The sequence below is a fragment of the Saimiri boliviensis genome, chromosome 4 (assembly GCF_048565385.1).
Source record: "Saimiri boliviensis isolate mSaiBol1 chromosome 4, mSaiBol1.pri, whole genome shotgun sequence".
NCBI lineage: Eukaryota > Metazoa > Chordata > Mammalia > Primates > Cebidae > Saimiri > Saimiri boliviensis.
The window spans coordinates 35,271,671-35,343,759 of record NC_133452.1 but is presented as its reverse complement, the minus strand read 5'-3'; the positions used below and the strand labels follow the sequence as shown (position 1 = coordinate 35,343,759).

At 40.9% G+C, this 72,089-nt stretch overlaps 1 long non-coding RNA gene across 1 annotated transcript; it reads right to left on the bottom strand.

Annotated features, from left to right (window-relative positions):
- Nucleotides 1-12,345: 12,345 nt before the first annotated feature.
- On the bottom strand, nucleotides 12,346-61,496 carry LOC141584129 (uncharacterized). The gene is made up of 5 exons (XR_012517076.1): nucleotides 60,819-61,496; nucleotides 58,489-58,598; nucleotides 40,201-40,330; nucleotides 32,029-32,096; nucleotides 12,346-12,527 (listed from the first exon to the last, which is right to left on the bottom strand). It is a non-coding gene; the product is annotated as an uncharacterized LOC141584129 (long non-coding RNA).
- Between the last annotated feature and the right edge of the window lie 10,593 nt (nucleotides 61,497-72,089).

The window sequence follows — 72,089 nt, the reverse complement described above, 5'->3', positions numbered from 1 at the left end:
GCACTGTGAAAACTCTTACCAATCTGTAGGGCAAATTCTCTTGACTGCAGTTAATTCAAGGAGGGTGAAAATAAGATCATGGCAACACATGATGCAACTGTGTCTGCTTTTCCTCATAACAACAACCTATTCAGGCAGTGAAGAGTGTGGAGCTAAAGGTTATTAGCATAACAGCGAATGCAAACCTTAGAGAGAAGGGAGTGCGCAGGTAACAGCAGGTGCAGGGAAATTTAAGACACAGCAGAGCCCACATTATGAACACATAATGATCATGTAGGTGTCTGCTTTATCTCTGCTGTGGAACATTGTGATAAATTATTAATAAAATGGTTTGTGTACGCAGTGATGAAAAGGAGACCTATTTTTGCCCAACAAACTGAAGCAAATTGGAGGCAAGGGGTTTTTACTTTCAAGTCTGAATTTTGAAAATGCATTAAAAACAAATATGTAAATGACATCTGTGCTCTTCATAACTTCACAAATAAAAGGGAATAAAAGAACAAAGCTTGAATCAGAACAAATATCTTGAAGTAAAGTTAGCTAAGGAAGAGTGGTGTTTTTGATATTTAGCCATATATCCCATCAACTCCAAAGATAAGTTTTTTTTTTTTTTTTTTTTTTTTTGAGAGTGAGTCTCACTCTATTGCTCAGGCTGGAGTGCAATGGCATCATCTCGGCTCACTGCAACCTCTGCCCCCAGGGTTGAAGCAATTCTCCTGCCTCAGCCTCCCAAATAGCTGGGTTTATAGGCACCCACCATCATGCCTGACTAATTTTTGTATTTTTAGTAGAGACAGGTTTCACCATGTTGGCCAGGCTGGTCTTGAACTCCTGACCTCAAGTGACCACCTGCCTCAGTCTCCCAAAGTGTTGGGATTATAGGCTTAAGCCGCCACGCCAGGCTTTTTTTCTTTTTTTTGAGATGGGATCTCACTATGTTGCCCAGACTAGCCTTGAACTCCCAGCCTCAGTCAGTCCTCCCACCCCGGTCTCTCAAGTAGTCAAACATTAATTTGGAACTATCTTGAGAATGTGACACAAATATGCTGAATTTCTTTAAGATATATGTGAAAATTGCTATGGAGCAAGGCATCCAGGGAAATTCTTTTTTTGGAGAGGGTGGGGGAACGTCTGTGTACACATCTGTGGTTCAATATAATTGGATTGTCTCTTTTTGCCTTTTACTGAGATATTGTTGTGAATGTTGTGATATAGTCGAAGCTGTCAAGATAGGACTCCCTCACCACCAGGCTTTCACGCAGGCTTTGCTAGAAAGGACTGCCTGCGTTCTGCACTACAGAGGAGGGACCCAGAAAAGTGCACACGTCCTCAGCCTATCCCCACCCACTCATTTTCTCTGCAGGGTCTGGATTTGACCTGATGTCACCACTGTGTGGTTCTGAGTCATAACGGATGAAATTCCTTTACTGGGACTTTGCGGAGACTAATTGGATACAGGCTGTTGTTCTGACGTAGAAAACACATTGTTCATAATTCTGATATTTATTACCAAAGGACTCCCAGGAAGAGTTTGTGAATCAGTTAATAAAACACTGAGGACTCATACCTATGACTCTGCGTATTTACGAGTCCTTGGTATGGAGTTCTGAAACCAAGCAAGCACTCTGAGGTCTTGACATCCTGGTTGCCACTGCATGCAGGAAATTTCTTACTGTGGACTCATGAGTTCACAAACCTTTATTGGCTGCATTGCTGCTTTGCTGAGACATCTCCCACCTCTGTTACATCATAGAACTTGTTCATCTTATTTCTAGCTCAGTTTACGAATCTATAGCTAATGGATGCTGACATTTACTTACTCCTGAGTGGTATTGTGAAATTTCATACATGTAAAATGAGACATTTGAAAAGCATCCAGAAAATACTGTTGTGTAGACCAGTGTGGAAGAGCTGGGAGCGGTTTGAACAAACAGCACCGAGTCCACGCACCTGTCACTTAAATCAGTCACTCAGTTAAATGAGACTTGTTTTTAAAGCCTGGAGACCAAGAAAAAATTGTCTCAATGTTTTTTATTTGTTTGTTTGTTTTGTTTTATTTTGTTTGTTTGTTTGTTTGTTTGTTTCTTTTTTGAGACAGATTCGCTCTGTTGCCCAGGCTGGAGTGTAGTGGCATGATCTCAGCTCATTGCAACCTCTGCCTCCAGATTCAAGCAATTCTCCTGAGGCCTCAGCCTCCCAAGTGGCTGTGACTACAGGCGTTCGCCACCATGCCTGGCTAATTTTTGTATTTTTAGTAGAGGCAGGGTTTCACCATATCATTCAGGCTGGTCTCGAACTACTGACCTCAAGTGATCTGCCTGCCTCAACCTCCGAAAGTGCTGGGATTACAGGCATGAGCCACCATATCCAGCCAATTGTTTTAATGTTGATCGATCCACAGAGGCATGCAGGGAAGTGGATGAGTGCCCTGACTTTGGACATGGACAGACCTGCTGCTTGTCAACTGTGTGTCCATGGTAAAATCAGGTAACCCTCTGAGCTCCAATTTCCTCATCTGAAAATTAGAATACCAGCTTTAGGCAGGGTGCCTGTAATCCCAGCACTTTGGGAGGCTAAGGTGGGTGGATCACTTGAAGTCAGGAGTTTGAGAACAGCCTAGACAACATGGTGAAACCCTGTCTCTACCAAAAATACAAAAATTAGCCAGATGTGGTGGTGCACACCTGTAATCCCAGCTACTTGGGAGGCTGAGGCAGAAGGTTCGCTTGGCCCAGGAGTTGGAGGCTGTAGTGAGCCAAGATTGTGCCACTATACTTCAGCTGGGGTGACAAAGCGAGACCCTGTCTCAAAAAAAAAAAAAAAAAAAAGAATACCAACTTTAGAGGGTTGTAAAGACTAAATACTAAATAATATGTATAAAGGGCTTAGCAGAATGCCTGGCACACAGGCTCAATCAATACATGTTGCATGGACAGCTCTCAGAATGCATAACTGTACCATGCTGATTTCACAATTTGAGGAGGAAAGACGAAAAGGAATCTAAAATAACACAGGTTTGAGGGCAAGGTTTCTGGTTAACCTACTGATCTCATCAGAATAAGACAATGTTGCTTTTTTTCCTCTCAATCCTTCAGAAATTATGGTTTCTGGGTTTTTTATTTTTTACATTTTGGAGACAGGGTCTCTCTCTGTCACCCAGGCTGGAGTGTAGTGGTGTGATCACAACTCACTGCAACCTCGACCTCCCAGGCTCAAGCCGTCTTGGGCCACCTCAGCCTCCTAAGTAGCTGGGATCACAGGCTTGTGTCACCATACCCAGGTAATTTAAAAATTTCTTTGTAGAGATGAGATCACACTATGTTGCCTAGGCTGGTCTTTAATTCCTGGGCTCAAGTGATTCTCCTGCCTCGACTTCCCAAAGTGCTGGGATTACAGGCATGAGCCACTGCACCTGGCCTGTTTTTTTTAACTAAAATCCAGAGATTCATGACTGCATACACTGCTGGAGAACCTCATTTTAAGAATAAGCTGTTTTCCAAAAGTTTGGTTGCCTGTAGGCTGTTCGGAAAAAACATACATATATTGCAAATAGAAACAATGTTAAAATTGGTGAGGATATCCCTAGGCAAGCTAGGCCATAGCATTATGCATACATAGTACATATATACATATGTGTGTGTGTGTGTGTATATATATATGTATATATGTATACACATACATAACATTATATCCTTGAGATATAACAAAGCTGAATTGATGTAGCTCTAGTGAGTTGTTCCTCTCCCAGCCTTCTGTGGACGGGACTCAGAAGTGCGTTCTCTTTCTCTTCTCTCTCCTTCCTTCCTTCCTTCCTTCTTTCCTTCCTTCCCTCCTTCTTTCCCCTCTTTCTTTCTCTTTCTTTCCTTTCCTTCCCTCCTTCCTTCCTTCCTTCCTTTCTTCCTTCCTTCTTTCCTTCCTTCCTTCCCTCTCTCTCTCTCTCGCTCTTTTTTTTTTTTTTTTTGATGGAGTTTTGCTCTGTTGCCCAGGCTGGAGTGCAGTGGTGCAATCTCAGCTCACCGCAACCTCCACCTCCCGGATTCAAGCGATTCTCCTGTCTCCGCCTCCTGAGTTGCTGGCATTACAGGTGTGCGTCATCACGCTTGGCTAATTTTTGTATCTTTAGTAGAGAGATGGGGTTTTACCATGTTGGCCAGGCTTGTCTCGAACTCCTGACTTCAGGTGTCCACCTCGGCGTCCCAAAGTGATGGGATTATATGCATGAGCCGTGGCACCCCTGCCCACATTCTGTTTCTAATCTGATCAGACATCTATGCCTCTCCTTCACTTGTGGGACTCAGATTTCCTGGCATAGGAATCTGGACACCACCTTTTTTTTGCTCCACTAAGTGCACATAGCGGCTTCAGTCACCCCAGGTCTTGTTTCTTCACACGCCTCAGTCTTTGCACAGCACATTCTTGCTGCCTGGAAAGCTTCTCTGCCTCCTGTTTTTCCTTTTCCCATAATTCACCTGGAAAAACTTCTACTCATCCTTTTAACATAAGGAACTGCCCCCTCTTCTGTGCTTCTGTGACTTTGCATATTTTCACCATAGCTTGTGTCACACTGATCAGGAACAATTGGGGTGAACCCCCACCCCACCCTGCCAGTCTGGGGACTTTAGCTAGAAACTGTTTGATTTGTCTTGATATAGCCTCTGCCTAGCTAGGTCACTGGCCACAGAATGATAATAACAACAACAAAAGGTAACAATTACAAACATTTTTAAGTTGCCAGGCCCAGTTCTTTAAATGTCTTCTAGAGATTTACACACCTGATTTCTTCAGAAAACCTAAAGAGTAGAAAATCGTTTTACAAATGATTAAGCTGAAGCATAGCGCAATAAGCAACTTGCCCAAGGTCGCAGAGCCAGTAAGTAGACTGAGCCGTAGTGGTAAATCGCTGACATGTAAATCCAAGCTTTGTGGTTCCAAGCTCAAAGTCATGCATATTAGATGTTGGCCGAGCTCTTACACGACAAAACGAAAGGGACCAGGTGCCATGACTCATGCCTGTATTCCCAGCACTTTGGGAGGCCAAGGTGGGCAGATCACTTGAGGTCAGGAGTTCGAGACCAGTCAACATGGCAAAACCCCATCGCTACTAAAAATACAAAAGTTAGCCAGGCATGGTGGTGCACACCTGTAATTCCAGCTACTTGCAAGCCTAAGTCACGAGATTGCTTGAACCTGGGAGGCAGAGGCTGCAGTAAGCCAAGATCATGCCACTCCACTCCAGCCTGCTGGGGCTGGGTGACAGAGTGAGAGACTGCCAAAAAAAAAAAAAAAAAAAAAAAAAAAAAAAAAAAAACCATATTCTGTACCCTTTATTTAATGGGGTGGAGAAAAAGGAAGGTGATTTGGAGAGACAATTATCTCCTGATAGAAGGACATAGCCCTTAGAAGTTACACCAGGACCTTCATCCCAGGGAGAGGGCAATGGTGCCATGGACTTCCACCCCAGGGCTACAATGGGGCCCTTAGAAGCTCCAAGGGTCTGTGCCAGATCTCAGCTGAAGACCATCCCTTAGGGAAGGAGAAGGTCCAGGATGCTGGCTGAAGGCTTCTGAGCAGGTGGTGATGTTGAGAAAGCTGGGCTTCCTTGAGCACTTACCATCAGGCTCTCTGATTAGTCTCCTCCATCAGCTTGCTCTTCCCTCTGCTCTGCATACAATCTGCTCCTCTTCATCTTCAGGCTCGGCTTATATGTCACTTCCTTAGAGAGAGCTGCAAAGTAAACAGCAGCAATGGTGTTCAAAGTGGGCTGCCGCCACCTCCCATGATTCCCTCTCTGGGTGCCCTGTTGGTTTTCTTATTTGATGTGCTTGTCTTCTTGGTCTATCTTCCCCGTGAGACTGTAAGCTCCCTGAGTGGCATGAGGCATCTCTATTTTATAGTCAGGTCTCCTGTGTCCACCACCTATTTGGCCTTCAATATGAACTTCTGCTTGATTAAATAAATGGGTAAGTGATTCAGCCTTGGGTAATCATTCCTAATATTCACGGACTTTTCCCACCTTATCCTTTCCTCCTCTTCTCTATAGATCAGCACTGAAAGAATGTTGGTATTTCCTCTTTAGAGGAATTACCCATTCCACGGAAATGGAATAACCAATTCTCTTCTGAGGTAATGAAATGCAATGGGTTTTTAGATGGACAGGCCTGGGTGCAAATCCTGCCCAGCCATGGTTTATGCATAATATATGGTCATTTTGCTTAATCCTTCTCATCTTTGGTTTTACTCAAAGGGCATCATAACACATGTCTTCCAGGATTGTTATGATGTTTGAATAAGATAATATATGTAAATATACTTAACATGGGGCCTATTACAATAGGGATTCAATACATTACAGCTGCTGCTATTATTATGGTGGTTGTTGTCTTGCAATGCAACTGAATTGGGCTTCAGGCCCCTTGTTTTGGGTGTTATATTTAGCAGGAAAAATTCACAGAAGTGTTAAGAGGGAAGAGGAATTCAGTCCTCAAGAAGAGAAAGCTGTTTTTTCCTTCTCCTCGAATCAGAAAAATCTGCTCTTCGTGGTGATAGTTGTGTGGATATCACAATAATATCTGAGTTTATCTTTCCTAGAGTCAGTGAATAAATTGGACCCAAGAATGATGTGTGGAATTCAGCCTTCCCATTCCTATGCCATTTCTCATTTGAGTCTCATGACAGATGTGTCATGGGGATTCATAGCATCTGTTGTTTCTTCTACATCTATTTTCTCATACATCCCTTCTGTCTCTGACACTAAAATGTAAAGTCCCAGAAGGCAAGGATCTTTGTATCTTCAGTGTACCTAATATGATACTTGGCTAACGGGGGCAAGGGGTATTTTTTTTTGATGATGATACTTCAGATTCTTTACTTGTTTTCAAGTTATCTTCTCTGGCCCTCCAGAAGGGCCCAGGAGAAAAGAAGACGATAGTATAATGCAGTCATATATTTGTTCTATCTAATAACAGTCTAACAGAGATCCAATAATTGAATCTAGAAAAAACTCAAAGCAGATTTGCTAGACTTATGTGATAATGTGGTTTTGTTCTTCATTAAAAAAAATTCCTACAATAATGTTTGTCCAATATGACAGTGATTTTATTTTAGCTTTTATTGGAGATAGAGTCTTGCTCTATCCCCGAGGCTGGAGTACAGTGGTGTAATCTCAGCTCACTGCAACCTCTGCCTCCTGGGTTCGAGCTACTCTCCTGCCTCAGCCTCCTGAGTAGCTGGGATTACAGGTGCCTGCCACCACACCTGGCTAACTTTTGCATTTTTAGTAGAGATGGGGTTTCCTATGTTCGCCAGGCTGGTCTCAAACTCCTGATTTCAGGTGATCTGCCTGCCTCAGCCTCCCAAAGTGCTGGGATTACAGGCGTGAACCACTGCACCCAGCCTCAATATGATAGTGATTTTAAAAATTTAAGGCTACTTTTAACATAGAATAGCTAGTAATTTGTTTTGTTAGCTTTAACAGAACCAGAAGGTTACTCTGCACCAGGGAAAATGTATTTCCGCTCTCTCCTTCTACCTGTACCTCCCACTTCCTCATTCCATTGCGTTAGTGGTCAAAGAGAAGCCAAATCTTTACACGGAATTTTTAACTCATTTCCCAATTATGCTCAGAATTCAAGATAGATAAACCTGGAGGCGATACAATTCCCAAGTACAGTAAAAACAAAACAGAAGTACAAACAGCTATTACTAAATACGTCTTCATCATGCCCTCAATTTCTTACCAGATGAAAACTCCCTCAATCACAGTGGTGAAAGTTCTCAGCCATGGAGGCCTCACATTCCACACCAAAATGAAGGAGATGAATGTTTGTTTATGCGGGGAAAAAAATCCCAGCAATATTAGTCACCCTTCTAACTGGACAGATAGAATGTTCCACAATCTGTAAATTAGATAATGATGATGACCATGAGTTGGTGAGCGACCTATGAGGTGAGTCAACTAGCGAGGTGGTTGTTTAATTGACTGTGGCAAACCTAGGGAACTCAGATGTAAATGGAGTTGACATTTTTCTGTCCGAACTGCCACTTTCAGTGTTGGGAGGGGCCAGGAAGAGGGAACTGAGAATACGTGGTGAGATAAATTTATAGCTATGTCTGGGGAAGACAGGGTAAAGCTGATACTGGCAGGACTGGGGTTGGCTTGCATACTGTCGTTCCTTTGTTCACCATTCCTCTTCTCTTCTGACTATAAAACATAAGTGAAAGTGTATGCAAATTGCATAAATAAGAGCTACGAAGGATGACTATTTAAGGTTGATAATGCCCAAAAGGAAAGGGAGAAGAGATACTGGACAATCTTTGCAGGAGAGAATATGAGTGTTCTTATTAAACTGCAAAGCAGAATTTAGAAGCAAGAATTTGGCAATTGTTGTAGGTACGAGGTATTATTTGTTTAAAGGCTTGCCAAATGAAAGTTTGAGAAGACATAGTTTCACACAAGAAGAAATGCCTAAGAAGCAGAAGTTTTAAAAACTGACGAGTTTAAGGAAAGTTGGTCTGTGATGAGCGATCTTTAAGATATTCTTTGCTAAATATAAATACTGGCTGGGTGCGGTGGCTCATGCCTGTAATCTCAGCACTTTGGGAAGCTGAGGCAGGTGGATCACTTGAGGTTTGGAGTTCAAGACCAGTCTGGCCAACGTGATAAAACCCCATCTCTACTAAAAATACAAAAATTAGCCAGGTGTGGTGGTGCATACCTGTAATCCCAGCTACTCAGGAGGCTGAGGCAGGGGAATCACTTGAACCCGGGAGGTGAATGTTGCAGTGAGTCAAGATCACTCCATTGCACTCTAGCCTGGGCAACAGAACAAGACTCTGTCTCAAAAGAAAAAAAAAAAAAGATACAGACAGTTCCTAACTTACAAAATGGTGCTGGTTTAAAACATTCTTTGTAAATAGACTGTTTAGAACTTAAAGTCTACTTCTTTATTCACTCACATTCGCCTTTTCATTCAAAAAGGTTATGTAAGAAAGGAATAATTCTGAGCTTTTCAGTTTCCAATGCATAAAAATAATTTCAATATTTGGTAAAAACTACATAGTATATATATATATATATATATATATATATATATGCAAACTACAATGAGATTAAAGACTGAGGTCTCATTTTCCTTTAAAAAAAAAAAAAGGTCTTTTTTCCAGTTTGACTGCCTGGCTCCTGAATTTTGGGCCAAAGCATGAAGTGTTAATAGTTAGGATTTTCTTTACTAAAAGGAGAGTTCTTACACAACTTGAGAATTCTCTGAGTAATTTATTTAACACTGCCCTCACAGGAAAATACAGCGTGGCTTTTATAAGGTTCCTTTTCAGTGCCTTATGGTGCAGTAATCTTTGTAACTTCCACCACCACCGCCCCCCCCCACCCGCCCCCAAAGATTACTTGAATGTCTCTCAAGGCTTTTTGAGACTGCCTTTTATATTTTTAGGATCCCTGGCATCAGTTGTAGGAAAAGAAATGGCAAAATTACCCTTTAAGGATTGGTTATATAGAACCTTTCATAAGCAGTGTTGATAAGTGAAACGAGTTCAGCTAGTTTTTTATTTGTATTATGTTGCTTAAAAGTCATTTTCCTCTATCTGCTTTTTGATGACATCCATTCATTCAATAAATATTTATTGAGTGATTACTATGCACCTCTGTTTTTCTAGGCTCTGAGGATGCAGCATTGAACAAAATACCATGATCTTTGCCCAAAGGAATCGAAAAATCTAATGCAGGAACTAAATAATTATTGGTAAATATTAATAAACTCGAGATAATTAGGATAATCTGAGAGGATGCTATAAAATGGCATAAATGCTATGAAGAAAAGAGAATGGGGGAGGTGATATGACAAGAGAGGTCAGGTGGCGCACTCGCCTTAGTGCTGTGTAACCGCGATTCTCCATGTTAATGTCATCCGACCCAGGTTTTCCCTGCCTCTGTAGTCATGTAATGAATAATCAATCACTCTTCTACTCTTGCGATTCTCTCCCCTCATACTCACATTATTTACAGCTTATCTTCTTTTTCAGCCATCTCCAAGACCATGAAAATGATGGGTAACAGAAGAAAGTTTAGGGATATTGAGGGGAAGATAATCTGTATGTGCAATTTTTCTTTGTTTAGTTCCTTGAGGCAAGTGTCATTCGATGGAAAGAGTGTAGAACGTGACAGCAGAAAAAAGGACTTTGAATCTCTTCTTTTCTACTTATTATCTCTTTTTATTCTTTCTTTTTTTCTTTTTTTAGAGACAAGGTCTCACTCTACCACCTAGGCTGGAGTGCAGTGGAGCAAGCGTAGCTCACTGTAGGCTAAATTCCTAAACTCAAGTGATCCTCTTGCCTCAGCCTCCTGAGCAGCTCGGTCTACAGGCATGCGACACCACACCTGGCTAATTTTTTTATTTTTTCGTATAAAGATGGGGGTTCACTATGCTGCCCAGGCTAGACTCGAACTCTTAGCCTCAAACGGTCATCCTGCCTTAGTCTCCCAAAGTGCTCAGATCACAGGCATGAGCCACCGCACCCTGCTATTAGCTCTTACTTAACCTGAGTCACTGTTTTCTTGTCTCCAAATATGGAAGAAGCAATCTCAGTGACAGGATGTTGTTGTGAGAAGTTAACTGAGAAGCAGAGGGCACCCACTGGGCTTTCACCTTACGTCAGGAGGATGAGGGCTGCTGTTGCCATTCCAATAACTGCCAAAAAAGCAAGAACCTGTAGTCCCAGCTACTTGGGAGACTGAGATCAAAGAAGTGCTTGAACCCAGGAGATGGAGGTTGCAGTGAGCCATAACTGTGCCACTACACTCCAACCTGGGTGACAGAGTGAGAATCCGCTCAAGAAAAAATTAGATAAATAAAAGAAAGTCCTATCTCTGCCCTCAAGGTGCTCATAATGTATTAGAAGAGAGATACATAAACAGATGCTTATGAAGCCATGTAGAGAGTTTAGGATAGAGGTGTACACAGGAAATGACATGTGCATGGAGAAAGGCCACCTAATCAGGCCAGGAGATAGGTGTGCCTAGATTTCCAGATAGGCTTCCTGTGTGGGTGATTGATGCTTAGTACGTGAAGGCTGAATAGGTTGGCCAGATGTCATCCCAGAAGTTGGACAGAGCAAAGGATAGAGATGTCAGGTGTCTGCAGGCGGTTGTTGGCAGGAACAGGGAGGGGTTTCTTTAAGTGATCCGGAGAGATGGGAACCCAAAGCAAGACAGTATAGTGAGAGAGAGCTGGAGAGATGGGTAGACTCCGAATCCTGAAGGTCTTATGTACATGCTGTCCTCTAGCTCATTGTCGTCCTAGAAAAACAATGCGAGCCACGGGTAGAATTTTAAATTATCTAGTAACCTCATTGCAAAAGTAAAACAAGTAAAATTCACTTTAGCACTACATTCTATTTTACTCAGTATATCAAAAGTAACATCATTTCAACACCTGTTTGATAAAAAAATTATTATTAAGACAGCTTACACTTTGGTACTGCCTTTGAAATACAGTGTGCTTTATCCTTAGAATGTGTATTAATTCAGACTGGTCACGTCGCAGGTGCTTGATAGCCACCCAGGGCTAGGAGCTACCACACTGAGGAATAAGTGGTTAGCTGAAATTTTTCAAGGATACCAATTCTAAGAACTGTTCAGTGAGAATGGCTGGGAGATCTGCCTACTATATAATCCTCCCAGAGATTCATATGAAGAATTAATATATTAAAGTCTTTGAAGAGTCTGCTAGAAACACAATGGCTGTACCTTCCATTTTTCAGACTTGTGTAGCCACAGGACCTTTTGTTCTTCAGTGTAATCAATCCCGCGTGGTCAGTGCTCCTTTGGACCTGCCTTGAGCTTCGCTGCTCCTCGTGTGGACAAGTTGTTGAATGGTTCTTACCTAGGCGGGGGTCAGTTAACCCACTTGCATTGCAAAGGCCAGGTTGTGGAGAAGGAGACTGGAGACAGAGGTCTGGGAGGGTGCATGTGTCAGGAAGAACCACAGAGGTTCTTATTGTCCCCACTGGTAATTAACTCTTCATTTGGGACAGCGGAGGGTGGGGAGTTGGGGAGGGATAACATGGGGAGAAATGCCAGATATAGGTGATGGGAGGAAGGCAGCACATCACACTGCCATGTGTGTACCTATGCAGCCACCTTGCGTGTTCTTCACATGTACCCCAAAACCTAAAATGCAATAAAATATGTATTAAAAAATAATAAAAATGTGAGCTTCCGGGGATTTCATCGGACCTCCTCTTAAATTGTAAATTTAATGAGAATGACTTTCTCATTCATTTTTGTTGCTTTGATCAATAATAAAAACTTATTAAATAAAGTATTTGTAAGGCCTTATTCAAACCTTTTACTGACATGCTCAATATAAGCCTGTTCACTTTTACTGTTTCCAATTCTTAAAGATTTAAGCAAGTTGCTTCTTTCAAGATTGTCTATTTTTTCCTTTTTTTTGGTATTTTCTGCACTCCACTGTTACATTTTCTGTTTCAATCGTATTGCTAATTTTTTTCTTTTTCTGTAGGAATACAACAGAAAATGTAATTATAATCAATGTGTACAAAATTTAATGTATTTTTGTAGAAAAATACAAATCATAGTAAAGAAAATAAAATTTTATGTGCTTCTAAAATATATTTTTCATCTGAAATATTTAAAATATTTAAAATTAAAAGTAAAATGCAAATTACAATAAATATCAATAAGAATTTAAATCAAAATTATTTTAACTGGCTAAAATTTTTGTTGAATTTTAAAAAATCTTTTATGATGTTTACAAAACATAGCTATTTGCAATTTTAATTTTAATATCCACCTTATTGCTGATACTAAAATTGATATCATGCTTCACATATGTTATGTTTAGACCTTTATAGATACAAACTTAAGAGTACTATGAGTTGTTTAGTATTGCAAAATGTTCCCCATTCTCCATGTGCGACTGTAGAAAATACTGCTCCAATTCAAGAGTTCCTCTAGAACCACCAAGCCTGCTCTTCATATTTATGGGCCTGAAGCAATATGTGAAGACCCACATAACATATGTCTAAATATTTAAAAGCTATAAATCATATTAACAAATGATAACATCAAACATTTTCTATTCCCTAGCCTTGTGAATACACGTTCTTGATCTGGAAAGTCAGCTTCAAATTTAGAACTTTTGGTCTTCTCAGAGAACCATGTCAGGAGGAATAAGTCACACGGTGCAAGGAAAGCTGTCCTCAGCCCCCAGCTCTCACTCCCACTTTTCACTCCCCTTCTCTTGCCACCTTCAGTTCCACCCATGTCTTGTGGGATCTTGCGTACTTGCATATGGATGCCCTAGTCTGCATGTCCAAGCTCTGACCGTATCACACACAAACAGCTGCTCTGGGCCATCTCTCAGGCTTAGGGGTGTGCAGAGCGGTGACATCATCATTAGGAGAAAGGATTCAGGGGCGAGGCCCACACAGTTCCTGGAAATGGGCCCAGGGCTATTTTACAGGGAAATCTAGAGTGGGAAGAGAGATGGGCTTCAGGTAGGCATACCTTGGCCCTTTGTATTACTAGGCTTGTGAGGAGGGGCACAGCCGGGGGAGGGCCAAAGTGGAGCTTTTTCAGGTACAGGCCCAGGGCCAGAATGTGGAGGTGCTATTGGGGACTACAAATTAGACTACAAAGAGAAACAGGAAGCTGGCACAACTGGGGACCGATGTTTTGTTATGCTCTCTGAGAGGAAGAGTTTGGCAAGTATATTAGTGTCCTAAGCCTGCCGTAACAAAATGCCATAGACTGGGTGGCAAGATCAAGGTGTTGTCGGAGTTGATTTCTTCTGAAGCCTCTCTTTTTGGCTTGTAGGTGTCTGTCATCTCCTCGTGTCTTCACATGGTCTTTCCTCTATGTGTGTCTGTGTCCAAACGTCTTATTAAAACATCAGTCTGGCCGGGCGCGGTGGCTCACGTCTGTAATCCCAGCACTTTGGGAGGCCAAGGTGGGCGGATTGCCTGAGGTTAGGAGTTCAAGACCAGCCTGGCGAACATGGTGAAACCCCGTCCTTACTAAAAATACAAAAATTAGCCAGGCATGATGGCAGGTGCCTGTAATCCAGCTACTTGGTAGGCTGAGACAGGAGAATGGCTTGAGCCCAGGAGACAGAGTTTGCAGTGATCTGAGATTGCACCACTGCACTCCAGCCTGGGTGACTGAGTGAGACTTTGTCTCAAAAAAAAAAAAAAAGGCCGGGCGCGGTGGCTCAAGCCTGTAATCCCAGCACTTTGGGAGGCCGAGGCGGGTGGATCACGAGGTCGAGAGATCGAGACCATCCTGGTCAACATGGTGAAACCCCGTTTCTACTAAAAATACAAAAAATTAGCTGGGCATGGTGGCTCGTGCCTGTAATCCCAGCTACTCAGGAGGCTGAGGCAGGAGAATTGCCTGAACCCAGGAGGTGGAGGTTGCGGTGAGCCGAGATCGCGCCATTGCACTCCAGCCTGGGTAACAAGAGCAAAACTCCGTCTCAAAAAAAAAAAAAAAAAAAAAAAAAATCAGTCTTATTGGACTACGGCCCTTTAAAGAGTCTTTCTCCAAATGTGGTCACATTCTGAGGTACTGAGGGTTAGGGCTTCAACGTATATATTTGGGGAGAACACTATTTAACCCATAACAGCAAGCTTATTAATTTGTCTTTCCAGTTCCCGAAACACCTGCCTGCTGAAATTCCTATGCAATGTGAAGGAAGCAGTGCTATTCTCTTACGTAGGTGATGACACAACCTACAACTTTTATAGCAGTCAGATAGTTGCCTTTTGTTTGGAGAATCCTTAAGGGAAGAGATGTGGAGAAGTGAAATGGAGGTGTGTTTCCCTGGGGCTTGAACACTGTTAGTCATGAGCATGGAGGTTTGGGATTGAGTTGAGTCTTCCAGTGCTGAGCATCAGGTCCTGAGTGATGGAGAAACCATGTGTTCTTCAACAATTTGTGTGTGTGTGTGTGCAAGTGTTTGTGAAATGTCGTTCCCTCTATAGCACCGCACCCAGGGGGAGGGTCCCTCTTGTCTAAATCTACAGGAAGTATTGCAAAGAATGTTGAGGGATCCCATCACAACTGTGCAGGCAAGAAAAGGAACGGGATGGAGGATGGGTAATTTGTAAAACATTTACACAAGGCAGAATATGTGGGATTTATAATAGGGCTTAAGAAGGAGGAAGGAGTCAAGAATAATTCTTTGGGGTCTTTCTTGGATGATTAGGTAAACACCAATAGCTTCAACTAAAGGAGAGAATCTTGAGAAGCTAGGTTAAAAAGAGAAGCTTCATTGGGGCAGGCAAATTTCCCAAGCAAATTCCACCAATTGCAACTCCTCAAGCTCATGTTCCTTTCATCTATAGAGCCTGGTAATTGTGCCAATAGCAGAACTTGATTTTTATAAACAATGATAGCACTTGGTATACTAGTTAATAGCCAGTATAAATCACCTGAATTACCAGGGCTTATTAACAATAGTAGAGTCACTACGACAGGGAGAAAGACAAGAGAATACGAGGGGATAACATTTAAAGGAGTTGTACAAAAACAAAACCGAGCATAAATAAACAATAGAAGCAAAACTCTGAAAGATTTGTTACCTGTTCAGCTGTGACTTTGGTCTGAGGCCTCTAGTGCCACAAAATGTATGGATTCTTTTCCAGCATATTTACCTACCACTGGACATCAAATGACAAGCACTGAAGCTAACAACAATTAAGCCATTCCTTTCCAGGGAAGTGCAACATTTTCACTCTATTGCCCAGGCTGGAGTACACTGGTGCAATTTTGGCTCACTGTAGTTTCTGCCTCCTGGGCTCGAGTCATCTTCCCACCTCAGTTTCCTGAGCACCTGGAATTAACAGGCACATACCACCCCACACTTGATTAATTAAAAAAACATTTTTTTTGTTTGTTTGTTTGTTTTGTAGAGACAAAAGTCTCACCGTGTTGCCCAGGCTGGTTTCAAACTACTCGGCTCAAGTGATGTGCCTGTCTCAGCCTCCCAAAGTGCAGGGATCATAGGCGTGAGGCACCGCCCTCAGCATATTTTTTTTTTTTTAACTTTTTAAGAAAACATGCTTAGAAAATCTATTGTGTGGGACAGTCAAAGGTGGGAACAACTTCAGCAACCACCACTGGTTATACAAAATGTGAATATCCTGGATGGAATTTCTATTCTGATAGAAAAGTTTAGAAAATAGTGATGACGTTTATACAACATTGCAAATATGCTTAATGCCACAGAATCGTGCACTTCAAAATGGTTAAAAAAGCAAATTTTATGTTATACATACTTTAGCACAATAAAGAAAAAACCCTTCTGTGAAGTTTTTGAGCACATGATTGGGCTGAGTAATCTGCAGGTCTTCTCTTCCAATTATGTAGTCTGATGTGTTTTAAAAGAATAATACCAAAGAAAAATAGATAGGAACTTATATCCCAATTACTCAGTTTGAGACCCAGACAGTATTTCAGAATATAGCAATTTTCAGTTAAATAGATGCTCGTTAACATTTAAAATAAGGTTTTTGGGTTATCAGCTTATTCTTGATGCAAGAAAAATCTAAATGCATCTTTAGAGATGAGCTCCTCTGGGTCATTTTTACTTGCTAGATTCATAGGCAGTGCCCCAGTTTTAAATTAAGAAAAAAAAAGTCAAAAACCCTAGATTTCTTAGTAGGAAAAATATGTTTTATAACTCAAATGAAGCAAAATCCCTGTCTGTCTTTCCTCAGATTTGGAAATGCTGTTCTCCTTAAGGCATCAGCTCTAATTTTTTCTGCTTTATTTTTTTTAAATGATCTTTTAATTTTATAATACTTTTAGGTTTACAACAAAGTAAGGTAAGTATCATGCACCCCACACCCAGTTTCTTCTATTTTCAACATTAGTATGGTACATTTGTCAAAACTAATGAGCCAATATTAATACATTACTATTAATTAAAGTCCATACCGTATTCAGATGCCGTAGTCTATTTTTCTCTTTCTTTTTCTTTTTCTTCCTCCGTTCTTTTCTTTCTTTCTCTCCTTCCTTCTTTTTCTTTCTTTCTTTCTTCTTTCCTCCCTCCCTCCCTCTCTTCCTTCCTTCCTCCCTCCCTCCCTTCCTTCCTGTCTTCCTTTCTTCCCTCCCTCCCTCTCACCTTTCCTCTCTCTCTGTCTCTCTCTCTTTCTTTCTCACCCAGGCTGGAGTGTAATGGTGCGATCTAGGCTCGCCACAACCTCGGCCTCCTGAGTTCAAGTGAGTCTCTTGCCTTAGCCCCCACAAGTAGCTGGGATTACAGGTGCCCACCACCACGCCCAGCTAATTTTTGTATTTTTAGTAGAGATGGGATTTCACCATGTTGGCCAGGCTGGTCTCACCCTGACCTCAGGTGATCCACCCTCCTTAGCCTCCCAAAGTGCTGGGATTACAGGTGTGAGCCACCGCACCCAGCCAGATACCTGTAGTTTTTACCTCACGTCCCTTTCTGTTCCAGGAGCCTATCCAGGATATCACATTAAATTGAGTTATCTGGCCGGATGGACGCAGTGGCCCACGCCTGTAATCCCAGCACTTTGGGAGGCCAAGGCAGGCGGATTACCTGAGGTCAGGAGCTTCAGACTAGCCTGGCCAAGATAGTGAAACCCTGTCTCTACTAAAAATATAAAAATTAGTGGGCGTGGTGGCTCACACCTGTAATCCCAGCTACTCAGGAGGCGGAGGTGGGAGAATGGCTTAAACCTGAGAGGCAGAGGTTGAGCCGAGATTGTGCTACCACACTTTAGCCTGGGTGATAGAGTGAGATTCCGTCCCAAAAGTAAATAAACAAATAAATAAATAAATTGAGTTATCTTGTCTTTTTAATCTCCTCTAGATTGTGACAGCTTCTCAGACTTTCCTTAATTTTGATGATGGTGACAATTTTGAGCAAGTTTGGTCAGGTATTTGGTAAAATGTGTCTCAGCTGGGGTTTTGAAAATGTTTTCCTCATGATTAGACTGGGGTTATGGGTTTTGAGGCTATTACAGAAGTAAACTGTCAATCTCACCACCTCACGTCGGGGGTACTTGCTATCCACACAACATCACCGGTGATGTTAACCTTGATCACCTGACTGAGGTCATGTGTTTGTCAACTTTCTCCATTGTAAAGTTACCCTCCACCCCACCCTTTTCATACTGGGTTTTTTGGGAAGGAAGTCACTATGGGCAGTCCATACTTAACGGGGTGGGGAGTTACACCAACGTCCTTGAGCAGGAAGTAGAACTTCACTGCACAAAATTTGCTTTTTGTAAAGCTTAACATAAACAAATTTAAAAAAAGAAAATCATTTAGGATATTAGGGGATCCCGCAATGGAATGTAAGCTATGACAAAATATGTATATTACAGATGTATAAAATCATTTCCCTGAAGGGGGTGGGGGGAAAGTTGCTGACCTAAACAACTTTGGAAATGAACAGAGACTACAAGACTACAGACAAAATGAACTGTATGTAAGCAGTGTATTCTCATCAACAAAGTTGCATCTCAGGAGTATAGTTTGGTTTTGAAGGCATTATTCATGCATACTAGTATTGAGCTAATAAACGAATGGATGGTGGGTGGTGGGAGCCAGGTGTTTCACTATTAGAGTGGAAGGTGACATACAATGACAGGGAAGAAGCCAGTATGATTCAAGTAGTACAGGATTAGAGTTGGAGACATCTGTATGCACTCATGTTTAGCTTAATAAAGATACAAATAACTACATATATAAATACTTACAGATATGTGTACATATAAGAACACACATACATATTCCCTTGTTCTGTCAACATTTCAGTCGCAAGAAGATCCTGATTTCTAATACAGTACTTCAGTGTTTACTTGGAGACATGACTGATTTTAGGACTGAGAAGGGAATATCTAAGATGAGCCTGCAGCATCTTGTAGTTTCAGAAGGTAAGGAGCTGCTCAAAAATCCCAGCACTTTGGGATTCCAAAGCAGGCAGATCACGAGGTCAGGAGTTCAAGACCAGCCTGACCAATATGGTGAAACCCCATCTCTACTAAAAAGTACAGAAATTAGCCAGGCATGGTGTCACTCCCAGTTACTCAGGAGGCCAAGGCAAGAGAACCACTTGAACCCAGGAGACAGAGGTTGCAGTGAGCCGAGATCACACAGCTGCACTACAGCCTGGGCGAGAGAGTGAGACTCCATCTAAAAAAAAAAAAAAAAAAAAAAAAAAGAAAAGAAAAAACCCCCAGTGATGGGGATTTGTCAAAAAAGACACAAGACCCAACTGAAACAGCTCCCAATGGCCAAAACTGAAACAATTTAAGTAAATCAATCCATAGTGCACTCAAAGTTGAAAATAAACACCCGCATGCCCATACTGATGAAAATAAGTGATTAAAGAAATGAACAAATAGGAGAGAGTAGACAAATCCTCAGTGCAGAAGAATTCCAAATGATTTTTTAAACCTAATTTTTATACCTATAATTTTCATTTCAACATCACAGAAAACTATGTGAATTACTATGAATACTGTATTTATAGAGGAAAGGCTAAGGGAGAGTAAGGCTATGGAGCATCCTGTAATTTAAATAAGAAAACCAAAAGTCAAACAAAGTCATCGGTGGGCAGATTTTATATACTTCAGCTTTAGGTCTCCTCGGCAATACGGAATCTAGCAATTACTGCTTCTTCCTACATAGATCTTAAGAACACAGCTCTCTGGAGTCTCCTAATACCTATTTGAATAACCAAGTACATGTATCCTTATACAAGAGTACATTCACTTCCACCTCTGCACACCCTCAAGAAGAGAAAGGAATGTAATATTTTTGTTTTGATTTGTAACTAAAACAAGATTTCACTGTTAACTAGTTTCTCAATTCCAAAACAATGATGGGATTCTGTCATCTTCCTGGTCACTTATGGCTCATTGCTCACTGTGTGGGGAGTGCAATGACTCAGTGGCAAACGCTCTGCAGACACACCTCTTGTTCATCTGAAATTCACAAAGGAGGGGTGAGCTGTGTGACTAAGCCTGTGTGTGGACTCTTACAGTAAGTTATGTTTCTGAGAAAGAGGCACCAACAATAGCTCATTTAAAAAAAACAAAATAAGCACCATTACAACTGGTGAAAAACATGTTTAAACTTTTGTCTAAGAAAGTTTTGAGAACCCAACATAATTGAAATGGTGGCAATGCATTGTTCTACCTACAGTAGTTACTCTTACCTGCATGTTTTGATACACAGAACACGTGTCCTGCTCTGGCTTTCCCAGGCAACTGTGAGTGACAGTACTTTCCAGAAGACCTCAGAATGAGAGGCGCATTTCATACCATCTTCCTTTCTTCCAAGAAATGCCAGGTCACAGGGAGTGTTCACTTAATCTTTTTTTTTTTCCTTTTTTTTTTTTTTTTTTTTTTTTTTTTTAAGATATGGGGTTTCACCCTCTTGGCCAGGCTGGTCTTGAACTCCTGACCTTGTGATCCACCTGCCTCAGCCTCCCAAAGTGCTGGGATTACAGGCGTGAGCCATTACGCCTGGCAACAGTTGTGTTTTTTTAAAAAATAACTCATCCTCATCATACAACCAAATAAAGCAGAACTCAATTGTCACATAAGATCTACAAAATTTGGGTGCAAATAAAAAGATAACAACTGGATTAAAATGATCCTTTGCTATATTTTATTTTCTCTTAAGTCAACTCTGAGCATACATACAATGACATGCCTAGAAAGTGTCAATGACACAACTATTTTCAATGAAATTAAGGGAATCAAAGACCCAAAATGCTCACATTTAAGATTTGTTCATCCCTATCCCTGGCCAACATTTTATGCTGATCTGAAACTATTACAAAACGATGCAAGACTAGAAGTACTCTCTGGAGTTTGAGTGCATTATTTTTGTAATTATTTTTATGTAATAGAACGATTTCTTTCTCCAGGGCCATATAAACACCTGAAGAAAGGACAACATCAGGTTGATAGATTGTGGAATTTAGATTCAGCACCTAAGCTATTTGAAGTTGACACTCACTGTAATCTTGAGTGTTTGCACCTGCTGTGGAATGAGTCGTCCCTGGACAGCTTACAAGGTGCAGTTTGCGCACATTTGGGAAGAAGGAGGCTGGTAGAGTGACTTCCTCATCAACCCACTCACCCGCATCTCCATCTCTCTCAAGGGATACTCTCCACCCACCGTGTTTTGTTTATATCAGTAGGAAAGACATATGAATCATCTTCCACTTTTTAGCTATGATTGAAGAAGTAACCTCTGACACCCACTAGTGTGACTGGCCCTTACATGCTGGTATGTGTCAGACTCTTAGCATCATTCTACATTTCATGCTACTGTTGATGATGTGAATTTTGGGAATATTCTCCCCCATGGGTCTTTTTCCATGTTAGATGATGTCCTTTGGCTCTGGTTTTCTTCCCAAGAAGTGTTAAGTGTGGTTGCTAGCTCTACTGAGAATCCTGCCATTGTTGCAAATTCCAGTAAAAAGGTAATGCATTTAAGAAACTTTTCCCTTTCTTAAAATTATTTTCTTTCTGTAATTAATTAAGCTTATAATTAGGATAAATAGATTATAAAAACAGGGATGGAGAAGAAGGGGTTGAGGGGAGGAGAGAGAGTGCTGGAGAGACAATCTGATCACTAGGAAAAGCCATGAGTAAAAACATGGCACAAACAAGACTTATGCCCCTCAAAAAAAGAGCTTTCTGGTCACCTTGTAAGGACTCTATAAAAGTTACAGGTTACAATTAAAATAAGTAAAATATTTAGTTAACAGGGAAATATGCATCATTCACATAATGACTGAAAGTTATTGCCAGTCATTGGGGTAGGAAGTGGGGATTTGGAGAGAACAGATCTATAGTTCTAGCCTCAAGGAGCTACTGTTTAGCACTGGAGGCAAAATGAAAAATTACTCACTGTTTCTACCCATGTTTGCAAAAAGGGGACAAGTTATTGATCCCCAAAGTAAACGAGATAATGAGAAAAAGCTTCTGGGAAAAAATGAGAATACTATAGCTGATTAACTTACTGTTTAGTTCTCTTAAAAGTACCTACCCTTTTATGGTTACAATTCTGGCGTGAAAATCAGGAGGACTGCCTAGTACTGCCAATTCTGACAGTGATCTGGTAAGACGTTTTCAATTATTTCCTCTGTAATTGTTTTAATATCAGGTTAGAAATGTGTTTCTACTTTCTAATTTGTGATGTAAGACTTTGAAATCTCTTTCAATCCTACTGTAGAAAGTCTGTATTGAAAGATAAAGTTCTCCTATATTTTAGAATGGACTGTTTGCATTCAATTAATTAATTAGTTACAGACAGCGATTAGTGTGTCTCAAAATATTTAGGGATGTAGTCTTTTCTAGTGATTTAACCATACCATAGAAGAATTGCAATTCAGAGTTGGCCAACAGGCCAGGTGTGATGTCTCATGCCTGTAATTCCAGCACTTTGGGAGGCTGAGGCTGGATCTCTTGAGCCCGGGAGTTTGAGACCAGCTTGGGCAACATGGCAAAACTCCTTCTCTGCAAAAATACAAAAATTAGTTGGGCACAGTGGCATATACCTGTAGTGCAAGCTACTCAGAGTTGAGGACAGAGACGGACTTACCTGGAAGGAAAGAATAGAGAGGTCCAGGTATGCAGGATATAGCAACTTAACTGAGCACATCAGGCCCCTTGTGGATATTGCCACTTCAAAGAGACAATTTTTGAAGAGACAAAGAGACAATTTTTGCAATTTTATGAAGGATTTTCTCAGGTTTGGCAGATATGAAATTGTGGAACACTATTAGAGAAAAATGGGGAAAAGCAAACTAAGACCTATCCAAATTATTCTTTTGAATTGCATAGCTCAAGACACTTAGTAAACTACGTACATAAAATGATGGACATTCAGAAGATTTTTAAAGAACTGATTGGTTCTACTTTGGAGCGGTAACAATGCAGCGAGGCATCCTGAGACAAAGATTGGAAGAAGAAGAAAGCCAGAAAATCAAGCCTGGCGTTTGGAAGCCACTTTCCCCCTTGAACCACAACAATGGTGATCATTAAACTTTCTGTGGAAAGGAGGAGATTTGTTTAAAAAAGAAAAAGATAGAGACACGTAGAGAGACAGAGAAAAAGAAGAAAGGAAAGCAAAAAGACTCCAGAAATAAAGGGCAAAATATAACCCTTACCATGGAGGGAAATTATGATTCACTTAGATTAACCACAGTAAGATTAAAACGTCATCTATTGACCAAGTTGAATGTGTTCTGAAAGGAGAGACATACCTTTCACACCCTGAGCTGCACAGAAGCTGACTCTGGTTTTTGGTGTGTAGAAACATATAGTAATAATAGTTATACCACTTTACACCTTACACCTTTATGGTGTTTTGGGTTTGCAGATTCTCCGTATGGTTTATCTATTGTGATCTTCATAACAAACCTATTCTAAATTGGGGTTTAGAGAAAGTGTGAGGCTGACAAAAAGACGTTCTGCCCTTTATTGAGGATCTGTGCTCAGCGTTGTGTTCTCACTTTGAGTTTGGATTTTTGCGTACTCGCATTCACATTTATTGCTCCAGTGATCAAGATATTAACAAACCTTCTTACTGTCAGGGATGCATAAAGGAACACTACTTTATTAGAGATATATTCTAAGCCAACGGGATCCTCCTACCTTAGATTCAAAGTTAGATTACGGCTAAAAACAAATCCTTAGCATAGTTCTGGTATTAAAAGGACAGGTTGAATCTGAGACAGGTGCATCACTTGAGGCCAGGAGTTTGAGACCAACCTGGCCCACATGGCAAAACCCCATCTCTACTAAAAACACAAAAATTATCTGGACATGGTGGCATGTGCCTGTAAACCCAGCTGCTTGAGAGGCTGAGGCAGGATAATCCTTTGAACCTGGGAGGCGGAGGCTGCATGCAGTGAGCCAAGATTGTGCCACTGCACTCCAGCCTGGGTGACAGAGTGGACTCCGTCTCAAAAAAAAAAAAAAAAATTGATTTTTAAATATTTCCTGAATTGCATGTATTTGTAATTTCTTGCTCAGAATCTTACATACAGTGGCCCAGAAATGTTGCTTAAAATATACTCTTGGATTACACTGGCATTCTGTGGGCACCATATCAAACATCTAGGATGGGGTGCTCAACCTCTGGGCCACTGACCAGTACCAGTCTGTGTTAGGAACCGGGCCACACAGCAGGAGGGGAGCGGTAGGCAAGCATTACAGCCTGAGTGCCACCTCCTGTCAGATCAGGAGCAGCAGTAGATTCTCACAGGAGCGAAAACCCCACTGTGAACTGTGCATGTGAAGGATCTAGGCTGAGTATTCCTTACAAGAGTAATTAATGCCTCATGATCTGAGGTGGAACAGTTTCATACTGAAATCATCCCCCATATCCAAGCCCCCAAATCCCATCTGTGAAAAAACTGCCTTCCACAAAACCTGTCCCTGGTGCCAAAAAGTTGGGGACCATTGGTCTGGACTTACTAGGCAAGTTAAAGACAAACCTTTAAGGAATTTTCCATTTAGTATCTTGATAGCCCTATGTGAAGATATTTGGACTCATTCATATTTTTTTGTTTGTTTGTTTTGTTTTTGTTTTCTGTTTTGAGACTGAGTCTCACTCTGTCACCAGGCTGGTTTGCAGTGGTGTGATTTTGGCTCACTGCCGCCTCCACCTCCCAGGTTCAAGAGATTCTCCTCCTCAGCCTCCTGAGTAGCTGGGATTACAGGCACGTGCCACGACTTCCAGCTAACTTTTGTATTTTTAGTAGAGACGGGATTTCGTCATGTTGGCCAGGTTGGTCTTGAACTCCTGTCTTCAAGTGATCCTCCTGCCTTGGCCTCCCAAAGTGCTGGGATTACAGGCATGAGCCACTGCCCTGGCCCTCATATTTGGTTTTGCTTGTATGTCTTATAAGATTACTTCACAATGGTTCTCTGCTTCTAAATTCATTAACTTAGTTTTGCTAAATGTAGTTTAAACAAAATTTCTCTTTGGATTTTCATTACCTTTTTGGCTTGTCACAATGAGCAACAGGGATTGATAACAAGAGAAAAGCAATCCACCTGACTGCAGCAGCCCGGTTTCTGATCCCATGTACCATTTACTAAATTAGAAAATGGGAAAGAGCCACACTTCTTTTTCTCCAAGAGAGTTAGTGAGTGGTAAAAACATTTAGATGGTGGGTGAGGAGAATGTTTCTTACTGGTAAAAGGAATTTTTTATTAGGGAAAGAGACCAGGTGAGAATAGAAATTTAAGGGAAGCACAAGGCCATTTTTTTGTTTGCTTGTTTTTGAGACAGGATCTCAGTTTGTCACCCAGACTGGGGTGCAGGGTGCAAACATGGCTCAGTGCAGCTTTGAGCTCCTAGGCTCAAGTGACCCTCCCCCTTCAGTGCCCCAAGTATTTGGGACTACAGGTGTGTGCCATCACACTTGGCTAATTTTTGTATAACTAGGCCATTTTTGATAAAAATACATATGACATCTGAATTTCCTCCATGTTGAAAGTCCGTATTTATTGTTCTTATTTTTCCTTGCACTTTACTTTTATTGTCCATTAATTACATGGGGAAATAACAATTCTATGCAATTTATAACCATTTTTGGCAAATAAGAGTCATAACGTTGTTTGCACTACTTTGCATGACACATCTAAACAATGTAAATTTTTTGTTGTACAGACTTTAGTTATGGTTCAGTACAGTGTCATCTGATGTGCGTGACTATGTGTAGTCTCTTTCTAGAACAATATAATTTGCTTAATATAATGAATCTCTTTTAATAAAGAAACTTTACTTTTAAAAATATAAAGTATTAGGTTGGTGTAAAAGTAATCGCAGTTTTTGCCATTAACCGCAATTACTTTTGCACCAACCTAATCCCTGGCGAACAGCGGCAAATGGAATGCCGCCACTTCTGTAGTGGGAAAGGGGACTGTTTGTCTTATCTTCCCCACTGACTCCCCTGGCAGAAGTAATTTCTACTAGGAAACGAAAAAAAAAGTCACAACGAGACCCCATGGAAAGAAAAGCAAAGCTGTGGTGCGAGCCTCCCTCAGCGTCCAGAAGACAGGAAGCAACCAGCCCATACCGTTGAGCTGAATGCCGAATGGATCCCGTGTTTGTTTTTTGATTGTGTTTTGACTAAGTAAAAGCATCTCTTTATTCACTTGTCCACTTTGGGATTTATCTGCTGATCTTTGTTTGCTTGATTTTGGTCTCTAAAGATTTCAGTTATTTATGAGCAGATGCTTTTTCGATGATCTTTCCTCTATTCTTTGTATTAGCATTCCTAAAACGCACACTATCAGTATATCTTACCAGTTACACTAGACGTTGGTCTGCTTAAAAAGCAATAGTGTTGGCCTGAAGCAATGACTCAGGCCTGCAATCCCAGCGCTTTGGAAGGCTGAGGTGGTTGGATCACGAGGTCAAGAGATCGAGACCATCCTGGCCAACATGATGACATCCCGTCTCTACAAAAAATACAAAAATTATCTGGGCATGGTGGTGTACGCCTGTAGTCCCAGCTACCTGGGAGGCTGAGGCCAGGGAATTGCTTGAACCCGGGAGGTGGAGGTTGCAGTAAGCCGAGATCGCACCACTGCACTCCAGCCTGGTGATAGAGTGAGACTTGGTCAGGAAAAAAAAAAAAAAAAAAAAAAAAAAAAAGCAATAGTGTGACTTCTTCTAGCCAAGTGCCAACTCATTGTTCTCAGGCTGGAACCCAGCTGCTGTCCTGACCTGTGGCTTCAGCTCTGGGGCAGAGGATGCAATGTGTGCCATGCAATGCACACAGCAATGCAATGGTGCGCAGGACCTGGCCTCCACTGCTTCATGAGAGCTGCCTGGATGCATCTTTTTCCAGCTTCATGTTAACCATAGTAGGAGCATTTATACCATGGGAGTCAGCAAGCATCACAAATCAGATCTTTTTTTCTTTTTCCTCCAGGAAACCAGTAATTAAGCATTTACCAGCATACCGCTGGTGAAATATGAGGTGGAGAGAGAAGTTGAGGTGGGGTGGAAAATGAGATCATGAACTATTCAAAGGGCCCATAATAAATCAAAACAGTGAACTGAAGCAGCTTCAGTTCTTCAGTTCTCATCAATGCCGGCAGGTCTTCGCTGAAGTCACTGTAACATTGCAGAGGAGCCTGGACTCAGAATTAAAAGACCTGGGTTCTGGTCCTCCTGCTGCCACTGCAATCCTGTCTGACCTGGACCACTCATTTAACTTCGCCCAGTCTCAGTTGTCTTCTCTGAAGCACAAAAGTACAGAGGTGGGGTACAGCTTAGATCCTCATTACTCAGTGTGCTTCATGAACTGGCAGAATGGGCCTCACCTGGGAGCTTGTTAGGCCAACCTGAGGTCTACTGAAACAGAATCTGCATCTTAACAGGATCCCCAGCTGTGCCGTGTGTGCATTTGGGGGAACACTGGAGTTGGCGAGCGGTCCTTCAACCTGGATGAATATTTGGAAAGATTAAAAAATATGTATATTGCTGGGCATGGTGGATCATGCCTATAATCTCAGAACTTTGGGAGGCTGAGGCAGGAGGATCACTTGAGCCCACTGCGACCTCTGCCTCCCAGGTTCAAGTGATTCTCCTGCCTCAGCCTTCTGAGTAGGAGTTCACGACCCGCCTGTGCAACATAGTGAGACTCTAGCTCTATCAAAAATAAAAAAGTTAGCCGGGCATGGTGGTATGCGCCTGTGGTCCCAGCTACTCGGGAGGCTCAGGTAGGAGGATCACTTGAGCCTGGGAAGTTGAGGCTTCATTGAACCATGATTGCACCACTGCACTCCAGCCTGGGTGACAGAGCAAAACCCTGCCTTAAATAAATGAATATATAAAATAAAAATACATTTTTCTGGCCTTTATTCCTGATACATTGGGTCAGAATTTCTGGAGATGAATCTCAGACTTTTTATTTTAAAAAAGTGTCCCCAAAGGGATCCATTAGCCTAAACGGTTCCCTATATTTTTCTATTTTTTTTCTTTTTAGATGGAGTCTCGCTCTGTTGCCCAGGCAGGAGTGCAGTGGCTTGATCTCAGCTCACTGCAACCTCCGCCTCCTGGGTTCAAGCAATCCTCCCACCTCAGCCTCTCAAGTAGCTGGAATTACAGGTGCCTGCCACCATGCCCAGCTAATTTTCGTATGTTTAGTGGAGACAGGGTTTCACCATGTTGGCCAGGCTGGTCTCAAACTCCTGACCTCAAGTGATCCACCTGCCTTGGTCTCCCAAAGTGCTGGGATTACAGGCGTGAGCCACTGCACCCGGTCTCCTTGTGGTTTTCATAGTCTGTGGCTGCTCTGACAAAAGTGACCAGCCTTCAAGATATGCTCTGCTTCTCCCTGTCCAATGGTGATAATCACTAGAATTGTGAAAAGCAATTCTTGAAGGGCTTAAGGAGCATTTGTAAACCGCCTTTATTTCATAAAATTTAGGAAGGCACTGTAAAAAGCTTAGATTTTAGAGTGGATAAAATAATCTTCTAAATATGAAAAAAAAAACTGTCAGCAGAAATAGCTTACTTCATGAGGTTGGAAGAGAAACTAAAGGAAAATAAATGACCCCGTAAATTTATCTGTCTGTTGAAATCCTAGCTGGCATGATATTTCTGGTCAGGCAGAGGGTTTTAGACGTGCTTGTCTGAGATAGTGAAGCTTAATGGACCCAATGTGGCTGAAAGAACAGGAAATCTACTTTTAGCCACAAATTATGAAATGGAGATATATAATTATTTTATTGTGATTCTTCAAGCGAATACACTCACAAGCTATAAAGCAATGGCTTTCTCATGAATTAATTTTATGATCATGTGCCCTTTTTATTTTAAAATTTGTTTTTACCAAATCCAGCTAGAATATAAGCAGCTTATTCCTGACCAAAAACCCAACTAAGGATATCAATTAGGAATTTGCTTGGCTTCCAATAATAAAAAAATTGACTTCTTTGTAAGAGGGGTTCTTTTTCTCACATTCAAAAAGAGGACCCGGATGTTGGGAGCAGTGTTGCAGGATTCTCTGGCCTTCCCCTCTTGTTGGAAGAGCTGCTGCAGCTTCAGACTCCGTTGCCATGTGCTTCCCGGCAGGAAGGAGCTGAGGAAGGTCAGGGCCAGCCACACCTGCTCTGCATAGGGATAGCAAAGTTGTCTCACTCTGACACCCAGCAGGATTCTGCTGACTTTTTGGCCAGAATTAAGTCACATGGTCTCCTTTAACTAGAGGAGACTTGTGGAGTAGATGAGTTTTAAATTTCAAACTACGTTGCCAGCTTTCTATTTCCACTCCCCGCCCCCCCCAACCGCTCCCCACCCCAACCCACCAAGAGACTGGACCTCAGCCAGAGGCAGTGGCTCATGCCTGTAGTTGAAGCACTTTGGGAGGCAGATCCCCTGAGGTCAGGAGTTCAAGACCAGCCTGGCCAACATGGTGAAAGCCTGCCCTTACTAATAAATACAAAAATTAGCTGGGCATGGTGCGGTGTGCCTGTAGTCCCAGCTACTCAGGAGGCTGAGGCAGGAGAATCGCTTGAACCCAGGAGGCAGAGGTTGCAGTGAGTCGAGCCCACACCACTGCACTCCAGCCTGAGTAAAAAAGTAAGACCCTGTCTCCAGGCTAGAGTGCACAGGTACAATCATAACTCACTGCAGCATCAAATTCCTGGGCTCAAGCGATCCTCCCACTTTAGTTCCCAAGTAGCTAAAACTACAGGTGCAAATCACCATGCCTTCCTATCCTTTTGCTTTTACTCTTCATCCACAGTTCAAAAGACATTGTCTCTTTACTTTAACAAACAAAATTTTATAGTTCCTACAGTTGTCTGCTTAGCAATTAACCCTGTAATAAAATCTCAGATTATTTCCACATAATGAATTCCTCATTTTCTAATAATGTAGATGCACCTTTTGCACACCACAGTAGTTATTGATGTATCTATTCCTCTACTATAGCAGATTTTCTATTTTTTTTTTTCGTTTACTTCCTGTGCTCCTCAGAAACAAGTTATTTTTGTAATCCCTCCAGGTCTTGAGCGCACTGTGCCTAGTAATGCCTGTTTAGCTGAACTGAGAAAAACACAGACTGTGTCACCCTATTCTTCTCAGCTATGCAGTGTGGCTTGTGCAAAGCCCTGTGTGCAGCCCAAGCCTACATCTCATTGGTGCTTTTGTTTACACGGCAAACTCTTTCTGACATGCTGGATGCTTGATAGTCATACAAATCACAAGGACCACAAATACAAATCATAATTGTAGATGTCATACATTTCAGTGATCTCTGTTGAAAGATTGAATTTGAGAGGTTTGCACAGCATCCAAAGAATTTTCCCAAGGAAATTAGTGATTAGAATGAGGTTACAATATTCCATCTCTTAGAAGAGTTGCCAGGAAATGAACATGCTGCATGCATGACAAGCATGAACCTGACAAGCATGAATCCTGAGGATACTGACAAGCATGAATCCTGGGAATCAGTGGCCTGGAACTCCGTTGGTGGAAGAATGAAGGTGCAGGCACTAGACAAACCCCATAGCAGGCAGTGACATGTGGGATAGTTTATGAGGGAAAGAATCAACAAACTACTTATTATGCGTATTTTCTCTCCCTCTTGCTTCTCAGCCTTCTGTTTCAATTTTTTTTTTTTTTTTGAGATGGAGTCTCATTCTGTTGGCCAGGCTGGAGTACAGAGGCGCGATCTCAATCTCAGCTCACTGCAACCTCTGCCTCCTAGGTTCAAGTGATTCTCCTGCCTCAGCCTCCTGAGTAGCTGGGATTACAGGTGTGTGCCACCACATCTGGCTATTTTTTTTTTTTTTTTTTTTTTTTTTTGTATTTTTAGTAGAGACGAGGTTTCACTATATTGGTCAGGCTGATCTCGAACTCCTGACCTCATGATCCGCCCACCTGAGCCTCCCAAAGTGCTGGGATTACAGGCATGAGCCACCATTTTTATACTTATCCCATGCTTTCTGCATTTTTCAGACATGCATTAACGAACTAGATAGATGATTTTTTACTGGCACTTGCATATTTCTCCTGATGAATATATCCCTGAAATGTATGTATGAAATGCATTAGTTTGAAAATGATCACAAGTGGTGAAATTGGTGATTCAGGAATTACGAGTTCAAAAATGAAAAAAACAAGGAAAAATCAGAAAGGATTGAAAAACCTACAGGGGAAAATAAAGCTATGATGACATACATGGAAAGTGAGAAATATCAGTTACAACAGTTAAATTCAAAAGTCAAAAATATATTCTGCCTCTTTATGGCATAATTTATCAACGTATCACATTTCTGAGGAAGCATTCTGTTCTTCATACTGTAGCTATGTCTACAAACAAGTTAAATGGGAGAAAAGTCTAACAAAAATAACATGAAGTTATTATTCTTAAATGACTTGATGTTACGTGGCCCCTGTGACTTAACTTTTCATTTTCAGTTAGTTGGTGTACAATCAAGTCAACTGCTTAAATGGATAAAAAATGCAATGCATAGCTTATTAACAAATATGTGGTTTATATATTCTCTCATTCTTGATACACATTCAGAAGAAATAAAGGATCTTGCTGCAAAAAAAGTGTTGACCACATCTGGTAAGTTGCCATTGTTCACCTTCCAAGCAATTGTGTTATTTTGGTCTTCAAGGCCCTGTATTTCTAGGAGGCGATTCTTTAATAGTCACACAAGGGCACATTGCCATGTTTCCATTGTCAGTGTTGCAGAACTTACTACTGTTTAGTACTTTTTAGAAGGAGGCGTACTTAAACACAAATCTTGTTTTAGGAAAGTGCTCCATAGAAAGAAAGTTGGGGAAAGTACCAGAGTCATTTCTATATATTTCAGGGTCTGGAATAATTTGCTAAAAATAAAAAAAAAGAAAATTAAAAGAGAGAGAGAGATCTGTTCAGATCCATTTCAACAACCAGTGGTTTCTATGGGATGTAGAACTTTTCATTAGCCAAGAGAAGGAGAGGTCACATTCACGCCATATGACTTCCTGGTGGAATGTGAAAACCCAACATTCAGATGATCGTTTGAAGCATCGTCTTTCCCTTGTTCAGATTTTAAAAGATACAAAAAATACATGCATGACCCAGCTATTCCACTTTTTGGTATATATCCAAGAAAATTGAAAACATATGTCCACACAAATACCCATATGAAATATTAATAGCAACATGATTCATAATAGCCAAAAAGTGGAAACAACCCACACATCCATCAGCTGATGAATGGATTAACAAATGCAATCCACGATCCGCTCATACAATGGAATATTATGCAGCGTAATAAGGAGTGAAGAACTGATTCATGCTACAAACGTGAACGAACCTGGGAACCCTTATTCTAAGTGAAAGAAGTCAGACACAAAAGGCCACACAGTGTGTGATTCCATTTGTATGAGGTGTCCATGTCAGGCAAATCCAGAGATGGAAAGTAGATTACTGGTTCCCAGTGGCCGGGAGGAGAGGGAGAATGGAGAGTGAGGGCTCGTGGATAATGGGACTTTTAGGATGATGATAAACATTTTAAGAATTAGATATGTGGAAAGTTGCAAATCTTTATGACTGTACTAAAAACTACTAAATTGTACACTTTAAAGGGGTAAATGTTATGGTATATGAATTATAGCTCAACAAAGAAATCACTTGGAAAATACTCCTGGTACCAACTGACTGTTAATGTGAAAGTGACGTTATCACATAGAAAAGTCTGAGATATGGCTCCCAAACACTGCATATGTTTTTAAAAGGAAAGAAACCGAAAAGGAGTCTATTTCAATATGGTGAAAATTTTAATGAACTGAAAAATGTTTGTTTGTTGTTCTTTCCATATAGACAGCCTCATTTATCAGCCAATTAAAGCAAATAAACTAGACAGATTCACAGGATCTGCCATGGGCAAGTCTATGGATGGAGCCTGGTTGTCTCCGCCCCTCCTGTCTCATTTCTGGGATTTTCCTGTCGTTTTGTTTGAGTGCCCTTCAGGTACTGGGTGCTTTTATGAAGTTGTGCACTATTCTTTCTCCATGCCTATGTCTGTCTCCACACTGCCTGCCAGAGGCATGTCTCTGCTCTCAGCTTAATCAAAGCTGGAAGTTTGGGGTCCCATGATTCTAGTGCTATCAGTTCAGTGCAGAGAACGACAGGTGAAACTTCAGGCAAGCGGAGAGATATCCTTGTGCTTATCAAGAAAAGCCCTGAGGAGACAGCTCATAGTGGACCCACTCTCAGTCCTTAGCATGGCATCTGCCCCCTCTGGCAACATCGGTTGGTCATACCATAGGTTTAAATGGCTGGATATTTAATATATCACGAGGAGCAGTCTCCAGAAGATTGAATTATATTAAAAGTCCAGGGAACTTTGGGTAGTTTAGTGAACACTTCTTTTCTTTTTTGAGATGGACTCTCACTCTGTTGCCCAGGCTGGAGTGCAGTGGTGCGATCCCAGCTCACTATAACTTCTGCCTCCCAGGTTCAAGCAATTTTCCTGCCTCAGCCTCCTGAGTAGCTGGGATTACAGGCACGTGCCACCACACCCAGCTAATTTTTGTATGTTTTAGTAGAGCTATGGTTTCACCATGTTGGCCAGGCTTGTCTCGAACTCCTGACCTCAAGTGATCTACCCACCTCGGCCTCCCAAAGTTCTGGGATTACAGATGTGAGCCACCATGCGCAGCCTAGTGAACATTTCTTAAGTTAAACCAAATGCTATTTAATAAATTTAAGCTTCAAGTGGGCTGAGTTTCACATCATTATAAAGGATAAATTTATCTTTGCTGTCCTCACAATCATCCCTTTACTCCCTCTTCCTTTAAGGTGTTTTCTGCCTAGGCCATTGCACATGTGGTCTCCTGGCAGCAGATCCATCTTTGATATTTGTATACGGTGCAAGAGCACAGATGAAGGCATCCACCCTTCCAACTCATAGTTTGCCCCTTTTATGTTCTTAGCTGCTGCTCAGTCTTGCAACTTGACCCCCATGCACACTCGTGTATGCGAACATTGCAGCTCAAACCCAGAAGCCTGCAAAGAGTTGCCTTTTGGCCTTTTTCAGGTTAGGAATGCAGTTAACAGCTCTAATGCTGTGACTTGAAGAGTAGCCCACACAGGCTGTGGAAGCAGGTGAGGGTATTTGGGAGAAAAAGTTCAGAGTTCAAATACCTAAAGTACGGACAAGAAGGAAGTGCCTTGGTTCCAGGTAGGCATGTCCCCTTGGCTTCATGGGTCTCTCCTCTCTTAAAACTAAAGCAAGCACCTCAGGCTAGGGTACCATTTGCCTGGGTCCAAGGGGAGAACTGTCTGGAAATCTCATTCCACCAGTCTGTCAGCCAGACCCAGCCACGGAGCCGTGTCTTAACCCCCAGAGGAAGCAGAGCTGTGCCTTCAGCCAGCTCCTAAATCTACATTGTTTTCTCTGCAACATTGGACACATTTTATTAATATATGTATCTATCCTGCATGCAAACAGGTAAGAGGACCCTGACTAATTCTCTTGTTAGAGGAAGACAAGAAGTCCATGAGATTTTCAGAAACCAGGCCAAAATTTGAGTCCTAAAGAGACCTCCTTCAAACACATACACACCCCTTCTTCCACATGTGGCTAGTTACTAAGCTCTCATTGGCTCTCACCAAGACAACCAGCCGGACTCAGGAGTTTAATGCATTTTTCTCACTTCGATGGAGCAGTAAAATTGAGTTTTTATTTATTAGAAACCTAAAATGTTTTTGAATTATGTGGGGGTAATTTAGAAATTGGTGTGAAGTGTAATTGATTTGTATAACATGCGTGTTGTAGATTTTTCATTAAGAAGCATTTGCGCTGTGATTTGTTTGTGCACGTGTGCCTTGGGCTTTCCGGATGCTAATGAACAAAGTGCTAGGGTGTGCTGTCTACAAAGCAAAATTCACTAGTTTCATCTTTATAAAAACTCTTTTCTCAAAATGAGAACAAGGAAAGCTGCTGGAAAGATAATTTCTAGAAAGAAAGGTGAACTCAGCTCTTTTGGATGATTATGTTTTTCCTCCCAATCTTGTTTAGCAAAAGCTGAAGAACTTGTCTGTTACACTCCCAGTACTTTCTCTAATTGGTCCTGGCTTCATATATATGTGTATCTATACACATACGAAATACTCTTTCATGTATATGTGAAAAGAGTATTTAGAATAATTATTTGTATTGCATATAATTAAGTAGGGCTGTGTCCTGGTCTATAATCACTAGAGACTCTCTTCTGAGAAAATACTCCTGACTTAACCACACAATTTATTCTACATTGTTGTGCCTTCAGGGATACATCCTTCTGGACTACATTAGTTTTCTCAGACAGACCAGAAATGATTACCAAGGGAGGAACCTCTTCCCATCCCTGCCCTCCCTTTTCATGTCTTTGATATGTGTGCCTCAATTCAAAGACTCCTGTAAGTCCTCATCTGGACTGCTACATTCATTTTCAGAGTCCAGGTAAACACACACAAAAAAACCCTAAAAGTCGCTTCAAAAAGCAAGGGTGGTGTGTTGGAGGGGGAGATTTCCTTTCTTTCTCTTTCTCTGCCTGTCATGGAGTCTCTTACTTGCTATTTAATTTCATGCTCTCTCTGATACAGCGGTATTCACAGGGTCAGTGCAGATGATCCCAGGTAGCTGAGACCTGCCTAGCCACTTGATGCATGGGGTGTGTGCACCCAGCTTCCACCCTCCCTGAACTGATGCCCAGGGCCGTGCCTGCCCAAATGGCTGTAGTCACTGGAAGGGGGTTGGGGAGCAGAGAATGGAGGGGTGGGAGATAATGAGAGTGAGTGGGCAAGCTTCCAAAGTTCTCTTGTTATTTTGGACTTCACTTACAAAACGCAAACTCAAAGATGAAATTGTTATGCATTTTTTTCTTTTTTTGAGGTGAAGTTTTGCTATTGTTGCCCAGGCTGGAGTGCAGTGGTGCTATCTAGGCTCACTGCAACTTCCACCAGGGTTCAAGTGATGCTCCTGCCTCAGCCTCCCAAGTAGCTGGGATTACGGGCACCCACCACCACATCCAGCTAATTTTTGTATTTTTAGTAGAGATGGGGTTTCACCATGTTGGCCAGGTTTGCCTCGAACTCCTGACCTCAGGTGATCTGCCTGCCTCGGCCTCCCAAAATGCAGGGATTATAGGCATGAGCCACCGTGCCAGGCTGAAATTGTTATGCATTTTAAGGGGCAGCTGCAGAGCATTGAGCCCCAAGCGTGAGGGCTGCTTTTTGAGTCTGGGGCTGCCCTGGTCCTCACTCTTTTCCTCTTTCATGTCTTCTCTAGTGCCTAGCTTGGAGGTGGGCCCAGCGTGGATTATTAATATACACGTGCTGAAAGCAGCTCTCTAAACGCAAGTTGCTTTGGACTCAAACTTGGTGCTACAGTTGATTGCATTCAGGGGACATTTTCTCTGAGATTGTCTCCTATCACATACCTGCCAGTAACCACCATAGAAAAATGAGGGGTCTGGCCATGATATTCATCTGTAATTCACATCATTGCTCTGACTTCAGGAAGCACCACACCTACATCACCCCTGAAATATGAGCAACTCTCTTGTTATAAAGAATTCCACAGAAGGCTCCATAACTTCTGTGCCAGGCTAATAGTGCTCTGATTTCTTTTTTTTCTGCCTGCAGTGATTATCCAGGGACTATAGATGGGGTCAGCAGCAGGCCCAGTGACCTGCATTGTCTAATGAATGACTGATTGCCTCAGCATCTCCTGAGCAGAGGTGAGAAGGAATTGTTTACAGCCTGATATGGTTAGTCTTTGTGTCCGCACCCAAATCTCATCTTGAATTGTAATCCCCAAGTGTTGAAGGAAGGAAGTAACTGGATTTTGAGGATGGTATCCCCCATGCGGTTCTCGTGATAGTGAGTGAATTCTGAGAAGATCTGATGATTTTATGAACAGTAGTTTTTCCTGTGCTCTCACATGTTCTCTGTTGCCTGCCACCATGTAAGACATGCTTGTTTCCCCTTCTGCCATAATTGTAAGTTTCCTGAGGCCCCTCAAGCCATGCAGAACTGTGGTTCAATTAAACTTCTTTCCTTTATAAGTTCCTCAGTCTCTGGCAGTTCTATTTTTTTTTTTTCATACTTCAGGTTCTGGGGTACATGTGCAGAACGTGCAGGTTTGTTACATAGGTCTACATGTGCCATGGTGGTTTGCTGCATACATCACCCTGTTATCTACTTTAGGTATTTCTCCTAATGTTATCCCTCCCCAATCCCCTGACCCACTGCTATCCCTCCCCAAGCCTCCCCACCCCAATAGGCACCAGTGTGTGATGTTCCCCTCCCTGTGTCTGTGTGTTCTCATTGTTCAACACCCATTTATGAGTGAGAACATGCAGTGTTTGGTTTTCTGTTCTTGTGTCAGTTTGCTGACAATGATGGTTTCCAGCTTCATTTGTGTCCCTGCAAAGGACATGAACTCATCCTTTTTTATGGCCGCATAGTATTCCATGGTGTATATGTGCCACATTTTCTTCATCCAGTCTATCACTGATGAGCATTTGGGTTGGTTCCAAGTCTTTGCTATTGTAAATGGTGCCGCAGTGAACATACGTGTGCATGTGTCTTTATGATAGAATGATTTATAATCCTTTGGGTATATATCCATTAATGGAATTGCTGGGTCAAATGGTATTTCTGGTTCTGGATCCTTGAGAAATCACCACACTGTCTTCCACAATGGTTGAACTAATTTACACTCCCACCAAGAGTGTAAAAGCATTCCTATTTCTCCACATCCTTTCCAGCATCTGTTGTCTCCTGATTTTTAATGATCACCATTCTAACTGGCACGAGAAGTTATCTCAATTCTGGCAGTTTTTTTTTTTTTTTTTTTTTTTTTTTTTTCTCCTGAGACAGAATTTCACTCTTGTTGCCCATGCTGGAGTGCAATGACGTGATCTCAGCTTACCACAACCTCTGCTTCCTGGGCTCAAGTGATTCTCCTGCCTCAGCGTCCTGAGTAGCTGAGATTACAGACACCTGCCACCACGCCTGGCTAATTTTGTATTTTTACTAGAGACAGGGTTTCACCATGTTGGTTAGGCTGGTCTCGAACTCCCAAAATCCGGTGATCTACCCACCTTGGCCTCCCAAAGTGCTGGGATTACAGGTGTGAACCATTGCACCTGGCTCTGGCAGTTCTTTATAGCAGTGTAAAAATGGAGTAATACATGGCTTAATTCTGGATTTATCTTGGCCTTCACTCCCCAAGCAGTTCGGGCATGGGGGCTCACGCCTGTAATCCCAGCACTTTGGGATTGATCTCTTGAAGCCAGGAGTTTAAGAACAATTTAGTGAGACTTTGTCCCTATTGAAAAAAAAATTAATAAAATATGAATTTCCCACTTCATAGTTTAAAGACACATGTACAATTATGTGGTTTTTAAAATAACATTACTTTTCTCATGGAAAAGCTGTATGTTACAGAAAATGTGAAACATCTAGGACAGAAGAAAAAAAATCACCAGCATTGCCATCTTACTGTCCAGAAATAATTATTTAGCATTTTAGCTATGTATTTTGGTGTTTTTACATGTATGGCTATGGTGCATATGTTATTGAGATATTGTAAATATTGCTTTAAAACACACTTTCATTCACTCAACAATACACCATGAATATCTTCCTTACATTATTATTCATCTAAAACGTTATTTGAAAGCTTTTGGGTGCATGCCACTCACCTGGGAGCATGCGGAAAATCGAGATTCTAAAGTCTGTCACTCACAGAGATTCTCAGTAATGCTCTCAGATGGGGACTCATAAATCTGATATCTGTCTTTTGAAGAAGCACCCCAGACGATTCTGATGGAGGTGATTTCCAGAGCTTGCTCTGACAAACACTGATCTACACTGAGACTTTGAAATGCTGCATTGTGTTCCATCACATAGGTGTGCCATAATTTATTAAACCAGCTTCGAATTGTTCATTTGACTTTAGTTTCTAAATTTTCACTTGCATGATTAATTCTTCAAATACATATTTCTGAATATCTTGAGCTATTTCCTTAGGAAAATTCTGCCAAGTGGAATTACTGGGCCAAAGGGAATGCAACCTGAGCAAAGTAGATAGCAGTGTGAATGAAAAAGCAAATCAGTAAGCTGTAAAATACGCGCTAATGTGATACAACCGCTGCCATTTGCTGAGGGACTTTTGTATGCCCGGCCAGGGGTTCTGAAATTTTCTTGTGCATCAGAATCACCTGGATGGCTTGTTAAAACCAGGTTGCTGCTGCCTTTTCTCTGTCCTCATTTACTTCATTAGGTCTGTGATGGGACTGGGAATTTGCAATTCTAACAAGCTCCCAGGTGATGCAGATACTGGTTCTAGGCCTGGTTCTAGGCCGGGCCACACTCTGGACACCACTAGAAACTATTCTACGTGCCTTATTAAACTTCACAACAGTCTTTTACAGTCGATGAGTGAGACGCAGAGAGGGTCTGAAGTTATGATGCTAATGATGGCAGAGCTGGGATTTGATTCAAAATCTGATGATTCAAAAGCTGATGGGTTTCCCACAAGGCAACCTGGTTTCTTACTTCCTTTTACTGCCCACAAATAAAATATTTTAGATGTCTTCCTAACAAGCACGGAAGGTTTCAGGGTCAGCCCCACCCCTCCCCGACTCCAATCCATTAGGGATATGTAGGGGAGCAGAGAGGTTAGGAGGTGTTTGTCTGAGAAATGCCTCAGGGGAAACTGGTTGGATGAGTTACACTCCAGCGTTCACATCAATATGAAGGGTTACCTCCCTCCCCTGCTGTGGCTTCAATGACGTGTGGACATCAAGAGAATAATTTCTCATCTCTTACTGTAACCGCGTAATAATCCTTCCTTGGAAGAGAGCTTTGTCTTCTCCAAAAACCACCATGCAATGGCCTAAATAACCTGTTTGTTCAGGCAACTCAGAAAACAAATTGCATCAGTGCAGAAAACAAAGCACTCCTATCAAACTGGTAGTATCATTAACCAATGATACCCAGCAGTGCAAACACTCCGTGGATTGGCGGACTGTGAGCCAGGTTGGTTTCTAACAGACCCAGCATAAGACACCAAGAATCACCAAGTGAATCAGACATATTTCATAAATAATGACACTCAAAGACATAATTGTGCAAATTTTACCTTTTTGTTATCTTGGGCTCTGGCCCATCCTGCTGTCTTTCTGTGTGTTGATGGTTGTGTGTGTAGACTATTTGTGTGTCATTTAGTCTCCATTTATTCATCCTGTAAGCTGAAGACTCTGCTAAGCACCCTACAGGGAAAAAAGGAATATTGTCTGTTTAAAATGTGTTTGGTATGGCTTCTTGGATAGCGTCACCGGATGCGGGTACCTGAGAATAATCCATCTTTACTGTTCCATTTCCTAATGGAAAATGCACTACCTCTAGCCATGTGAAATATAAGTATAGCCTGGAATGCTTTATCATGTAAGACAAGGCAGGCTATGCATTCCAAGAGATATTTTGTCTAGAGATGATAAGGAGCCTTGCACAGTCTTTATTATTTTTGACAAGCCCCTAACTGGATAAGGAAAGGTTTTAGGTCAACAAGACTTGGGAAGTCTGTTTGCAGAGGAACTAGCATTCATAATCTGAGTTGCTCCAGCTGCCAGAATTCGTGTCTAATTGATTGTTTTGTGGCTGAAAGACTATAGATATACTTATCTGACATAAGAAGAAATATTCAATGACATAAGGCACTTCCTATAATGAAAAGAATTAACATTCCAACTCCATTGTTGTCTGTCAGGAATGCATTCAAAGTCATTTCTGTATTAGGTGAGAAATTTGATTAACAGCCTCTCTCTCTCTCTCTCTCTCATATAAATGGTATTTTGTTTTTTGGGTTTTTTTGAGACATTGCTCTGTCACTCAGGCTGGACTGCAGCAGCATGATCTCAGCTCACTGCAACCTCCACCTCCTGGTTCAAGGGATTCTTGTGCCTCAACCTCCCAAGTAGCTGGGATTACAGGTGCACACCACCACATTCAGTTAATTTTTGTATTTTTAGCAGAGACTGTGTGTTTGCCATGTTGGCCAGGCTGGTCTCGAACTCCTGATCTCATGATCTACCAACCTTGACCTTCCTAAGTGTTGAGATTACAGGCATCGGCCACTGTGCCTGGCCATGAATAGTCTTAAAGGAGGAGTTAAAGGGGGTGAGTGAGAACAAGAATCATAACTCCAAGAGTTTCTGGGTAGGACATGGGCGAGGGCTGCGGATGTGTCAGGAGTATATAATCTGTAAAACCACAGCATCCTCCCTTTTACAAACAATGCTTTCAGTTTTTGCACTGCATTTAGTGTCTTTCATTGCAGAGATTTTCCCCAAACCCAGCAATTCACAAAGTTACACATGTGTGGAATTGTTGAAATATTACTATGTAGTTGAATCTTAGTAATTTGAAATCCAATTAGCTAGAATCATTGTAAAAATTCTATTTTTAAAGAAAATATAAGGAAATCACCTAAAACAAACACGTATTACTGACTTAGTATAAAAAAGAACAGTTTTTCATGATATAGCACAGTTGCAATAGAAATTCAGCTTAATATAATTTTAGACTATGATCATTGATAGCTATAACGATTCATAAGAAATTCTTTCATCAAAAGAAAATCTCATTGCTATTCTACTAAGAAAATGAGCACTAATAGATTTCAGAAATATTCCTAGTAATAAAGATGAAAACAAAGGGAGCTTTCTATTTACCACTGTTATAGCCAGCAAGTATGATTAGCCAGTGTACTCCAGTTACCTAGGGTATATGAAAAATTCAACCTATTGATCAGTAATCATGCCATGAATATCAAGTACTGTTGATAATATTATATAGATCCGAAAATATAGCCCTAATATTCCCAGTTACTAGCGTTAAATCATCATTAGTGTTTTTAAGATTTACACTGCACTATATGTATAAGGAGATATGAGTCAAATTTCTTCAGGAATGTCACAGAAGTATTTCCGGAGTCAAACTTATTTAAATAGAGAGGCAGTGAGGAATAAAGTTTTTTGTTGTTCTGTTTTTGTTTTTGAGACAGAGTTTCACTCTTGTTGCCCAGCCTGGAGTGCAATGGCATGATCCCCGCTCACCACAACCTCTGCCTCCTGGGTTCAAGTGATTCTATTGCTTTAGCATCCCGAGTAGCGGGCATTACAGGCATGTGCCACCACACTTGGCTAATTTTTTTGTATTTTTAGTAGAGACGGGGTTTTCTCCATGTTGGTCAGGCTGGTCTCGAACTTCCAACCTCAGGTGATTCACCCGCCTTGGCCTCCCAAAGTGCTGGGATTACAGGCATGAGCCATCGTGCCCCGCCGAGGAGTAACGTTTACTACGTGGGCTCCTATATCTGGGTTCAGAGTCTCTGAGCCTCTCCGCGTTCACGGCTCCCCAGATGCATGCCCTTGGGTAAATCATTTCTCTCTGATCTCTGCAAAGTGGGCAGGGCAAACACCAAGGTTGTGGAGGTGTGAAGATTTCAGGAGATGAGATGCTTTTCACAGAGCCTGGCACTGAGGAGGAACCAAATTAAGTCTTAGCTATGGTTATTAAATTTCCATTTGATTATTCATGCTACGAATGTATAGATCTGTGTGTGTGTTTTTTAATTTAAAGGGAAACTATGACCATTGGTAGTAAATGTCTACATAGTAGCATGTCATTTAACCATAAATACTTAAGAATCAGGCTAATTAAAATATTTGGTATTAACACAAAGTTTTATACAGCTGTTTATTTACTTACGTATTTATGAGGCAGGATCTTGCTCTGTGGCTCTGGCTGGAGTAGCTGGGACTACAAGCAAGTACCACTATATCCGGCTGATTTTAAAAAGAATTTTTTTTCTTTTTTTGTAGAGACAGGGTCTCACTCTGTTGCCTAGGCTGGTCTTGAACTCATGGTCTCAAGTAATCCTTCTGTCGTGGGTTTCTAAAGTCCTGGGATTATAGACATGAGTTACCACACCCAGGCAACTTGATAATTTTAAAATGAAGTATATAAAGACCTAAACTAATCTTTTTTTTCAAAAGGTTCAACAATCTTTCAAACATACAGAGTTGATTAAAAATACTCATTTTAAATAAGAATAAATAGTTCTCTATCTATATAAAGGTAGAAAACTGAAACCATACGAACAGATACTGAGCAGTAAAGGTCTTCCTTGACCTTTTTAAATCTTTCCCTCCTTCCACAAGAATTTGTATATCTTTCTAGAATTTGTTAATGCATCTACAAGCATAAAAATCTGTGTGTATTTATTTACAAATGGAATCACTATACCCACTATTTTTCATCTGGATGTTTTTAACTTGAAAATCTATCTTACAGATATTCCCATTCTTTTAAAAGATGCAGGGTATTCGATTATACAGCTATTTCATAATTCATGAAACTTGATAAAAGTTCCTAAATGATGATGCTAGAGTTCCAGTTTTTAATTCTCACAACGAAAACTGGAAAATGTATCTTTGTACATATGGGTGTATTTTTTATAGATAAATAAGGATAAATTCCCAGCAGTGAAGATCTAGCAGACCATGTTAATGACACTTAAAAAGCAAAGTTAAAATCCACATTTAATGAGATTACTTAGGGCAGATTGTTAAGTATCTGGATCCCCCGGGCCCTCTCCTTTCCTCCTTACCAGACATCATATCTTGCTAGAGATTAACTTGGGGCATACGGTTTTGAAGCCAAGAGTTTTGGACATTGGACTCCCACCATTTACTAGTGAGACAAGGTAGTTACGTTCTCTAAGTCTAGTCCTGCCTGGTGGGGTTATTGTAAGAACCAAATGAGATATTGAAAATCAGCATCGAGCACAGCGTTTTTTAGCACTGGCGTTTTCGTCCATTCTGCTACAAAATACTAAAAGTCGGTGGTTTGTAGACAACAGAGATTTATTTCTCACAGTTCTGGAGACTGAGAAGTTCAAGATCAAGGTGAGAGCAGATTCAGTGTCTGATGAGGGCTCACTTCCTCTCAGACAGCACCTCCTTGTTGGCAGGAGGTGCCAGCGGCTTCTCTAGGCCCTTTCTTACAAGGGCACTAGTCCCATTCATGTGGGCTCTTCCCTCAAGGCCTAATCACCTCCCAAACACCCTGTTTCCTAATCACCTTGGTGGTTTGAATTTCAAGATATAAATTTTGGAGGGACAGAACTCTTCAGTTCATTACAACTGCTAACCCCTCAATAAATGATAGCAATAAATAGTTAATAATTTCTTATTAATACTTCCTAATTAATCTAGTGATAATGATTATTCTTAAGGAACACTACACCAGGATTTTCCAAATGTCCAATTTTCTCATATCGACCAGGGCAGAGTTAGTCATCCATTTATCATTTACTTGGTGTATATTCTCTCCTATGCTTCAAGAGTATTGTTCATTTTTCTCCTGAATTTATCTACAGATTTCAAATATCTTCACATTTTCTCCCGGAAGTATTTCTCAAACAAGGAAGTCAGTTTTATTACCCTGCTTCAGGACTTTACCCAGTCTGGAGAAAGGCTGGACACCCATTCCACAAGAAACCTGGTCTAGAGCTGGACAGAGAGGGAAAAAAAAGCAAATTCTTCTTTCTTTTTTTAATCAAATTGTTCACTGAGTATTTAGTGACAGGCAAAAACTGTGATTGCAAAGAATATTTGTGAAGGTTGCCATGTCTGTTTGGAGCTCCGCTCTCAAACCCTGGCACTGGAAAGTGGAGGCCTGGTGATCGGGCTCCTCTGCAGCCCCACGCCAGGCTCTGCCCATCAGGTACCCCATATGGAAGAGGGAACTGAAAAGTAGGAGCCACATGGAGTCTTTTATTTATAGTTTTTTTTCTTGGGAGGTGACAGCAACAACTGGAGCTTCTGGCAGCAGGGGTGGACGTTCCAGTGTTTGTTGTCCAGTGTCACCCTGGACGTGGGCTGCCTCTGCCCAGTGGCAGTGTGGTGTCAGGGGAAGTGGCCACGGAGACCCTCTGGAGCATGCTGCTGGTCCACAGCCTCCAAGCCTGGCTCTCTGGCTTTCTTGCAACAGTTCTGAATGCTGCTCCATTCCTTTGCTGCTTAAAAAGGTTGAATGAATTTGGCCTTTGTGTCCCAAACCCCAATTTCCCCAACCCCACACTCCTCCCATTTCCTCATTTCAGTGCATGGTAACTTTGTCCTAAGCCCGTTGCTTGGATCCATCCATGACTTCACGCTTTCTCTCCATTTGTCTCAATGGCAGCATTAAGTATTTTTAGAGACAGCATCTTGCTCTGTCGCCCAGGCTGTAGTGCAAAGTCAAGATCACGGCTCATTGCAGCCTCGACCTCCTGGGCTCAGGGAACCCTCCTCCTCAGCCTCCCAAGTAGCTACAGGTGCCTGTCACCACACCCGGCTCATTTTTAGTAGAGTTGGGGTCTCACTATGTTGCCCAGGCTAGTCTTGAACTCCTGGCTTCAATTGATTCCCCTGCCTCAGCCTCCCAATGTGTTGGAATTACAGGCATAAGCCGCCGCGCCCAGCCTTGTCTTTCTGCGTAGGCCCTGAGCCCCCTGTTGTAACCCAGGTACTAGAGTGATCTTTCAAAAAGTACATCAGATTATGCTGTTTCTTTTCTTAGAACCTTCCTCACTCTGATTAAAGAATCCTACTGTGGCCTACAAGAGTCTAACTTTACCAAGTAACCGCTTCCTTCTTCACTGACTGCCCTCCACACACACTGGCCCCAGGGCTACAACTTTCTCCCAGCAGCTCCCACACAAGTCTCAGAATATCCCAGCACATCATCCCCGCAGGGCTTTCTTGTTGGATCTCCTGTGCCTGGAGCTTCCTTTCTTCCAGACGTACACTCCCCACCATTTCTGCAGTACCTAACTGCCTTATTTCTTCAAATGCCCTTCCCTAAATCTCCCCAGGTCACCACACCCAGCTCTCTTACTCTGCTCTGTTTTTTCCCATAGCATTTCTTTTTTAAATTTTTTTTTTCTTTTTTTTCAGTTTCCAATGTGACAGTATCCATAGCATTTCTTATCCTTCAAAATGTATATTAATTTGCTTATTTGCCTATTGTCTGTCTCACTCCCTATTAGAGTATAAGCTTCATGAAGGCAGGGACTGATTGATTCCTGCTATACCCTTAGGGTCTAGAATGTTGCCTAGGTCATAGTAACTACTAAAAAAAAATTGTTGCATAATTAAATGAATGAATAAATGAAAATGGATGCACACAGCATTCTCGATTGTCTGAGAGTTTATAAGGAAGTCATTACCAGTCACTCACAGAAATATTGTAAAGGCAGCAACCTTAATGGAATCAGTTTGAAGCCTTGAAGGAAATGACTGATTTTACTGACGTTCTTCATTTGAATGAAAAAGAAAAGCTTATGCTAAGATTTACTAAGGTCTGACTGAAGGCTTTCTTAAGCTTAGTTGGAGATATCCATGGTACAATTTAAGGGGCACATTATGGAACCACCTGCCTAAACCAGCTATCTTCTCCGGTTTATCATAATGTCTAAACTTCTCAGTATTGATTATTTTACAAGTAACCCCAGGCCCTATTCTGAGGAACCGGGATATAGCAATCAATGATTCAACCCCCTGTCCTCATGGAGCTCACGTTTCCTTTGGGAACAGACAATACAGGAAGAAACACATGTGTAGGAAGCAGCAGGTGGTGATAAGAGCCAGGAGAAAAATGACAACAGGTGAGGGAGGGGGAGATAGAGAGGAGGGGCTCTGTGGCTTTTCAGACCACCGTTAGGGAAGCCAGTGTTAAGGAGGCCCAGATGAGGCAGGGAGGAAGCCATGTAGACGGCGTTCAAGCTGCATGGTGGCTGTCCAGGAGATGTAGCCTAGGCATCCACCATACTCTTGGAGTTTGTGTGTTTTTGTTTGTTTTTGAGACAAGATCTCACTTTGTCGCCCAGGCTGGAGTGCAGCGGTGTAAACACGGCTCCTTGCAACCTCAACTTCCTAGGCTCAAGAGATCCTCCTACCTCAGCCCCCCAAGTAGGTGAGACAACAGGCACACACCACCACACCCAGCTAATTTTTGCATTTTTGTAGAGACAGGGGTTCTGCCATGTTGCCCAGGCTGGTCTCGAACTCCTGACCTTAAGCGATTCACCTGCCTCCGCCAGCCCAAGTTTGTATTTTTGGCCTAAATTCTGTGTACGATGTTTTACTCTACATTATGGTGCACATTTCACTTTCAAAGTAATGTGCTATAGTCATATACAGGCTATGCGAACTTGAGGTTCTTTCTACATATATCTCAAAATCAGGAAGATGCATGCTGCCATGCCCATCAGTGGTCAGGTGCCAATCACCAATGGTAAGGAGCTGGGAATGACACCACAGTCAATAGTCAGAGGCTACACAGCTTTTTGTTATTTGTTAAAATAAAAATGAAAATGAAAAGCAAGGTGAGTATATAGCTAGTATTTTTATTTCTCTCTACCTCCAGTTTTTCAAGACTTTAGGTTGTAGCATTCCAGTTTATTGGAAACAAACTTGGTTTCGATTATGTTTACTCAAAGCCAAATTTAAGTCAGTTTTCAGGATGTTTTTTGCTTTTTCTCCTGCCAGCATTTGGCTGATTATGTCGAACTTTATGTTTTCTGTGCAGCTGTTTTGGCCCCCCCCCCAAAAAAAATGGTGTAGGTATAACTATCAAAGGTTTGTAATTTTTTTCATCCACTAACTATGTGACTTGAAAGAAGCCCTATGACCACTCTGTTTCACTTACACAACCTGTGAAATGAGGATAACTGCAAGCTCTGCCTCCTCAGTTCCAACAGTACTCCTGCCTCAGCCTCTCTGGTAGCAGGATTATAGGTGTATACCACGACATTCAGCTAATTTTTGTATTTTTAGTAGAGATGGGGTTTCACCATCTTGGCCAGACTGCTCTCGAACTCCTGACCTCAGGTGATCCACCCATCTCAGCCTCCCAAAGTGCTGGGATTACAGGTGTGAGCCATTGTGCCCAGCCAATTCCAAAGATATTTTAAATTTCCCTGGAAGAAATAAGAGTGAGAATTCCTAGAGTAGCACATTGAATTTGTTCCTCAAATACTATTTGAATTTACCCTGCAAATATGTGGTGTCAGGTGGGCGTTGTATAATGGGATTTGAAGGACATCTGTGACCATCTATAGGGAGCTGAGATTTATAAATTCCTTGAGTAGGCATTTTAGACAGGCTCGATAAGGCATTGAGAGCTGATGTTTCCCCAAGTGGAATGAACACATCAGGTGTTACATGACTCAGATTCTGTCTTAAGTTAGACTCAATCCACACTACAGACTTGGAGGGTCAGAATAATAATGTGAATCAGCATGTGTTGTAAGCTGCATGACATTTCTACATCTTTCTACATCTGCATGACATTTCTACAGCAATGGCAAATGTTCTTGCTTTTTCTCAGACTCAACTAGATGAGTGGATGTTTGCTTCATTCTTATTTTGAACAACTGACTACATCAAGAAACCGTACCACTTATTTACACCCATATTAAGCAGTACAGTATCTGATGGAAAGGACTCTGGTAATTCAATTTAATATCTAACACGCCCCACACTGTGACACAGCAGAAGAGCCCAGAGCGGCAGCTGTCGGAATGAATGCCCTCTTCCTGCTTAAGTCTGACATTTCCAAAGTAGGATTTGATTACATCTAGTAATATGGAATTATGGGCAAGGAGAGGTGCCGAGACCATGAGACATTAGGAAGCTAAGATAGCAAGGTGGTGAGGCAATTTGTCTTTTAGTCCCCTTTGAAGCCATGGGAAGTAGCCAAATGATCTGGCTGAGCAATGCCTCCGTGGCTTCAGGGTATAAAAACCAGTTTCATGAGCCTCAAGTCAGGGTAAGTGGGGAAAGTAACAATAAAAGTAAATAAAAATCAACCACATTTAGACCCAGTCAACTTAGGGTATTTTATAGTACAAATGTCAATCCGTATGGTTCCTCTGAGATGCCCACATCTCAGGAAGGCTCAAATTGAACTACCAGAAATGTTCTGAGAAAATAAAATAAGAAATTCTAAGCTTATAAACACTTTTGTATGTGCTATTTTAGGTAGTTTTCAGAATGAGTCACTTATCTCCTCCCACAACTCAACTTCAATCATGTTTCAGCACATTCTAATTAGTTTCTCATTATCATTTAAATTAGTATTTATTTCTGCATGTGTTTCTTCCTCCATTAAAAAAAATTTATTATTAAATTTGTTGGTAACTCCTTTTCTTAGAAACTCCAAGTTTCATGCGTTTCCCTTACTGTTTTTATTATTAGTATTAGTATTAGTATTAGTATTAGTATTAAGATAGAGCCTTGTTCTGTCACCCATGCTGGAGTGCAGTGGTGCAATCTTGGCTCACTGTAACCTCCACGTCCCTAGTTCAAGTGATTCTCATGCCTCAGCCTCCCAAGTAGTTGAGATTACAGGCATGCACCAACACGCTCAACTAATTTTTCTATTTTTAGTAGAGACATGGTTTCAAACTCCTGGCCTCAAGTGATCTGCCCCACTCAGCCTTCCAAAGTGCTGGGATCATAGGTGTGAGCCACTGTGCCCAGCCAGGAGTTTCCTATATGATGCAGTAATGCTTAGAAAAGGATAAGCAATAATAATAATATATGTGTATAATAATATATGCATGCATATGTATAATATTTTATATCTACAAAGACTTTCACATATATTATCTTACTTAATCTTGAACACACAATAACATCCCTCCTCTTCTTCTTCCTGAGCACAGTGTTAAAGGTTCCCTATGCAATGTCTCTAGAGATGAAAGAGTCAGGAAAGAAGGGCATTAATAAATATACTTGGATGTATTAGGGGACTGTGAGAGGTAGCTGAACCAACACTACACTAGGCATGAGCAGTCCCAGAAAGAGTGGCTTCTCTGCGGTTTATTTCTACTATCTGGCACTGGGCAAGTTAGAACCTCTTCAGACCTCTGTTTGCTCATATGCAAAATTAACACACACCTGCCCTGACTCCCCGCCAGAGTTACTATGAGAATCAAATTAGGTAACATGTGAGAAAATATTTTATAGCTTGCCAAATGCCAAATAAATATTTTTATGAACTTTCTTTCTGTACTTCACTTTGCCAATGTTTGTGGCATCAATCTAAACAGAAACCTCAGTTAATTAAAAAATAGAAAAGATAAACATTTTTAGAACTGTAATGAATGTTCTAAGAGTTTCTTGGCCATTTTACTTTTCTTATAATCAAGACATCAAACCGTTCACCTGGCAGCTGGGTGCTTGAATTGTAATCTAGCATCAGTTGTGCTCAAGAGGAGAAACCAAGATCCTGTAGGATCTTTTACAAATTGGGGCTTTTATTTTTTATTTGTTATTATTCTCAAAGTGAAGTCTGCAGACCACCTGCATCCAAATCTTACGGCATAATTATAAACATTTCTGATTGCTGCACTCTACTTTTACCTACTGAATCAGAAGCTCCCAAAATGTGGACTCAGGAATAAACCTTTTTTTAGAAAACACTCTAGCTGATACTTATGCTCACTAGTCCAAGAAACCCAGAACTTACTGGCTGAAATTTGCAAGTTGTAAGAGAACATTTGTTCTTCATTTCTTTCCAGCAGTAACAAGATTTCTCTATCAACATTCTATTAAAAACAGATAGAAGCACGTATGTGAAATAAAAGCAGTACTCCACTTGTGTGCAAAATTTGACATCATTTTTTGGAAAGTGCTTTGAAGTAGTGCAGCTTTCTTTAATTGGATGCTGCATTTATAGGAGGACTTTGGAAAATATATTCTCTTCCAGTGTGATTCCTGACCTCTGCTTAAAAACTAACAATCTCACAAGCACTTACATTGATAACCAAGGAGTCATTCTCCAAGGAGGGGGAGGCCTCAACTCGCTTCAAGTAATAACATTAAAATTCTCAAAGTGTTAGCAGTCTGCACTGTACCTTGAAATGAAAAGGTAGAGATTTTGCCTTTGGTGATCAATGAATATAGAACAATATAATGTCATTTCAGAAGCCATAAGCTTATTATCAATCAGCTTTGTAGAAACACAGGACTAAAAGGGATTACTCATTACTAAGTCAACAGACAACTGTGTGCCTGGCGCTGATATAGGGTTAGGGCCAGAGGAGTAAATAAAGCAGACAAAGCTTCCCTGGCACTTACATTCTGGTTGGAGAGGTAGAGTGTGCAGAAAATAAAGAGCAGGCTAATATTTAATATTTGTAACCTATCAAATGGCATGTTAGAAGATGACAAGAATAATGGAAAATGGTTTACTGCCACAGAGTTTTCAGACGGGGTTAGATTACAATTCTAAATATGAATAATACAGCAAAAGGCAAAAAAAAAAAAAAAAGGATTTTTTTTTTTTGGCTGGTACACATGGGTATTAGTTTGTACTCTTGAAAGCTAATGAATATCCATAGACCCTACTATACTGAATTTTAAACTCTGGACACTGCAAAACAAGAGCACTGTCCACGACATCACATACATTTGCAGTCACCTTTACATTAGAGGCACCATCTGTAGTTATGACTGATCTCTTTTTTCCCTGAGGTCTGATCCTGTCTTCTAATCATTCCTGATACCTTCTTTCACCATGCCCTAGGTAATGGTGCTCAGAAAAAGAAGCCAACCGGGAGATTTGTTTTCTGTGCCCTTTTAACACTTCTAACTCAGGCACCCAAACCAGCTTGAACTGGAAAAAGCGTCAAAGCCATTCTCTGGACTCTACCCAGGGCCCATGGATATTCAGTTAGCTTGCAAGAATACAAACTAATACCCATGAGTACCTGCCAAAAACATCCTTGTTTTCCCCCCTGTTTGCTGTGTTATTCATATTTAGAATTGTAATATGACCCTGTCAGAAAATTGTGTTGCAGGAAATTTTTGGAAAAGAACATGTAGCTTATCTGTGCTTATGAAGTCTTTGTTATTTTGGGAAAAAGAAAGAAAACAAAAACATCAACAGCTATGTATTTTATTACCTACTATCATTCCAGACTGAAGTGGGGAGTCCTGTTTTTTCAGAAACATAGCAGCAGCAGAGATGTAGCTATTGTGATCAGAATTACTTGGCTAGGTGAGTTTTGGGTTTGATTTACTTTTTCATATTTGTTTTTCTGCATGTATAACATATTTTCCTAGGGAGAAAGATATGCTGAAGTTAAACTTCACGTGAGTTAACTACCTAAAATTACAGCTGTTAGCAATTTTTAATAAAACACTATCCACTGCACTATAAAAACGAATTCCATTTTCATAATGTTTGTGTCATTGCACTGAACGGTGCAGTTAGAAATCCCAGAAGCAAATGCAGTACAAATTGGAGAGCAGCTGCGTAGAGGTGACTTCTAATCACAATTGAACACAAACAAGAACAAATAAATCAAGGACGAAACTTCTCAACTTCTGATGCCTGGCGATGTCAGTTTTAAAGCCAGATAAGTATCAAGCGAATTGCAAAAGAAATTACACAGCAGCTAGAAGAGTGACAATCAAACCCCCACCCTTTCTGGGAACACTCCCATGTACCAGAAACACAAGAACTTTATTTTGAAACCTGGATGACATATTTGAAACTGCCGGTGTTCCTGACTTTAGCTTCTTGGCGGAAATGCCAGCTGAGTGTGCACATAGCACAGGTGGACGAATGGCAAACAAGACACCTCACAGCTGTAGGCAAGGAGCTGCTTCTAAGGGCATACAGTCTGGACAGTGCCAAGGAAGACAGGCATGATACAAAGAGGGAGGACAGGCTGGAATTTGGGGGTTTTGTCATTAGCGTGTGCATTTTAAAATGTATCAGTGCATTTCTGAAAGTTGATTGGGGTTGGATTTTCAGCTGAGTCCTCATTCTTAGGAAATAACGTGATAGCAATAAATGTCAGCCTTAGTTTGTGACCCTTAAAAAGCTAACCCAGGATAAAAATAATAACTTGGCAAAGGTTCCCATTTGGTGCACTCCTTTTGTGCTCTGCCTTTGTCCTGAGCCTGCTTTGCCAAACACTCCACCTTCAAGCACTGTTTTTAGGGAGAAGAGGCTATTCTTTCCGAGCAGGGAACAGCTGAGAAAAGGACCAGCCCACAGAGGGAGCGGGGACACTCCTAGTTGCTTTAAAGCCATACCGCAGGGCCTGTGAGTTTGTAACAAGACAACATTTTCTTGTTGCTGCCTTACCTAAGTCAAAAAAAAAAAAAAAAAATCACTGTTTTTATCAGCCATTTAGTCCTTAAGAGTGCCTTTAGTGATGAGACAGTGCTTTTGGAAGTTTCTTATAAGTGCTTTTCTTTTCCCACATGCAGAAGACTCAAGAGGTTGTAGAATCAGAACAGCTTGCGTGCTTTTCCGTATTATAGCTTATGTATATGACTATACTGATCTTCCATTAAACAGGGCATCTTACCCACCCTGCAGTGCTAAGCATGTGTCAGATTGGAAACTAAGTGCCATTTAAAAGAAAATCTCTTTCAGTATTCAAAAACAAACAAACAAACAAACAAACAAACAAAAAAACTAAGAAATAGAAAATTACATCACACCGAGCCACAGCCCTTCCTCAGATACCCTTTTGCTTCTCAGTCTTAGGAGTTATCCAGGTCTCTAGCCTCACTCTTCATTGCCCTGACTTGTGCCTGAGATGTTTTTAGTCCTTCAGCCAGTTCAAATCAGGAATGAGGTGCATTTGAGCTCGACTTCTACTCTGCCAAGCAGATAATCCCCTAATGACTGGTCAACATTTTCATCCCAGAGAGTCCAACTGACCTTTCGGTAGCAGAGGTTGCTTTAGGTTTGTGCAAAATAACTTCAAAGACAAGTAAATTCCCACTTTGGGGGCGTCACCATCATCCCTTTCATTGCCTGCATTTCCTAGCATTTCTTTTTCCAGTGTGGACATTGCAAAACTTTGATTCTTCAAAGTGGTTATTTAGTTCCTAAAACATTTAGAGTTGGGGCAAAATTTGCATAATTCTATTAAAAGGCTTATACCTCAGCTTTGAAAAATATTTGAGAAAATGTGATTTGTGGGGGAAGGAAGTCTTATCTTTTGGCCCAGAAGGTGTTTCACTGAACTAAACTTGTTAATGTTAGGATTGCCTGTTAAGCACCAAAAAGTAAAAAATCAAGGTTAAAAGGGTTTCTTTTATCTCTGCTTCAAGTCTGCAGTGGTTCGAAGCTTAAGATAGAGAACGACATTAGGGGTTTTTTTTTTTTTTTTTTTTTTTTTTCACTGTATTGCAAACTTGGAACCTGGCGTCATGGCACAGTGATGGGAAACACAGGTGCATTTCTGTAGATTTTTAAAATAAGATGCACTGGCTCTTTTCAGTTGAGATCAGTCCATTTGATGTTGTTACAGAACTTGAGACGATCTGCTGTAGATCAAATGTGAGATTCTGTCATCATACCTATTTTTGTTGTACGATGCTGCTGTCACTCGTAGGTTGACAACCAGTCTGACATACATTTTTTCTTCCTTCCTTTTTCTTTCTTTCTTTCTTTTTCTTCTTTCTTTCTTTCCTTCCTTTCTTTCTTTCCTTCTTTTTCTTTCTTTCTTTCTTTCTTTCTCTTTTACTTTCTTTTTTCCTCCCTCCCTTCTTCCTTTCCTTCCTTCCTTCTTTTTCTCTCCTTTCTTTCTTTCACGGGGTCTTACTCTGTCACCCAAGTCGGAATAAAGTGATGTGATCATGGCTCACTGCAGCCTCGAACTCCTGGGCTCAAGCAATCCTCCTGCCTTAGCCTTCTGGGTAGTTGGGACTATAGGTGCATGCCACCACACCCGGCTAATTTAAAAAAAAGTTTTAGAGACAGGGCCTCCCTATGTTACCCAGGTTGGTCTCAAACTCCAGGTCTCAAGTGAGGCTCCCACCTTGGCCCCTTGCAAAGTGCTGGGATTACAAGTGGAAGCCACTGAGCCTGGCCTTGGCATACATTTCCTATACTCTCAGTACATTTTCTATACTCAGCACATTTTCTGTACTCAAGTGTGAGGAACCAAACACCTTCAACAATGTAAATGGTCCAGAACTGATTGCAATTCAAATGCCTCCTGAAGGAAGCATAGGTCTCCCTTAAACCACCTGTTGCTCCAAGAGCTGAGGACTGTGTGTCCAGATGATGGCATGTTGTCAGGAAAGTGTGTGAAGGCGACTACTTCTACCCTGCTAGAGTGCACAGAGCCACCATTCCAGAGCTGCCCACAGCCTTAAGCCCATCCACCTCTATCAGGACCTTTGTCTCATTCAGAACTTTCTGAAGTCTCATGCAGGACCTGCCCTGATGTGTGTCTTCATTTTCATTTGCTATTCACCAGAATTGTTGCCAAGACCAGAATAAGACTTTTAGAGTCCCTGAGCTCCTCCATACATAAATGCAAATACCATTTAATTTTTAAGCTAACATGAAGTCCATAAGTATGCTGATAGCAGAATGGCTTTTCTTTCTAGATGATTTATTGATTATAAAAGTCTGGATGAATTTACTAAAGGGAAGATTTTCTGAGGTATGCTTATTTATTTATCTATGCCTCTAGGATAATCTAGCAGTGACTGTAGACAGCATCTAGTGGCAATTTCCCCCCGACAATATTTTCTGCCCACTGGCATAGCAAGATGTGACTTTACTGGGCCCTAGCTGTATTTCATAGTTAATTTAAAGCCTTCTACACATGGCCATGTAATTCTTCTTATGCAACTGGTTTTAGATTGCAGTTTCTTTTACTGACAAATAACCTTCCTTACCATGTTTTTCATCCGTCTTGCCACCTGATTCAAATACATTAAGTCAACCTTTGTTCAGAGAAATAAGATCTAGGAAAACTTTTCAAAAAGTTTTTTAAAACATTTTAAAAAGGTAATGTATGTTTATCTAGGAATTGCTCTGGGAAAATATATATATGCCTGACTCTCCATGCATAAATGTATATCTAGTGCAGTGATATACATGTGTATTACAAGTGAAATGCATATGTTGAAGATTATTTGGACAGAAGTGGACTTGATTAACTAGAGTTGCCTTTTTTGGATTTATGCCTCAGGATTGTGTTCTTATTATGTAATACACAAGCAAAGTTATGTTACTGTACCTCGATGCAGGGCAAAAATTTATGATGTTCTGCCAAAATTGCCACCTGAGGACACAGAGAACAAAGAAACAAAAAGCCCTAATCAGATTAGAGCTTAATGAACCAGTCTCAAGCCTGTTGGGAACTCACCAAATACCAAGTCATTCTAATGAATAAACAGTGGAACAAAAACTTGGAGAACAAAACGTTTTCTTAATTATTTGCATTCTTTTGGCAGCTGTAATTACAGGATATTTTCCATTGTCTGTTACCGCTTGCCCCTGATGTTTTTAAGATGTGGTTTGTTCTCTCTCGCCATATAATTATGATGATCACTAAAATGAGCAAAATTTTCTTCTGCAATATATACAGGATAATAGATACATGTTTTCACTTAACTAGAACTTGTAGATGAGTGGCAGTTTCAGGTTAATTTTTGTGTAATTTAGTATAGCCATTCATTTAAAGCATACCAAACACACAAGATATCATAGTATACATTATATAGTTGGAATTAAAAAATCAGTAATTTTTGTAGTTAACATAGTGATGTATTTACCCTTTCTTCCAAGATATGAATTTTTAAGATAACATTTCTTTCCTGATGACTACAAAACAATACATGCTTATTTTAGGAGAGTGGGAAAAGCCTGCAATCTAGAGATAGCCACCATTAATTAGGTACATGAATCCTACTTCTAGCCTTTTTTTCCTACACGTTTTATTTAAGAAAATTGCATATTATAATAGTTTTTAAATTTTAAAAACATATGCATACATTGTAAGCAAGTTTTCTTCTCAGTTACTATTTTTCCATATTATTTATTTATTTATTTATTTATCTATCTATCTATTTATTTTGGAGACAGGATCACACTCTGTTGCCCAGGCTGGAGTGAAATGGTGAGATCATGGCTTACTACAGCCCTGACCTCCCAGGCTCAAAAAATCCTGCCACCTCAGCCACATCAGTAGCTAAGACTAAAAGTGTGCATCACCGTGCCCAGCTAACTTGTTTTATTTTTTGTAAAGTTGGAGTTTCTTTGTGTTACCAGGGCTAGTCTTGAATTCTTGGGCTTAAGAAATCCTCAACTGGGCATGGTGGCTCATGCCTGTAATTCCAGCACTTTGGGAGGCTGAGTCAGGAGGATGACTTAAGATCAGGAGTTCAAGACCAGCCTGGCTAACATGGTGAAACTCTGTCTTTCCTAAAAATAAAAAAATTAACCAGATATGGTGGCACATGCCTACAATCCCAGCTATTTGAAAGGCTGAGGCAGAAGAATCACTTGAACATGGGAGGCAGAAGTTGCAATGAGCTGAGATCATGCCATTGGACTCCAGACTGGGCAGATCACCTAAGGTCAGGAGTTTGAGACCAGCCTGGCCAACATGGCAAAACCCCATCTCTACTAAAAATAAAAAAATTAGCTGGGCATGGTGGTGCATACCTGTAATCCCAGCTATTTGCGTGGCTGTGACAGGAGAATCACTTGAACCCAGGAGGCGGAGGCTGCAGTGAGCTGAGATTGTGCCACTGCATTCCAGCCTAGACAACAGAGTTTGACTCTGTCTCAAAAAAAGAAAAAAAGGAAAAAAAAAGAAATCCTCCAATTTCAGCTTTCCCAAGTGTAGGCATGAGCCACTGCTTCCAGCGTGCTTCATGTCTTTAAATGGCTGCATAGTATTTTGACATGTATATGCTAAAATTCAGAAATGATTTTTAGACTAGATGAAGTTCTAGTAGTATATCTAGCTTAAGATCTTAGCTTCTGGTGGCAGACTGACTCGGGCTGCAGTTTCTTAATTACCCAGAACGCTTACTTTTATTGATTTGAATACCTTCAGATGGCCAAGCCCTTTTCCGTTTGCTCTGTTCTTAAGTGCAGAGCCTCACATCACCCATGGTTTTAGCGCTACCTATTCCATGCATTTTGTCTTCACGTCGGCATCTGCCACCTTTGGTATCAGATGAACCAGAGATAAGGGAAATGGTAGAGGATTTAAATATGACTGAAAATGTCTTTCCTGGAAGGCCAATCCCAGTTTAAGTGGGAGCTACTTTTTCTTTCACTAATGAGCTGTTTCGTCCCTTGTAACTAGCATTGTTTTGTCTTCGTGATGTCCAGCGGGTGTATATATGCTATTTGGAAAGAAAAGAGAACAAGAAATTAGGAAAGTGGGTCGTGATGAGTCGGCTTAGTTATCTTGGCAGCACTTTAACCAGAAATCGGCGTTTTGTTTGGTCCTGGTTAGGGTAGGCCATGCTGTAGTAACAAATCAACTCTGAAATCTCTGTGGCTCAGCTAAAAAAGTTTATTTATTGCTCACCCAGGAACAGACGGAGGCTGGCAGGGATTCGCCTTCATCCAGCAATTCAGCAATGCAGGCTCCTCCACTTGCTGTAGTGCCATATCAATATGTAGCTTCCCAGGTCGTTGCTAGAGGGGAAGAGAAGGATGGAGAGTTGCACCAGCTCTTAACTGCCTGAACCCAGAGATGACACATGTCTCTTCTGCTGCCAATCCCTGGGCCAGAACTAGTAAAGTGGGGTGCTGAAAAATGTCGGGAGTGCATGAATATTTGGAGAGCGCTGTCTCTGCCACCTTATTTCATATCAAACCATAGAAACAAAATTGGTAACTCTTCTTAGTAAACGGAAACAGAGTATCGAAAGGATTATAAGGACCAGATCATCTGGAATGACCAATGAGTCCATTAAGCCAGGAGAATTAGAACAGTCTGAGGAATCATAATGGTCAGAATGGTAAGAAACTGACTGAAGGACTTACTGGATGAAACTAACCAGATAGAGTGAGACTGGAGAGAAGGGGTGGCCCAGGAAGTCATAACCTCATGTTCCTGACTTGGACTTTCTGTAAGTGTGATTCTCAACCTGGTTACTCAACAGAATCATACAAAAAACTTTAGGAAAGGTAGTGTTTGGGCCTCACCTGAGGCCTATTGAATCAAAATCTCCTGAAGAATGTAATATTCGTATCTTATATTTTAAAAGCCCTTCCTCATTATTCTGATGCAGCCACTGGTCTGTAGGCCAGGGTTTGAAAAGCATCAGAGGACAAGGAGGTAGAAGGTGTCCTTAGGATGCGATACTAATGAGAAACTGAACCTTAGAAAGGTTTTGGAAAGGTTCACACCAGTGGTCCTATGGTTGGGTGATGGTTAACATCACAAAGAGAAGTAAATCCCAGACCTGCCTCATGGTACCCTGAGTCGAACTACCTCAACCATCCGTCTGGTCAGATACCTAGATGTGGAGACCGTATCTCACAGTCCTGTCAGGCAGGAGTGGTCCAGACACCTTGGTTATCAGCTGTCTCTTGCTCAGGAAATTACTACGTACCAACACTGCTATATATGCAGAAGGTCTGAAAAATGAATGCAGATTAATTTCCAGTTCTACATAGAGCACATCTGTAAAATATGACCTTTGGTTAGTGACTAGAGTGTTTATCTACAGTATTGGTTTTTGCATGTGGCTTTCCCTAGACATGTCAAGACACAACAGGACCAAAACCTGTTGTAGTTTTTGGGCCTCACCTGAGGCCTATTGAATCAATCTCCTTGATCATAGGCCATTGCAGCCTCTACCCCCTAGGCTCAAGTGATCCTCCTACCTCAGTCTCCTGAGTAGCGGGGACTCCAGGTGCATGCTACCACATCTAGCTCAGTTTTGGTTTTGATTGCCATTTCACAACTCTGATACAGTGCATTTGTTACTCAGCTACGTAACTTTATATTTGAATACTCATTAATTGACCTTGACGTCACCCCAAGCTTTGCCCTCCACTCTCAATTTGGGATCTAATATTTACCTGCTACTTCAGTTCTTACCACCCTGGCCTACAGACCAGTGGCTGCATCAAAATAATGAGGAAGGGCTTTTAAAATATAAGATATGAATATTATATTCTTCTAAAAAAAAAAAAAAAAAAAAGCTACTGTATTCCAGCCTGGGTGACAAAGTGAGACTCTGCCTTTTTTTTTTTTTTTTTTTTCAGACAGGGTCTTACTCTGTCACCCAGGCTGGAGTTCAGTGGTGCAATCGCAGCTCACTGCAACCTCTGCCTCCCAGGTTCAAGTGATTCTCCTTCCTCAGCCTCTGCAGTAGCTGGGATTATAGACACTCACCACCACACCCAGCTAATTTTTGTATTTTTAGTAGAACTGAGGTTTCACTATGTTGGCCAGGATAGTCTGAAACTCCCAACCTCAAGTGATCCGCCCGCCTCGGCCTCCCAAAGTGCTGGGATTACAGGCATGAGCCAGCCCAACCAGCCAGAGACTCTGTCTTTTAAAATAAAAACAACACATAAAAACTGAGCAAAGACAAATGAATTAGCTGGAGTAATGAACTCCAGCAGGAAACATGAACAACTGACTAAAGTCTAGTGGAAACCCAGCTGGTTTGTAGTTGCTTTTACATCACCAGCACATGCCTTCCTACTCCATAATTGTATAGATGCTGCTTGAAGCACAAGTGACTGTAGAAGGTGCCTCTTAGTCTTACGGTTTTCTCTGAAAGATGATAGCTTTGCTTTATGCAACTGCTCTGTTTGTTATAGTCACAGTCATGCTTCATTCAGATAACAGCAGTGGGTTTTCAGAGTGATTCATCTGTTTTCCTTGTACCTAACTGCCCTCTTATTTGCTTCAAGTCCTGCATGTGTCTGGCTGGGTGAGCTGGAAGAGTAGGGTTTGGGTGATATCTGCTTCTGAGCCATGTTTCAGGACTGTGGATATTTTTAAGCTGAAGGGGAGAAGTCCAATGGAAGGCATGCAGGGAGCTTTTTATCCACTTGAAGGAATAGACTTGCTCTGTATTACTCCGAAGAGACCAGTATTTTGAAATTCCAATAAGGCAGGCTCAAAATGAAACATCCTGGACATCTGAGCTGTCCAACAATGATGCTGGCTTCCTGGGGCATTACTCAGCTACTTGTGTGCCTCGCTGAGTTGTTTTTTTTTTTTTTTTTTTTTTGAGATTAAGTCTTGTTCTATCGCCCAGGCTGGAGGGCAGTGGCATGATCTCAGCTCACTGCAACCTCTACTTTCCAGGTTCGAGAGGTTCTCCTGCCTCAGCCTCCCGAGTAGCTAGGACTATAGGCACTCGCCACCATGCCTGGCCAATTTTTACATTTTCAGTAGAGACAGGGTTTGGCCATGTTGGCCAGGCTGGTCTCGAACTCCCAACCTCAGGTGTTCTGCCTGCCTCATCCTCCCAAAGTGCTGGATTATAGGCTTGAGCCACTGCGCCCCGCTGAGCTCTGAATGTTGAGGCTCCTCAGATTTCAGTTGGGGCCTCTCTTCTCTTTTACAGTGTTTTTCTTTAGCACCTCATCAAGTTCTGTTGTTTTAAATGCCATGTATATGTCCAAATGAACCCATTGCTTTCTCCAGTCAAATCTCCCGTCTTATATATTCAACTACCTCAATGACCTTCCACTTGAATGTTTCACGAGCATCTTGAACTTAACATGGGAAAAATTAAACCCTTGATTTCTTCTTCATCCTGTCCTGCCCCAAAGTCTTATTGTCCTCCAACCTGTCCTAGATTAGTCAATGGCATCAACATCTGTCACTTAACCCCAGACTTCTGCCTCTCTCTGCCTGTCACACTCAAACCACCTCAAGTCAATCACCTCCAGACTTGAACAAGAACACAAGTGTGTCATTCATTGAGTTCCCTCAAACCACTGGCACACGGTCCATTCCTCCTAAGCATTTGACGAATGAATGAATGATGTAGAATGATCATCTGGAAGAAATAATAGTGGCCCTTCTAACTTACTGAGTCTACCATGTGCTAGGTGCTTTAAGTATTCCATTTCTGTTCCTAATGACAACACTTGAAAGTAGGTAGGCAAGTTAGAAAGCTCATGGAACTGAGAGCTTGGTATGGCTTTGCTTTGAAGTTTTATTAGGTGCTTTGTAAGTTTTTTGTTTTGTTTTGTTTGAGGCAGTGTCTCTCTTTGTCACCCAGGCTGGAGTGCGGTGGTGCAATCATAGCTCATTGCAGCCTCAACTTCCTGAGCTCAAGTGATCCTCTTGCCACAGCCTCCTGAGTAGCTGGGACCACAGGCAGAGGGCATTATGTCTGACTAAATTTTAAACTTTTTGTAGAGATGAAGGTCTTGCCATGTTGCTCAGGCTGGTCTTGAATTCCTGGCCTCAGGTGATCCTCCTGCCTTGGCCTCCCAAAGTACTGAGATTATAGGCATGAGCACTGTGCCCAGCATGTATGGGTTTTTGTTGTTGTTGTTGTTGTTGTTTGTTTGTTTTTTATAGCATATGTAGGCATAGTGCTGAGGGCTTTATATGTCTATTATCTCATTTAATCCTTACCAACTACATATAGGGTAGCTTTTATGCACCATTTCATTGATAAGAAAACTGAGGCTAATGCAAAGTAAGCAATTTGACCTAGGTAAAACAGCCAGGAAGTGATGGGACTGATATTTAAGCCCTGGTCTATATGGTTCCTATGGCTATATATTTCCCTGCTATATGAGAGAGCAATCTCTAACAAGGATACCACCAAAGGGATTTCAACATTTTCTGAATTGTTGTAGTAGATGATCTTTTGGTTTCTTCAAATTGGGATTTTTATCGTTATATTGTGCAAAGAGTCTTTTCCTCTACTTCCTTAGATTCACTTCATTAGACATCCCTACCATTTTAAAGAAAATAAAAATAACTTCCCAAATTTCATAGAAAACTTAGAAATGCTCTAAACTCACACACAAATTGCACCCAATGTGACTGTGAAGATCTCCTTTTGGTCAGGCATGGTGGCTCATGTCTGTAATCCTAGCAATCTGGGAGGCTGAGGTGGGCAGATCACTTAAGATCAGGAGTTTGAGATCAGTCTGGCTAACATGGTGAAACCCAGTCTCTACTAAGAATAAAAAAATTAGCCAGGCATCATTATGCACTCTTATAACCCCAGCTACTCAGGAGGCTGAGGCAGGAGAATCGCTTGAACCCAGGTGGCGGAGGTTGCAGTGAGTCTAGATCGTACCACTGCACTCCAGCAACCTGGGTGACAGAGCGAGACTGTGTCAAAAAAAGAAAGACCTCCTCCTTTTTTTTTTTTTTTTTTTTTTTTATGCTTTGGCACAAGTCAAAATAGAATTCCTATATTCTTAATACCTAAACTAAGTTAACCAGCCTGGCAATGGTTCCCAAAGCCATGCCAGCAGATACACAGAGCAAGATGTCACCCCCCGGGGCTGAATCACCACACAGAATACCTAGTGACTTGAGGAGTATTGTTCTCTAAGATACAAATTTACTAAAATCTATTCTAAGTACTTGAATAAAAAAAGATATTATCACAATTAGTGTACCTTTATAAAGAGAAATTTCCTGCCTACCTGTAGATAGCTCCCTGATACCAGAGTTTCATTCCTTATACAATCATGTGGAAATTATTTTTTGCTAACTTCTTTACTCCGACATCATTTTTAAGAAGGAGGTTAATAAAGGTGCCCACGAGACAAACTTCTGCAATAGGAAAAGAGCATTGGGATAGTCAATGAAATAACAGAATTGAAGCAATGGGAAACAATATCTGTAAGCAATTCAAGCTGGGAGTGATAAGCCTACCTGTGAAGCTGAGGTTGAGGAAGAAGCAACAGAAACACTGATTCCTCTCTCTACCTATTGCAAATGGTTTCGGGGCTTGTAAGCATAAATGTTACGTTTCCCTCCAGTGGGCCTGTATGAGGCTCTCATATAATCACTTCAAATTGCTCTTTCTTTCTTATTTTATTGCATTGCATTTTAGGTTTTGGGGAACATGTGAAGAACATGCAAGATTGTTGCATAGGTACACACGTGGCAGTGTGATTTGCTGCCTTCCTCCCCATCACCTATATCTGGCATTTCTCCCCATGCTATCTCTCCCCAACTCCCCACCCCCTTCTGTCCCTCACTTATTTCCCCCCAACAGACCCCAGTGTGTAGTGCTCCCCTCCCTGTGTCCATATGTTCTCATTGTTCAACACCCGCCTATGAGTGAGAACATGTGGTGTTTGATTTTCTGCTCTTGTGTCAGTTTGCTGAGAATGATGGTTTCCAGGTTCAACCAATTCACAAGCCTCCAGCGTTCTGAAATATTTTCAGACATAATTTGTACCTATATAAGGATAGCAAGTACTTTTCCAGTGCCTACCTGGTGCTGCTCTAGGTCAATTTAGGATTTGAATCCAGCGATTCTGGCTCCGTACTGTGCTCTATCCACTACCGAACTGCCTCTTCATGGGAAGCTTTTTTAAAAAGTCCCCCAGTTGGAGGAACTCATCCATCAGCAACTCACATTGGTGCGAAAGTGGAGCAGCAAATCAGATCGGGAAGTGCCATCTCCAACACCAGCAAGGGAGTCACCAGCACCACTCCCTGCCTAGCTGAAACCTTGAAATTTAGAAAGAAATTCACAGGCTTGGCTCATTGCGAGGGTGAAGGGAGGACGGAACGGAGAGTGAGACGTTAGAGCTCTTTTTGAGTTGGGGGAGGGAGGCTGGGAGATGGATGGAATTACAGAAGAGAAATCTTGAGATGGGTAGAGTTCACATGAATGAGAGTTTTAACTTTCTCCTCTTCTAGTTTGGGAAGTGCTCCTAAACTTGTCCCGTTTTCAAAATAGAGATATTTGCTTTGCAGTGCTCACTGGTGATTTTGCTTTGTGGACACGGAGAGGACAGGATGGCCAGGAAGGGGAGACTCATCCCACCCCTTTGTCTCCATGGTTCCCATGCACCTACAGGGTGGACTAAGACGCTGTATCTGGAAGATGTCTGTATCTGGAAGATGTCTCCATCGTGAAAGAAGGGAGGTAAAAGGAAGAGCACAGGCCAGAATGAGATAACATTCTGCCTGCACCTGCAGGTCAGAGCAGCTCTCTGTGAACTTGAATGTGATTGTGAGTCATCTGGGGATCTTGTTAAAATGCAAATTCTGGTTCAGCAGATCTGGGGTAGGGCCTGGAATTCTGCATTTTTAACAAGCTCCCTGGTGAGGCTGATCCTAGGGTCTATGTATAGACCGCACTTTCAGTAGCAAGGAGCTAGAGGACATGCCAGCTGGGAGGCAGAGGGACATTATACACCTGGGATAGGCACATATTTTCATTACTGTTCACTGTATATTCCTGAGAGAAGGGAACATCGGGTGACTGTCCTTCGAAGTCTTTTATCTCCCTGCTGCACAGTTTGAGTCAAGGCAGATAGCACTTTCATCTGGCCCGAGAGGCATCTGTTGGGGGCTCTGGGACAGTTACCTGTACTTTTTGTCAATACTAATGCTGTTCTCCACTTCTGTGAATTGTGGGAAATATGGTCTGTTAAAGGATACTAGAGGCAAAGCTGAAGGACAATGCTAGAACTACTGATTTTTTTTTTTTTTTTTGTCTCATTGCCCAAAAGGTCAGTTTGCTTCCGTAGCTCCAGTTTCCCCAGAGTTACCAGGGGAAAATGGATCAGAGTTTATGAGAGTTTTAACTTTCCCTCTCCTAGCTAGCTTAAGCTCTGGTGAGAGGAATCATTTGTGAATTGCACCTCCTTCAAACATCAGTGAAGGCAGTTATTATTTGGGTTGTCCAAACTGTTTCCATGAGGAATGGAATGGAATTAGGAAACCTAAATTTAGATCAGGTGCAATGAAACAGTCTTCCTGAGACAGAAAAAGTAATTATAGAAAGGCATTTCAAAGAAAAACCTTGCTAATGTTTCTTGGGACTTTCCTCAGGGACAGATTACAGGGAGTGGAACCTGCCTGGATAGCCCATTATTTTTTTTTCTCAAGGCAGTCCCATGACCTGATAGCTACCACAGGGAGCCAAGACAATGTATGCAATCAGGCCATGCGTGGGGCCAAGATAAACTGTGCTAATGCCCTGCCTGTTCTGGATGGCTTAGGGCCTGGCCGTCGCCTCTGTGAGCACAGGCCCCCTGTACCCTGCTCCTCTTCCTGGACAGATGAGTCTCCCACAGTGACCACCCCACAGGACCACAACTAGCAAGACAGAAGCCATGTGTTATTTTACTAAATAACAATATTCTTAGAGAATTCCCTGTATCTTGAGTTTATTTTCCCTTCAAAACATTTTTTTGAACATGGCTCAAAAGTCAAAACTGGCCATGCACAGTGGCTTATGCCTCTAATCCCAAGTTTGGGAGGCCAAGGTAGACGGATTGCCTGAGGTCAGGAGTTGGAGACCAGCCTGGCCAACATGGCAAACCCTGTCTCTACTATTAAAAATACAAAATAGCTGAGTGTGGTGGCACACACCTGTAATCCAAACTATACAGCAGGCTGAGGCAAGAGAATCACTTGAACCCAGGAAGTGGAGGTTGCAGTGAGCTGAGATTGCACCATTGCACTCCAACCTGGCTAACAGAGTGAGACCCTGCCTCGCAAAAAAAAAAAAAAAAAAAAAGAAAGAAAAAAAAGAAAAAAGAAAAGAAAAGTCAAAACTACCTAAGCCAGGCATGGTGGCTCATTCCTGTAATCCTAACACTTTGGGAGGCCGAGGCAGTGAATGATTTGAGGCCAGGAGTTCAAGACAAGCCCGGCCAACATGGCAAAATCCTATCTCTACAAAAAATATGAAAATCAGCTGGGTGTGGTAGCGTGTGCCTGTAGTCCCAGCTACTCGGGAGGCTGAGGCAAGAGAATCACTTGAACCTGGGAGGTGGAGGTTGCAGTGAGCCGAGATCATGCCACTGCACTCCAGCCTGGGCAACAGAGAGAGAGCCTGAAAAGGAAGAAAGAAAAGAAAGAAAAGGAAGGAAGGAAGAAGAATGGAAGGAAGGAAGGGAGGGAGTGAGGGAGGGAGGGAGGAACGAAGGAAGCAAGGAAGGAATCTAATGTTAAAACCACACTAAGAAAACACTTGTCATCTGTTAGACTGGTAAAATCCAGAACTGTGATACACACACGTGGCAAGGCTGTGTAGGAACAGGTCCCCTTATACATTTGCTGGTGGAGAATAAAATGCTACAACATGCCAGGAAGAGAGACTAGCAATAGCTATCAACATTACAGATGCATTTACCCTTTAATCCCCCAACATCATGACTCTGTATCTAGCTGTGAGTTACACCTGCACACATTTAAAAAATAGCGCATGAAAAGGATGTTTCTGGCAGCATTCTTTGCAATAAAAGAGACTGAAAGCTACTCAGGAGTCCAATAACCAGGAGACTGGTTGAATAGAATCTAATACATTCATGTATTGGAATAATCTGCAGCTGTCAAAAAGAGCGAGAAGATGTCTACATATGGACATGGAGAAAGCTCTATGATAGTGAAAAGAAAGGCAAGTGTAGAACAGAAAACGCTACCTTTTGTATAAGAAAGAGAAATACAAGAACATGTATTTATATGTGTGTAACAAAATTGTGTAAAGATAAACAGAAATTCAAATAATAAATGTAGAGTAGGCAAGGGAGGAATTTAGTGGATTCCAGAGAAGGGCGAAATGTCCCAGTGTACCTTCTTAGACAGATTTTTTTTTTTTTTTTGACAGGGTGTCTAAAAACATTTTTTTTTTCAGACAAGGGTGAGCCACTGCGCGCAGCCTGATTACTTATTGTGAGCACAACAGAATATTGTCATACCTTTAAGGGCCATTTGTGAACTTTAGTTTCATGTGTTTTCCCCGTTCCTATTATTGTTGGTTTAAAAAAATCTTGGTTTCTGGCAGCTATTAGACATCGAGGAGATCAGCGTTTGGTTACAAATTGCAATATTGTCATCAGTTTTTCTTTTGTCTTTGGATTTTGTGTGTGCTTTTTTTTTTTTTTTTGGCATGTTTAAGGTTTTAATTTTTATGCATTTGATTTTATCATTATTTTCTCTTTAGGTTTTGGAAGTGGAATCATAGGTAGCTGGATCTTCCCCACTGTAGTTCTATAATAAGATTTACCTATATTTTCTTAAATCCTTGTTTGATTGTATTTTTTCTATTTAAATTTGTGATCCATTTGGTATTTATCATGGCATATGATATGATAGATCCAACATTGTCTTTTACACCATTGTCTTTGTGCAATTTATTAAAGATGCCATCTTCACCAGTGCAATTTCCTACATGTGTTTGTTCCTGATTCTGGAATTTCTACTCTGTCCCACTGGTCTCTCCAATCATCGGCCAATATTAAAGTGTTTTAATCAATAAGGTCTTAGATTAGATGTAATATCCGGAGATTTTCAAGGTTTGTTGGCCATTCTTTCTTGAATTTTGTTAGCTTCATTAAGTAGAATGAACATTGTAATGATGTTGAGTCTTTGTATCAAGAAACATGAGACACATTGTTTCATTTGTTTGTGTACTTTTTTTCCCCTTCAACAGTATTTTAAAGTTTTTCTCAGGCATAGGTGTTGCTCATTTGTTAATATTATTTCTAGGTATTTTACCTTGTTTATTGTGATTATAAACAGCAAAAATATCTGTTTTTTTTTGTATATCATTTGCGAATGTGAAGGATACCTACTTTTTCATATTAATTTAAAACTTGCTACCTTACAAATATTGCAGTTTTATCATTCAATTCTCTTATGTGTTTTAAAAGGCAAATCAAATATTATACCATTTGCAAATATAGTTATATATATATATATATATATATATATATATAAATTTTTATTTTTTCCTGCATTCATTTTTTATTTTGTTCTTTTTAAAAAAAAAAAATATGTGTGTGTGTGTGTGTGTGTGTGTGTGTGTGTGTGTGTGTGTTTTAAGTTCTAGGGTACATATGCAGGATGTGCAGGTTTGTTACATAGATTAAATGTGTGCCATGGTGGTTTGCTGCATTCATGAATCCATCACCTAGGTATTAAGCCGAGCATGCATTAGCTCTTTTCCCTAATGCTCTCCCCCAGCCCCGCCCTCCCCCAAAAGGCCCCAGTAAGTCTTGCTCCCTTCCCTGTGTTCCTTTGTTCTCATTGTTCAGCTCCCACTTATAAGTGAGAACATGTAGTGTTTGCTTTTCTGTTCCTGCATTAGTTTACAGAGGATAATGGCTTCCAGCTTCATCCATGTCCCTGCAAAGGACATGATCTCATTCCTCTTTATGGCTGCGTAGTATTCCATGGTGTATATGTACCACATTTTTTTTTTTAATCCGGGCTATCATTGATGGGAATTTGGGTTGATTCCATATCTTTGCTAATGTGAATAGTGCTGCAGTGAACATACATGTGCATGTATCTTTAGAATAGAATGATTTATATTCCTTCGGGTATATACCCAGTAATGGGATTGCTGGGTCAAATGGCATTTCTGGTTCTAAATCTTCGAGGAATTGCCACACTGCCTTTCATAATCGTAGAACTAATTTACATTCCCACCAACAGTGTGAAAGTGTTCCTATTTCTCTGCAGCATCACCAGAATCTGTTGTTTCTTGACTTTTTAATAATCACCATTCTGATTGGTGTGAGATAGTATCTGATTGTGGTTTTGATTTGCATTTCTCTAATTAGCAGTGATGTTGAGCTATTTTTCATGTATTTCTTAGCCACATATATGTCTTTTTTTGAGAAGTGTCTGTTTATATCCTTAGTCCACTTTTTAATGGGGTTGTTTGTTTTCTTGTAAGTTTGCTTAAGTTCCTTGTAGATTCTGGATGTTAGACCTTTGTCAGATGGATGAAGAGTTAGTTTTTCCTCTTCCTTTTCAGTTCTTACACTACTGATTTTTTTCTGTTATCTAATGGTGTAAGTTAACAACTTCAATGAAACATTAAATACCAGTGGTATAATGGGCATCCTTGTGTTGTTCTGGGCTTTCTATTTATATATCTTTTTCATGTTAGCAAAATACGTATCAAGTTTTATTTTATTGAATTTTAAAAATTAAGAATGGGCATTCTATTGTATCAAATATCTTTTTAATATTTGCAGAAATGATTTGTAAATTTGTGAATTTTCTCTTTAAATCTTCTTAAATGTGACAAATTGTATCAATTGACTTCATGATGCCAAGTATTCTTAGATTTGTGGAGTAAACCCCACTTGATTATGGTGTATTATTTTATTATTATTATCTGAGATAGAGTCTTACTGTGTTGCCCAGGCTATAGTGTAGTGGCATGATCATAGTTCACTGTAACCTTTATCTCAAGCTAGGCTCCTGCCTCAGCTTCCCAAGTAGGTAGGACTACAGTTCCATGCTGTCCTGCCTGGCTAATTTTTTTTTTTTTTTTTTTTTTGGTAGAGATGAGATTTTGCTACATTGCCCAGGCTGACCTCAAGCTCTTGGCCTCAAGCAATCCTCCTGTCTTGGCCTCCCAATGTGCTGGGATTGTAGGCATGACTCATTACACCTGGCCAGGGTATGTTTTTTTTTTTTTTAATTATTTTTATTTTTGAGATGGAGTTTCACTCTTGTTGCCCAGCCTGGAGTGCAGTGGCGCAATCTCAGCTTACCACCATCTCTCACCAGAAATAAAGAGGGACATTTTATAATAATAAATTTATCAACTTACTAGAAAAACATAACAGTTATAACATAAAATGCTAAAAGCCAAAATTAAAGAACAAATGTAGAAAGTGGCAAGCATTTTAGTTTATGTGCCTAATAATGGAACTTAAAAACAAAAATTGCCATTACTAAATTATAATTGGAGACTTTAATGTCATTCTTCCAAAGATAAAAGAATAGCTAGACAAGTTAAATCAGGACCACATAGATCTTTACAAAATTATCAACTGTCTTGATCTACTTGATATTTATGGAATCCTACACCCAACATTTGAAAGAATACAAAAGGCACATTTTTTTTTTTCAAAAGCAGTGTGGTATATTTGCCAAGATGGATGATATATTCAGCCATAAAACAAGTCTCAGTCAAGGATTCTAAAATAATGAAATCATACTGAGTATGCTCTCTGATTATGGTGGGATTAAATTAGAAACAAATAGAAACAAGATATCTAGGAAAGCCCCAAATATCTGAAAATTAATCAATATCCTCCTAAGTAATTAACAAGTTAAAGAAAAAAATTGCAAGAAGAAGTTAGGAAATATTTTGAACTGAGTGATAAAAATGCAACATACCAAAATTTGGGGATGCAGCTAAAACAGTGATTGAGGCAAATCTATAGGTAGATCTTTTTCTTTTTTCTTAGATCTTTTTATTTCCTGAAAAGGTATTAATTTATACATGTAAAATGCATAAATTAAAGAAAAACAAAAAGATCTAAAATCAATGATTTACCTTTCAGCCTTATGACATTACAAAAAGAAACACAAAAATTAAGCCCAAATAAGTAGAAGGGAGAAAATAATAAAGATAGCAGAAATCAATGAAATGGAAATTGGACAAACAACAGAGAAAAAAAAAACTTCTTCTTTTAAAATGTTAATAAAGTTCTTAAAACTTAGCCAAATATGCAAGCCCAAAATTACCAATATCAGAAAAGGGGATATCACTTCAGATTCTACAAACATTAAAAAGATCATAATAGAATGCTATGGATGGCTTTTGCCAACAAATTTGACAATATAGATAAAAGAGACAAATTTCTTAAGAAAAACAGATTACCAAATCAGAACCCCCCCAAAATATAGAACTTAAATATCCTTATATTAATTATAGAAATCCAGTTCAAAATTAAGGACTTTTGCACAGAGATAACTCCAGGCTCAGAGGTCTTCACTGGTGATTTTCAGTAAATATTTAAGGAATAAATAAAACTAGTTTAAAACAAAGTCTTTCAGAAAACGAAGGAAGAGGGAATAATTAATTCATTACACATAGCTAGCATTATCCTGATACTAAAACAAAAGCATCACAAAAAAAGACTTTATGTTGATATGCCAAATAAACCTAAGTGGTAAATTATGTAACAAAATTTTGGCAAATCGAATCCAGTAATATGTGTAAAAACAGTAACACATTA